Source organism: Hypanus sabinus, chromosome 17 (assembly GCF_030144855.1).
Source record: "Hypanus sabinus isolate sHypSab1 chromosome 17, sHypSab1.hap1, whole genome shotgun sequence".
NCBI classification, from domain to species: domain Eukaryota; kingdom Metazoa; phylum Chordata; class Chondrichthyes; order Myliobatiformes; family Dasyatidae; genus Hypanus; species Hypanus sabinus.
Window position 1 is genome coordinate 28645828 of NC_082722.1, and position 72089 is coordinate 28717916.

Consider the following 72089-nt stretch of genomic DNA (forward strand, 5'->3'; position numbering starts at 1 on the left):
TTTTAAGCCTCCCTCAACCTGCCCCCCATGGCGCAGAGGCTCCAAAGCTCTGTGCTCGCAAACCCCCGTAGGCTATCTAATTGTGAGTCGGTTCGGATGTGCCAGGAAATGGGTCGCCACATAACCCCCCCCCCCCCCAGAACCGGCGATACACCTCCCAATGTCCACAGTCTGGGCCAGAACCTGCTTGGGAGGTCGGCCTCTGCGCCGAGGTGCCGGAAACTCGGCCGCTTGCGCCAGGTCCACATGGGCCGGTTTGAGGCGGTCCACCGTGAAAACCTCCTCTTTCCCCCCAACGTCCAGCACGAACGTGGACCCATTGTTCCGGAGCACCATAAACGGCCCCTCGTATGGCCGCTGCTGCGGTGGCCGATGCCCGCCCCTTCGTACAAACACAAACTTACAGTTCTGTAGGTCTTTGGGTACGCAGGTCGGGTGCCGCCTGTGCTGTGAAGTGGGTATGGGGGCCAGGTTACCGAGCTTCTCGCGTAGTCTGCCCAGGACTGCTGCGGGTGCTTCCTCTTGCCCCCTTGGGGCTGGTAGGAACTCCCCGGGGACGACCAGGGGCGCGCCATATACCAACTCGGCCGACGAGGCGTGCAGGTCGTCCTTGGGTGCTGTGTGGATGCCGAGTAGGACCCAGGGAAGCTCGTCCGCCCAGTTGGCTCCTCGCAGGTGGGCCATGAGGGCCGACTTCAGGTGACGGTGGAAACGCTCCACTAGTCCGTTCGACTGTGGGTGGTAGGCAGTGGTGTGATGCAGCTGAGTCCCCAGAAGGCTGGCCATAGCTGACCACAGGCTGGAGGTGAACTGGGCGCTTCTGTCGGAGGTAATGTGGGAATGAGGTAATGAGGTAAAGCGAGATATCCAGGTGGCGATCAGGGCTCAGGCGCAAGATTCGGAGGTGGTGTCGGTGAGCGGGATCGCCTCTGGCCATCTTGTGAACCGGTCCATGATAGTCAGGAGGTGCCGCGCTCCGCGCGACACTGGCAGGGGGCCCACGATATCCACATGAATGTGGTCGAAATGCCGGTGGGCGGGATGGAACTGCTGCGGTGGGGCTTTGGTGTGCCGCTGCACCTTGGCCGTCTGGCAGTGCATGCACGTTTTGGCCCATTCACTGACCTGTTTGCGGAGTCCGTGCCAAACAAACCTGCTGGAAACCATCCGGACAGTTGTCCGGATGGAGGGATGCGCCAAGTTCTGAATGGAGTCGAAAACACGTCGCCGCCAGGCTGTCGGGACGACGGGACGGGTTTGGCCGGTGGCGACGTCACAGAGTAGGGTCCTCTCACCCGGGCCTACGGGGAGGTCCTGGAGCTGCAAACCGGAGACTGCGGTTCTGTAACTCGGAATCTCCTCATCCGCCTGCTGTGCCTCTGCCAGCGCCTCAAAGTCTACCCCTTGGGAAAGGGCATGAATGGTAGGGCGAGAGAGCGCATCCGCCACGACATTGTCCTTACCCGAGACGTGCCGGACATCCGTCGTGTATTCAGAGATGTAGGACAGGTGGCGTTGCTGGCGGGATGACCAGGGGTCGGATGCTTTCGTAAACGCAAAGGTAAGTGGTTTGTGGTCCGTGAACGCGGTGAAGGGCCGACCTTCTAGGAAGTACCTGAAATGCCGGATTGCCAGGTAGAGCGCCAACAGTTCCCAGTCGAAAGCACTGTATTTGAGCTCGGGTGGTCGCAGGTGTTTGCTGAAAAACGCCAGGGGTTGCCAGCGACCTGCGATACGTTGCTCCAACACCCCACCGACTGCCGTGTTGGATGCGTCCACTGTGAGGGCGGTAGGGGCGTCCATTCTGGGATGTACTAGCATTGCGGCGTCTGCCAAAGCTTCCTTCGTTTGAACGAAAGCGGCGGCGGACTCCTCGTCCCAGGTAATGTCCTTGCTCGGACCCAACATCAGGGCGAACAGGGGGCGCATGATCCGGGCAGCTGAAGGGAGGAAGCGGCGGTAGAAATTGACCATACCTACGAATTCCTGAAGGCCTTTGATCCTGGTGGGTCGGGGGAAGAGGCGGACCGCATCTACCTTAGCGGGCAGAGGGGTTGCCCCGTCTTTAGTAATCCTGTGGCCCAGGAAGTCAATGGTGTCGAGCCCGAACTGGCATTTGGCCGGGTTGATTGTTAGACCGTACTCACTCAGTCGGGCGTAGAGTTGACTGAGGTGGGACAGATGCTCCTGACGACTGCTGCTGGCTATGAGGATGTCATCCAAATAGATGAACGCGAAGTCCAGGTCCCGTCCCACCGCGTCCATTAACCGCTGGTACGTCTGTGCGGCATTCTTCAGGCCGAACGGCATGCGGAGGAACTCGAAAAGGCCAAACAGGGTGATGAGAGCCGTTTTGGGGATGTCGTCCGGATGCATCAGGATTTGATGGTACCCTCGGACAAGGTCTACCTTGGAGAAGATCCGTGCGCCGTGCAGGTTTGCTGGAACCATAGGTTCAGGCGCTGTGTCCAGAAACCCGGCAGTTTCAACGAAACCGCATGAACAGAGGCGGTGTCGGTCATTTCTGGTCCAAAAATCGTTTGGACCGTCGGGGTCACCAATTGTAGCGGTGTGCTACACGCAGCGCTAAAATTACGACACGGAGTCGGTAACTGCAGTCGAAGGAAAAAAACTTTATTCGAAATCTTCAGCCTCACTTTTAAGCCTCCCTCAACCTGCCCCCCATGGTGCAGAGGCTCCAAAGCTCTGTGCTCGCAAACCCCCGTAGGCTATCTAATTGTGAGTCGGTTCGGATGTGCCAGGAAATGGGTCGCCACAGTGTAACAACCTTTGATGGCAGCTTTTTGTCAAAGTCAGTGACAGGCACCATCCCTCTTTACTGAATGGGAAATCCAAATAAAATCTATATGGTTTTATTGGATTGCAGAGCATGCAGAGACTGGACGCTGCAGTTCCCGAAGGGACCAAGGCAGATATGTATTTGTGCAGTGACACCCTTCACAACAACAGGATGCATCAAAGTTTGCATCTTTAATTTTGAAGTGTCATCACCACTGTAGAGTAGGAATTAACCCGTCTGATGAAAATGTGGGCTTTGTATCCTAAACAGCCGAAATAGTCTCAGCATTCCTGCTTTTCTGCAGGAGGAAGAAACACCTGAAAAGTTGAAGGGGGGATATCCAAACACCAAATTAATTGTGTGTTTCCTGGGGCATCTGGGAAATGCACCTTTGTAAATACATTATAACATAACATTTCAACTTTTACATTGAAACAGTCCATTCAACATGTTTATTGAATTTGAATGATTACAGATCAGCTTAAGTACCCCTTGTCCAAAAGTTATTTCAGCAATCCCAGCCCAGCATCTAAAACACACAACACACTGCCTGAGGCACCTTTCTCTATTCCTTCACAGCCATGATCCCAATATACTGCCCACCATGTGTCCCAACCTGCCAAATGTACAATGGGAAAATAATAACCTGATTGGCACATTGCCTATCATTATAGCACAGAAGGAGGCTGTTCAGTCCAGAAGGGTCGACCAGCTCCATTCCCCTCTCCTTATTTCCCTGTCACCTTGCAGCTTTTTCACACTCACAAGCCCACCAACTCCCCTTTGACCAACTCCTTAGGGGTAAGATCTACAGCAGCCGGTTAATCCACCAGTAGAAAAAACAAATCGCTGGAGGAACTCAGCAGGCTTGAGCATGTTGCGAGTCACGGCACTGACTGAGGTGTTAACCCACCGGTATGGGATGGAACTCAGGCTGCCTCAAACTGAACCTACAAACTACACACAGACAATATCGAAAGTCGGGTCCCTAGAGTACTAACTGCTGCACCCCCTGTATTAATACAGTATTAAATATACTAACTACAACTTGTGAAAAAAATCTAAATCAACAGTACCTGATCATTAACATGCCAAATAATATCATTGACAATCATACGAAGGCGTCACCTACACTGAAAATTACAACATAACTAACATTATTATTCCTTAATTTGAGGAGGTGCAATTCATTTAGGGGATCTCAGAGGTGACGGTGTTCCTTGGTACCCATCTAGATGGTGGGGCTCTGGAACTGCCACAATGACAGAACTGTTAGAATCAGAAATCAGAAACTGTTAGAAGCCTGTGACATGTTCTGCCATGTGCTTTGGGATCATCCAACAAAAAGTCAAAAGCAGAGGAAACTCCAGCCATTGAGGTCAGTATACGAACTAGGATTTGTGAGGCAATGATCAGCCACATTTCTCCAAATTTGGAAACAAGCTCCTGTTTCAATAAGCGCCTGATTTAATAAAAATCACAGCCTGCCCTTATTTGTCCATAAGGAACATACCCCATAGTCCCCTCATCTTAGCATTCCAGAATTCCTTGAAATAATCTCTGGTCCTTCCCTGATTGATCTTAAAAAATAAAAAAAACAGCTTGTCCTCTAGTAAACATTTTTATTTGTACAGTTCGATCATTTAGCATAACGCTGAACTTAAGAATAACAAAATATCACTTGGCCCATCAAAGCTCTCTCATTCTCTTAGTGTGGCATTCTCCCATCAACAATTGGCTTCATGACCTCATCGAGTTCCAAAGGAAAGTTAGATTAAACTCAGACTAAACATTGGACAGATGTGATACAAATTAATAGCATCAGTAAAATGAAGAGTTAAAAGCAGCATATCAATTTGATTTTCATTTTCATTTTTAGAATATTTTTATTGATACGTAATCATCAACAGCTATAAAATGATACAAAACTTTAACAGATTAATATGCATACAATTAATAAAGCTGAGGAAAAGAAAAAAAAGCTGATCTTGAAATATAAAAATGGGGAAAAAATTATATATAGAAAAAAGAAGGAAAAGAAAAGAACCCCCTGATTAAGAAAAAAAAACAACTGGGAATCAACCCCACCCAGAGCAATACGTTTGACCATAATCTAAATATATTAAAAAAAGAGTCATCAGCCGTCATTTATGTATAAAAAATAAAATTGGAAGGAAACCATATAACTTAATTCAAATTAAATGATAATATTTGGCAAGAGAACCCCATCTTCTCTCAAAATCAAATCAAGGATCAAAAGTTCTACTTCTGATTTTTGCCAAACTAAGACATAACATCACTTGAGAAAACCATTCAATTAATGTAGGGGAAGAAATATCTTTCCATTTTAATAAAATAGCCCTTCTTGCCAACAGTGTAACAAATGCAATTGATCTGAAGATGAGATACCCTGAATATGATGCAGAACTATTCCAAATAGAACAGTCAATCTATTAGGTTTTAAATTAATTTTCAGAGCTTTAGAAATTGTAGAAAATAAAGATTTTCAAAACGATTTTAAAAAAGAACGTGACCAGAACATATGTGACAAAGTAGCTACTTCAGTTTTACAACTATCAATTTGATTTTAATACAATGATCTTGATGTGATGACATTAAAACAGAACTGTTATATTCCAGTCCTTTTGTGAATATTTCAATAGAGTAACACAGCAGTAGAGCTGCTGCCTTACCGTTTCCTCGACACAAGTTCAATCTCGACCTTTGCTACTGTCTGCATGGAGTATGCATACTTTCCCTGTGACTGTGCACGTTTCCCCAGATGTACAACTTTATAGGTTAACTTGTTACTAATAAATTGTTCCTGGTTTGCATATGACTGGTAGGATCAGGGAGGGGTGTTGTTGGGAACGTGGGGAAAAGAATGAGCCTTAACAGGGTGCTTCATGGTCAGCAGGTCCTAGTGGGCCTAAAGGTATGTCTCTATGACTCCATGAGAAATTTAGTTGATGCCTGTGACATTTACGTAATACACTAACCAGAACCACATTCTTGGGTTTTAGAATAAAACTGCTGATACTTTCACAAGAAATCACTCATCCACATTAAAATCCAGAAATTCTAAACCATGACAATACGTTGTTAAAGCTAGCAAGCCTGACTAAACTAACCTGCCACATAATCTCTGTGAGCCTCTCTTTAGTTACAGATGATTTCACATCAGGAATGGCTCAAATTGAACAAATCCCAAAGGTACAGTAAAAGATAGATAAGAAAAATCTTTATTATGTTGACATTTTTATACATTAATTCAAGTCAATTTTCTGAATTGTTTACAGGACTGTTCTATTTGGGTAATGGTGACTGCACTGAGAATATCAAAAGCCACCTACGTAACTGGAATTGCACGTAGATAGACCAGAGAAGGGTGACAGATTTTCAGAAGCAAAAAACACTGACTAGCCAATTTTATAACAATAATAATCATTGATTTTATAACTACAAACCACGACATTTAGTGTTCACAATGTTAGCAACAGCTTTCTATTAAATTGATTTTTCTGCAGTCATCTAATATGCTATTCAACATTAGTTCAACTAAGTACTCTTAAATCTTCAGTGTGTACAGTCTAGTAGCTGAGCCAGCGTATTCCTACAGACAATGGTAAAGGGAGTGGCTGAGACTAATACAGTTTGAATTTTCTAGGTGCAGGAGTGGCCCAGGTTAAAGCAAAACATGTGGTGGTATATTTTGTTTCCACGTCAATCAGGACAATGGTCAAGCCACCAATATTTTCTGTGTGTGGAAGGGAAAAGTCCAGGCAATGCTCATGCCTTGATTGCAAATTAGCATAATTTATTATCATGTAATTATGGAGTCATACAGGATGAAAACAGGCCCTTCGGCCCCACTCATCCATGCCAGATGTGTTGCCCAGCAAACTGGACTAATCTGTCCACATTTGGCTCATACCCTCTTAAAAGCCATAGATTGAAGAAGTTGGATGTTATTACTACACACACCTCAACCACTAAATCTGGAAGCCATCTCCAGATACACACCACCATTTGCTTGAAGAAGCTGCCCTGATCTTTTAACCAATCTTAAACCTATGCCCTCTTGTTTCTAACCATCCCCCTTTGGGATAAATACCATGTGTATGCACCCTGTCTGAACCCCTCATGATCTTAAATAGCTCCATCAATCTCCTATTCTCCCAGGAATAAAATCCTAGTCTGCACAATTTCTCCTTGTAACTCAGGCCCTGTAGTCCAGGCAATATCCTGGTAAATTTCTCAAATTTAGTAACATTTTTCCAAACACAGAGTCACACAAACGTGGCCTCACCAATATTTCATATGACTCCAAGATAACTTCCCAACTCCGATTCTCAATGGCCCTGACTGATGAAGGTCAACATGCCAAACACCTTCTCCACCGTATCTACCTGTGATGCTACTTTCAGCAAAATATGCATGCTCACTCCCTGTTCCACAACACTCTCCATGGCCCTAGCGTTTACTGCACATGCCATACCCTGGTATGAGTACCATTTATCTATAATACTGTGCAAAGTTCTTAGCTATATGTATGTGCCTAAGACTTTTGCACAGTAGTGCAGATTGAAAGCCATTTACTAGTCCTCAGCTCACATCCCTAACTGATCCTGATCATCCTGCACATTTTCATAACCTATACGATCAACACCACCACATATTTTCGTATCATCCATTAGATAGCAGGGTGTTGGTTCTCCCGTGCAACATTCACATTAATAAGATTATTGTGGTTCATAAAAATAGATCTCAACAAAAACCAGGGGAGGAGTAAAATAGCAATAATATGAATGTGAATTTATTCCTCATCTCTCAGGACCTTCACTGCAAAGGGTTTCAAATCCAGGCTGTCAAAAATTCCAGGAGCTGCAGTTCCTGAGGTGATTCAAATGTCAGCACCTCTAATAGTCTGATCATTGGTACTTGTTTATTTACAAACCAAAAGTGGGTATTGGGCCCCCAGCTTCTTCCAATCCAAAACTGGGCCAATCGGAAGCTGGTGACGAATTGTGATGTTGATTTTATGTGAAAGAAAATGTCATGAATATACTCAGCAAAGTGTTCAAAAGAGAGACCCTTTGCACTTGATTTATTGAGTCTGTTCAAAACTGAGAGACGCATTTCCAGTAACGAAGATTTTACTTTCAGCAGAGCTTAGTACATCTTTCTATGGTTCTGTAACTCTATATTATAACAAGGATGTATGCAAAAGCATTGAGTGTTTCAGACTGAATAGGCTGGTTAATTTCTCCATGGAGAAGTGAAGGCTAAAGGGAGAGTCTGATTAAGGTATTCATAATCATGATAAGGTAGATAATAAGAACCATTTCCCCTTAGCAGAGATAAGTTAAATCCAAGTCTCTAGTTTTAGGCAAGGTGCAAAACCTTCAGAGAGGATGTGCTGAAAAAATTCTCTCCCCAGAGTTTGGTGGGAATTCAGAGGGCAACTGCAGATCTTGAAATAGATTTCTTTAAAATAATGTTTTCTAATAAAGCACTGTATACACGAGGTCCTTTGTGTATCCCTGCAGGGTCCCTATCGTCCCAACCGCTCAACAGACAATGCCATCGCCACTACCCTCCACCTGGCCCTCACCCACCGAGCCAAAAAAGACACATACGTTCGAGTGCTGTCTATAGACTTCAGCTCAGCATTCAACACAATCATCCCTCAGCACCTGACTGGAAAGTTGAAACAGCTGGGCCTGAACACCTCCCTCTGCAACTGCACTGGGAGACCTCAGTCAGTCCGGATCAGGAGCAGCATCTCCAACACCATCGCACTGAGCACAGGGGCTCCCCAGGGCTATGTGCTCAGTCCACTGCTGTTCACTCTGCTGACCCACGACTGTGCTGCAACACACAGCTCAAACCAAATTATCAAGTTCGCCGATGACACGACCGTAGTGGGTCTCATCAGCAAGAACGACGAGTCAGCTTACAGAGAGGAGGTGCAGCGGCTAACGGACTGGTGCAGAGCCAACAACCTGTCTCTGAACGTGAACAAAACAAAAGAGATGGTTGTTGACTTCAGGAGGGCATGGAGCAACCACTCCCCGCTAAACATCAACGGCTCCTCGGTAGAGATTGTTAAGAGCCAAATTTCTTGGTGCTCACCTTTTGGAGAATCTCACCTGGTCCCTCAACACCAGCTCCATAGCAAAGAAAGCCCAGCAGCATCTCTACTTTCTGCAAAGTCTGAGGAAAGTCCATCTCCCACCCCCCATCCTCACCACATTCTACAGAGGATGTATCGAGAGCATCCTGAGCAGCTGTATCACTACCTGGTTTGGGAATTGCACCATCTCAGATCGCAAGACCCTGCAGCAGATAGTGAGGTCAGCCGAGAAGAACGTCGGGGTCTCTCTTCCCGCCATTATAGACTTTTACACTACACACTGCATCTGCAAAGCAAACAGCATTATGAAGGACCCCACTCACCCCTCATACAAACTCTTCTCCCTCCTGCCATCTGGTAAAAGGTACCGAAGCATTCAGGCTCTCACGACCAGACTGTTCAACAGTTTCTTCCCCCAAGCCGTCAGACTCCTCAATACTCAGTGTCTAGATTGACATCTACAGCATTTATTATATTGAAATTTGTCCTCTACTGGTCTATTGTCTTGTTTATTATTTATTAATTATTGTACTGCCCTGCATTGTTTTGTGCACTTTATGTAGTCCCATGTAGGTCTGTAGTCCAGTGTAGTTTTTGTGTTGTTTCATGTAGCACCAGGATCCTGGAGGAACATTGTTTCATTTTTACTGTGTACTGTACCAGCAGTTTATGGTCAAAATGACAATAAAAAGCCATTTGACTGGACTTGTCAAGGATTCTTCCCATCATCCCCACAATCTCTTTGACCCTTTACAATCAAACAGGAGGCACTGTGTCATTAGGAAACAGCTTCTAACCCCAGACCGCATCACTCATGAACTCCCTGCCACCACCCAGATCTCATCATGTATGAAGTGCCAGTAATGTTATACTGGTTACTTTTTAACTTTTGTTGTAAATGCACCTTATGCTAAATGTACAATATTTTATTATTTGTTAATTTATTTGTGGCAATATCACTTTATGTACTCTGCGTAAGTTATATGTACTATGTTGCACACCTTAGTCTGAAGGTACATTGTTTTGTTTGGCAGTAAACATCTATATGGCTGAATGGCAATAAACTTGAACTTAGTTAAGAATACATTTCCAAAAGAGCCACCACTCACTCAAAAGGCAAATGTACTGTTACCCAAATGACTACAGTATTTAAAGGGCATAAGAGCAGAATTAGGTTATTCAGCCTATCAAGTCTGCTCTAATTTTTCATCATGGCTGATCCATTTTCCTCTCAACCCCATTCTCCCCATAACCTTTCACACCATAGCTAATCAGGAACATATAAATCACCACCTTAAATACATTCAATGCCCTGGCCTCCACAGCCAATGAGTTGTAACAAATTCCACAGATTTATCACCCTCTGGCTGAAGAATACCTCATCCACATTCTAAATGGATGTCCCTCTATTCCCTAATGCCCTTCCCTTGGACAACGTCGGTGGCGTAGACAGGGGAGACTTTCAGCTTGGGCAATTGCCAGTCTTCCATTAAAAAAAACCCTGCCCAGGCTTGCACCCTGGAAACTTTCCAAGGTGCAAATCCACGGTCTATCGAGACTAACGGAGGTCTATACACACCCTCTATTCTGAGGTTGTGCCTTCTCGTTCTAGACTCCCTCACTATAGGAAACATCCTCCCTCTTGCATCGTCTCCAAGCTTTCTCTATTTGTGAGCCAACCACCTCTTTCTCCATGTCTTCAGTTTGGTTCCCACCCCCCAGCAATCCTAATTTAGACTCTCTCCAATAGCCTTAACAAACCTGCCTGCCAAGCTATTGGTCCCCCTGGGATTCAAGAGCAACCCATCCTTTTTGTACAGATCACTCCTGTTTTGTTTTAAACTCATGCACATCATGGAATTGGTGTATATCTCTACTCAAATTTCAGGTAAAACTTGCTTAGAATTAAGTTTGAAGATGCCATTGATTTAAAATCTAAAACTGCTTGAAAAACACAGCAGTTTTCCTTTCTATTAAAACACAATTCCAGCAAGAAAAATTACACTTCTCCTAACTAATTTTATAATAAAACATGAATTCCCAGAAAAATCACAAAAAATTAATGTAGCATACTATACACACATTGGATGGCACCTGGCTTATCTATTTAGATCTTGCCCATTAAACTGGGCAATGTACTACATCTCACATCATACCCGCTAACCTCTAACCACACAAGATCATCTACCTTATTCCATATACTGTACACATTCACATATAACACCTTCAGTCCTGTGTTTATTCTTTTCAATTTGTCCCCATTACACTAACTCATCCCACTGACTGCAAATGTCACTTTATCTGCCTGCCCTTCCTCACAAACTCACTACAAACCATAATTCCCTCCAGCATTAACAAGAAGCTGAGACCTTGGCCTTCACCCTGCCTAGTGGAGCTGGATCCTAGACTTCCTGTCAGATCGCCAGCAGGTGGTCAGAGTAAGCTCCCCCATCTCTGCCCTTCAACACATCCGCCCCTTAGGGCTGTGTCCAAAGCCCCCTTTTACCCCATGTATACCCGTGACTGTGTCACCACACACAGCTCCAATCCGCTAATTAAATTTGCTGATGACCCTACTGATTGGCCTAATCTCAAATGATAATGACGCAGCCTACAGAGAAGAAGTCACCACCCTGATGCAGTGGTATTAAGAAAACAACCTCTCCATCAATGTCGAGAAAACAAAGGAGCTTGGTTGTGGACTACAGAAGGAATGGAGACAGGCTAACCCCTATAGACATCAATGGATCTGGGGTTGAGAGGGTGAACAGCTTCAAGTTCCTCGGCATACACATCACTGAGGATCTCACATGGTCTGTACATAACCGACTGGTGGAAAAGGCGCAATAGCTCCTCTTTCACTTCATACGGTCGAACTAGTTTGGTATAGACCCCCAAATCTTAAGAGAACTTTCTACAGGGGCACAATTGAGAGCATCCTGACCAGCTGCATTACTGCCTGGTATGGGAACTGTACTTCCTTCAATCGCAGGACTCTGCAGACTCTGGTGTGGACAGCCCAGCACATCTGTAGATGTAAACTTCCCACTATTCAGGACATTTACAAAGACAGCTGCGCAAAAAGGGCCTGAAAGATCATTGGGGTCCCAAGTCACCCCAACCACAAACTATTCCAGCTACTACCATCCGGGAAATAGTACTGCAGCATAAAAGCCAGGACCAACAGGCTCCAGGACAGCTTCTTCCACCAGGCCATCAGACTGATTAATTCATGCTGATACAATTGTATTTCTATGTTATATTGACTGTCCTGTTGTACATACTACTATATATTACTACAAAACTGCACTTTTAGACAGACATAATACAAAGATTTTTACACCTCGTTTATATGATGGATGTAAGAAATAAAGTCAATTGAATTCAATCTGATTGCACTCTGATTCTCATTCCCCTACCAACTTATTTCAAGTCTTGCCCAACAGTTCTAGCAAACCTGCTCACAAGGATATTGTCTTCCTTGGGTTCAGGTATAACCTGTCTCTTTTTATGGGTCATACCTTCCCCAGAGAAATCTCAATGGTCCAGGAATCTAAAATGCACCCCCTCCCTGCAACAGTTCCACAGCCACACACTCATCTGCCAAATCATCCTGTTCTTATCCTCACTGGTGCATAATACAGGCAAAATTCCAGAGATTACTACCCTGGAGGTCCTGCTTTTCAGCTCTCTACTGGCTCCCTAAATTCACTCTTTAGTTACCTCATTGCTTTTCCTGCCTATATCATTCATCCCAATATGTACAAAGGCTTCTAGCTGCTCACCTTCCCCTTGTATAATGTCATGGATCCAATCCAAGACCTCTGACAATGGGAGGCAACATATCATCCAGGTATCTCTTTCGCGTGCCTACTCCTCTAAGGAATCTCCCAACCCCACTTTCCTTCTGAGCCACAGTGCTGGAGTCCCATTGCTGCAGCTTCACCCAGTGGAGCCAAATACTTTGGAGGGCTAGTAAGTATCAGTAATAGCAGTCACGTTGCTCATTTATAAACAGACAAGTTTTCTTCCAAACTGAGAAGTTCAATGACTTAAAACAATGACCATTTCTCTCCTACAGAAGTTACCCAACCTACATTCTTTTTTTTAAAGAAATAATCTTCCAGAATCTTAGCAGAGGAATTATTCACCCACCACTTTATACAGATAATACCAAGTAGATAGTAGAAACTTTTCTTATCCATAGGCAACTGCCAAAACTGCTAGGAGCAAGTGAGGAATGTTTGCAAATGGAACTTCCATGTAAAATAAATGGGAAAATCATACTCTTGCTGACATATACCAAGGAACTTGGCATGCATTTGTCTCACTTTTGCACTCTTAGCAGAGGACAGAAGCTGTTCACAATACTGCCTTGCTGAGAAGAAATGTTGAAGGAACATTAAATGTAGGCTTAGTTTTCCAAAATTCAAAAATGAGAGAACACAGAGTATTATCTTTTTAATGGACAAATAACAGGAAATACAAAAATGTTTACTATACAGTAAATCAAAGGATTAAAAGATAGAGTGGACAAAAACTATTGTAATACAATAGACGTTTACTATTACATAAAAATTGACTGAATTGATAAAATAAATAATTTCTGCAAAATCTTTGAATTACAGATTAATGCTCAGCAATGATCTACAAATGATTATACTTTTAAATGTATAAAAACAACCAATGAAGAAACCACAAAAAGGATTAAAACTGAACACAGTGGTTTACAAACAGCACGTCTTAAAAATATATATATTAAGAACCAGCAAGTAATTGAATTTGGCAAAAAAGGGAGACAGTTGGCCTAGAGTATTCCACATTTCTGTCTTAATGTTTGGTCACAGTGGGAAGTAAAGCAGCCTTTTAAAAATATATAAACAGTATATTTAAAACAGGCCACTCTAAATTAGCACATTGTATACAATATTCCACCCACAGAAGAATTCTTCAGGAGGCATTAAGTTTTACACAACAACATTGCAAAATAAAATTGATACTTCACAGGTTTTTATGCCATCATTCATGTAGATAATCCTATTAAACTGTCCTGTATTACCACAGCACTGAGCAGGTATTACTGAACTTCTAAACTGTTCACATCCCACCCTCACTGCCATTTGCTCAAAGTGGAAACAAAACTATCTACAGTACTTAACATATTACTTAATCTTGTGAAAAAGATAAGGCAAGTTCTGGAGCATTACACAAAACCAACAGTACAATAAGCTTGTTTAATAATGATTCTAATTAGTCTTGTACAAAAGAAGTCTAGTGTAGAGTTCACTTTCAGGTCAGAATGGAAGACTGATCCGCAAACACTGCTGGCACATGGATGCAATAGTGTACTGACGCAGCCAGGCACACATCAACTGCATGAGATCACTGAAGATCACTGCACAAGTCTGAAAAATCCATGTTCTTCATTAACTATTACCTTTAACTTTCCATAGTCACTGATTATTCATCTTCTCCCTAATGCTGTCAAACTCCTTAGCTTTCCCAATGCATTATCTATTTGATTAACATCCCCACCAATTGTCTTTAGCCTTCTCCCACACTATTGTATCCCTAACTACACACTTGACTCCACCCAAACACAAACATCCTCCCCATTCAGGTTTGAGCCGATCTTCTTTCTGATGGAAACCTTCTACTGTTATTTGACTCTCCCAACAACCATTGTAAATCTCCTTCCTGCCACATTCTTCACCTACTCCCTGGCTTGGCCTTAGCAATCCTATCACTCCACTACATCCCAATGCACCCCCACTAATATTTCTCCAACAGTTATGCTCCGTTATGTTCCATTGAAAACTGTGGTGCTGGGAGATCACAAGAAAGGCTTACTCTACTGTATATACAGGCAACATCATGCACCTTAAGTACAGTCAAGTATTAGAGCCTCCTTTGAAATATAAACCAATCGAAGAATTGCAATAAGCCAAGGTCTGGATGCTCTTGCTCTAGTGCTCCTTCAGGCCAGGAGGATCCACAGCAACTAATCCTCAAAGAATTATTCACCTGCAGGGATGACTGAAGTTTACCAACCAGATTTGGGGAAAATCCAAACTTTCATTTCACATTCATTTTTTAGTAGTTCAAGTAATCCACATTGTTTCAGGCAATGCTTCACTAGGATTTCAGTAAATTACAAGGGGTAAGAATTTTTCATCCCATTCAAACTGTATAAGAATTATATTCTTCCAACTATGGAGTGAATGAAGAATGCATTCTGAGCGTCATATCATTTAATATTTGAGGTTCAAATGACAAATTACTTTGCATGACATTGTACTGTTCATGAAATTTTCTTACAGTACACTAATACAAACAGCTAAGTAAAACTTGAAACATTGAGACTGCATTACTATTGTGTAATGAGAATTGCTTTAAAAAGTGAATAAAATAAAAAAGACACCAATAACAAAATGGCATGAATGTACTGGTACAGAATCTCTTTATCATCACAATTGCACATGACAATATAAAACTGATATTGCATAATAACAAAAAATAAATTTTGAACAGGTCCAGTTATGAACAATTTTGACTAATACTGGTTCTGTGCAGTTTGACTTGCATTTGAATTCTACATATGTAGCTACTTGCTCTGTATTATCATTTAAATTAACAATGTTTGTAGTTTGTTAAAATATACACATTTTGCCTATAGATATGTTAAACCACAATTCCAGTTTAGATTAACAAGCAGAATTTTCAGATTAAGATCAACAAGTCAGAAACTCAAAATATTTGCAATTAATAGGTATAAAACATTAATTCAATTAATTCATTTTTCCCCAAATGGCCTGTCGGACAGAGAATCTTTTGGATCATTTGCACAGCTGAGACCAGTGAAAGTATACTAATTTACTACTACTCTAAACATGTCAAACCTGAAAGACAAAAATAGCAATTGTCAATTGTTTATTCAGTGGTATAATAAAATCCATAATATTTTGGATTAAACCTATGAATTTTAGTAAGTGATGATTTATTTTTATAATTGGATCTTATGTCACCCTAGTAATACAGCACATTAACTGGTTAACTAGGCAGAAATAAATGCATTCTCTTTTTCAATTAAATTAAAATTATCTAGAACAAAAAAAAAATCAAATAATTCCAGTCTTGGGGTTTTGTTTTAAACTCATGCACATCATGGAATTGGTGTACATCTCTATTCACAAATTTCAGGTATAACTTGCTTAGAATTAAGTTTGAAGATGCCATTAATTTAAAATCTAAAACTGTTTGAAAAAGACAATAGTTTTTCTTTTTATTAAAACACAATTCCAGCAAGAAAAATTACACTTCTCCCAATTAATTTTATAACACATGAATTCCCAGAAATTCACAACAAAATTAGTGTAGCATACTTTACACACATTGGATGGCATCTGGCTATCTATTTAGATCTTGCCTATTAAACTGTATTAAGCATGTACTACATGTCACTTTTTAAACATTATTTCCAGAACATCACAAACCACATTGATTAAAATTTAGTTCTCGATATATATCAACAGTAGCAATGAAATATCATAATTCACATAAAAAGTGACAAGTAGTTAAAGATTCCATCAGCTTACTTTATTTCTATTGAATTCTGGTACCGATTTAAATTCTGGTTTTTAAGACTGAGAGAAGTTGACTGTAAAATATCCACTGTCAGAATCAGACCTGCAAATTGATAATTGCACACCATAAACTACTCATCCTTATGAAAATCCACATTGTTACCTATGTAGCCTAACACCCTCAGTAATTGACTATTAGGAAATCCTGAAAGCAAACAATGACAATATGAAGTTTGATAGTTTACAGTGAATTAGGTTTGAAAAGTATAAAATAGCAATCAAGATATTTAGTTTTACCACCTTGTTCACTATAGCAACGAGTTGGGATTTCAAATACAACATCTTACAAAGCTTCTTCTACACCCAGCAATTCTTCAAGTAGACAAACAAGGTTTATTAACAAGATTTCTAATTGAGCAATAATTTCTCATCAATGTTTGGTCTCAACGAAGTATTGGCTTTTCATGGTAAAAAAAAGAGCAGGCAAACATTAAAATTTGAACCACAGATGACATGGTATACATATAGGTTCACCAATCTCAATATTCTGCAATGAAAATGTTTATTTTAGCCTGAATGCTAACTGAATTACAATAATCATGGCACACACTGTAATTGACAAGAATGAGAATTACATTTGGGAAAATTATCAAAAGGTGTAAACTTTAGTCAATAGGAACCATGATTACAGTTATAACAGTGGCAGATTGCTTGAGTTTAGAAATTCCTTTTGATAATTCATACAGTACTGCTCTCAGTTACACCACTTCTGAGAATTTATAAAATGTGGCCCCGACAACCACCTATCTTGCCACAACTTGCTTTACATGTACAACCAAATATGTTTTCTAACAGAAGTGATTTGACTCCTCTCCAAAATCTTTGGAAAACCCTTTTGGAAAAAACTGGTTTTAAGTGCACTTGGAAGTATTTCTACCAGTATGCATTATTGCTAAAAGATGCCGACAAACATATAAACAATAAACACGTGAAAGCCTGCAGATGCTGTAAATCCAAAACAACACACAAAATGCTGGAGGAACTCATCAAGTCAGGCAGCATCCATGGAAATGAGCAAACATTTGATGTTTTAGGCTAAGACCCTTCTTCATGACAGGAAAGGAAGGGGGAAGATGCCAGAATAAAAAGGTGGGGAGAGGGGAACGAGGATACATAGAAGGTAGTAAGTGAAGCCAGGAAGGTATAAAAATAAAGGAATGGAGAAGAAGGAATCTGATAGGAGAGGACAGTGGACTATAGGAGAAAGAAGGAAGACTGTCTTACATTGCCAACAAAGAGGGAGGCATAGCCAGGACCCATGCGAGTGCCTGTGACTACCCCTCGAGTCTGGAGAAAGTGGGAGGAGCTGAAGAAAAGATTGTTGAGGACGAGGACCAGTTCTGCCATTTGGAGAAGGATGGAGGTGAAGGGGAACTGATTGGTTCTTCTATTGAGATAGAAGCAGAAAGTTTTAAGGCCTTCTTGATGGGGATGAAAGTGTATAGGGACTGGTAAAAAGGTACAACCTAAATACTGTGAACAGACAATCGTTTTCAATCAGAAAAATATCAAAGTACAAGGGTCTCCATATTACAAATATACTTCAAAGGGATTCAAGGTATTCAACCACCATCAGCTAACATTGCCATTTAGGAGAAAAATAACTGCAGGCTGCACTGGTCTTAATGAAAAGCAAAAGCCCTTATTAGTTATTTCCAACAACATGCACTTACATAGCACCTTTAACATAAAAGTCTAATGTTGCTTTAGTGTGTTCAAATGAGAATTTATGCTTAATGGTTGTGTGGATTTTAAGAAAAACTAAAACATTGATATGTATACCACATAAGATCATTTGCCCAATCAGGCCAGAGCCAACACTCTAAAAGCTATCTAATAATACCATACCCCTGCTCTTCCCCAAAGATCCAAATATTCTTCAAGTATTAGTCAATTTCTGCTGCAGGTTATAATTTCCTTTCAACCAATGCATTCCACATCTCTAAAACAAGCTATGTAACCATTAATGGTGACAATGGCAGGCAGACATAACCCTGATTAAGGCAAATTCCAGTGTATGAGAACAGTCATCTCCAGACATCACTGCCAGTGGAAAAAATTTTTAAAAAACAGTGGTTACTAGAAATCCAAAAAATAAGATGCTGGAAATGCAGTCAGACAGTATATATGCAAAGAGAAAGTTTAGTCATACACCCATCAATCAGCTTTTCACATGTGTTGCCTGACCTGCTGAATGTATCTAGCATTTTTGCTTTATTTCGCCCCAATTAACAGCTATGTGAAAAAATGAAACTTTTCCAATGGTCCACAGTCCAGAGGAATAAAAAGAAAGTCCAAAGAGATTAAAGATGGGATAAAATCAATGGAAATTAAGAACAAAGCTAATTTTACACTGGAGGCTGACATATATAAAAAACCACAAGTCAGTGGGGATCAAGGTCAAACAACTAGTACAGGAATGCTATGTTTATATAACTGTTTGTTTCCTATAGCAGAGATGAGCAATGTTTGGCATGGCATAATGCAAATTAATATATCAAAACATAGGATAATTAACATCCTTCAAACCAACTGTGTATTTTGCTCAGGCAAAAGACTACATATACAACTCCATCATGTTGGCTTTACTGGTCCTAGGCAAGGTGTATTCTATCTGGATGATGAAAGAATGAAAAGGGACCTTGGGTTGATAGCGTTCATTAATCACAAGTTAATTCACAAATCTGCAGTTTGGCAACATGTGTTTACCCATTCATTCACTTAAAGTGAAAATTGTGTACAGAGGTCTACAGAAAGAGATTTTGTTTAAAGAGGGAAATGAAAATTTAGACGAAAGATTGTGTTCCTTCATTCTGAAATTATTGTATGTATATATTTGGTACAATAATATTTCACCATAAAATTTAGATGTGACCTACTCATCATTAACAGAGCAAGACTCTTCCAGTCTTGGCCATCTTCCCATGGATTCCAACAAGCAAACTGGGCTCATTTGGATATAGACCAATTCCACTTTCAGTTCTTGCTGCTTTCAGCACAGTTATTAGGAATAAGATTACAAATTAAATCTATCATTTAAATGGCTGTTCACATCTAAATTAACTGAAGTGCACATACAGTAATGTACAGAGCAGCTGTGATTTTTGAATTCTACACAATAATGACACAATGAATATTTTCTGGAATTTGCTAAGAATGAGGCCATTAGCACTCAAAGAGAGGAAGACATTTTAGAAACTTAAAGTAGGTAAATATGGAAACTAATTTTAAACTATTGGTTCCCTTCTCCTGTATAATGAACTAACTTAAAGTATCTCACATTAAAAAGAGCAAACTCCAAAAAATGTGTTACATTGTTTCCATTAGGAGGAACTGAATTTTAAATCATGTGCAGCTGACCACCACTCTGGCTCTAAAATAGCCATGTAAACTGTGATTTTCTCAAATATACATCTTAAAAACTCCATAAATGTTGAACATAATTATTTTTATCTTTTAAACCTTGTTTACAATATTTTAACATCTACCCTAATCTCATGTGTATGTACCAACTTTGTGCTCTGTAAGATATAAAATCATTAAAAAAAGACCTTAATTCACAGGTCTGCAAGAAATTGTCTACTTAGTGTGCCAGATGAACATATTGTTGTTAGTTGCCATTTCAGTATTTAATATAAATAAAGATGTTCAGCAGTATAGAAGAGTTTATACTGGGGAGAAAATATTTGTGAATGTTAACTTTCTCTCTGTTCCTTGGGCATCTAACATTTCAGCAAGAATGAATGTTTATATTATGCACACTGCCAAGTCAAAACTTTCATCTTACTATATCTGTATTTATTAAGGAATAAAGACCTTTTGTAAAGTAAAATGGTTAAAGACAATTTAAACAGATTGCAATTTTGAATGTAACAAACACAGCTTTTTTAATTCCTAACAAGATTTTAAAAATCTGGGCTTAACTGGTAGTTATAAAATGTATCCAGAGCAATGAGGTTCAATATTTCCAGCACTTAAGACAAATTTCAGTTATGCAATCTAATTTTACCCTGTAAAATGGCCAGTACATTTAATCAATTACATACACGCTAATTTAGTAGGAAATAGTCTTATTGGCTCAATATTCACCATGTTTGAACAATGCTCAGCATTTAACTATTTTTAGTGAATTGTGGAATAGTAATCTGATGGATCTCGTAAATCAGAAAAGTGGTTTGTCCAAACTCTCCATGTTACCAATTTGTTGAATCCAAAATGGTCAACATGTTGTTGAGAGTTACACAAATAGAAAGTGCACAGCAAAAGATAACATTGTGAAAAAGCTCCAAGTTTCTTTTCACCCCTCATACTGCTGCTGGTATCGCAAATTTAATTCTCTTAGTTCCCTCTCTCGTACTCTCCGTGATTTGTTGGACTTAGTGGATCTGCTGGACCTTGTGGATTGGGCTGACTTGGTGCTTTGACATCGAGATGAAGCTCTCTTCAAAAGGTTCTGAGAAATGGAGCGATGCAGATTCTTCATAGATGAGGATGCTGCCATGCTTACTATCCAAGGGTGTTTTAAGGCTTGGCCCACAGTCAGCCTCTCATTGGGATCCACAGTAAGAAGACGATCTATAAAATCCTTTGCGAGATTCGAAACACTGGGCCATGGCTATATAAAAGAAAGAAAATAAATAATCACCAAATCTTTATAAGTGTACAATAAGTTTAGTGATTATCAACATAACCATATTCCAAAGTCTAAAAAAATTCACTTAAGTAACATTAACATTTTATAAAATTAAAACAAACTGAGCAATACAAAAGAAAAAAAGAGTAATCAAATTTGAAATGAAAAAAGCATCAGGGAAGAAGCAAGATAAGGTGAGAGGAGTGAACAAAAGGTTTCTGCAGTTCCTCACGGGAGAGAATCTGCTAATTAATGATGCATACCAATACATTTCATAGTATTCATTATTTTTGACATTTGACAATTTGTCACACCCAGGGCATAGGCACTGGTTCATTTTCCAACCAGGGGTCATCATTTTGCATTTGAATCCAATCAATATGCACCAAGACCTAGACTTCGATACCTCCTTATGTAATTGGATCCTCAACTTCCTCACTTACAGACCCCAGTCAGTTCAAAATACCAACATCATATCACCACAATCACCATTAGCACAGACGCACCTCAAAATAATTAAGCATGACTGAGGCCATGGCCAGCCTTGCTCCAGAGCCATTACAGGGGAAAATGTGCCAACAGTGAGATTGTTGCTAAGAGCACACTCCTCAGTGAACAAAAAAAATCTTTTCAATGGACACGGGTAATGCAGGTTAACAAAGGAAAAATGGAGGATGTATATTATATTGGGGTTGAGGGCTTGACGTGCATAGACAAAATTTTAGGTATTGCAGAAGATACAAAGGTACAGTTCCTAAGCAATGAAATTCTAGAGCAAGAATCAGTTCAGAGCCCACAAAATGGGGGCAGGTGGGGTGGTAACAAAGACAATTAGTCACAATTGATGAATCAAGGACAGGGGAACCACCCCCCAACATTTTGTGAACTCTGAACTGAGTCTTGCTCTGGAATAATCTAATCAGAGCAACTGAATGTGGACACAAGGAGCTTCAGGTAATGACCTGCTAAACCAGAGACCGTTCTCAGATGAGTAGCTACTTATTATGTAAAATGCCAGAAGCAATCTGTAATCTTGTTTGACTCTGTCTGGGTCGCCCCATTTAACTCATTTGGAGCAGTCAGAGTTGAAAGACACAAATACACAAGGCTGGGGTGGGCGGAACCATGAAACAACGTTGGTTGTACCCTGGACTAGAACCAGAAAGAAAGTGATCCAGGGAGATCAGGTGACCTTGAGCCAATGGGAAGGAGATCTACCAGTTCAACTGATAAGGAACACTACAAGAGTCAGGAGTTCCAAATACGTAGCGGCGATAAGTCTCCAGCAACCAGAAACTAACCATCGTGGATAAAGAGAACCATACAGACAAATGGAGATCAGGACTTCAAGGAATTCCGGAGGAAGGTAGACTCCTTTCTGGGTAATACCTTTTCTCTTCATTGACTGTTCATGAAGGGTCAAGGATTCAAGTGGGTGTGCACACAAGTAGTTAGTTTGTGAATCCACATGCTTTTGTTAATTGAAACAATAGAAGTTAGTTGTCAGTAAATACAGATTCTCTGTGTCACACTAATAATCACTACAAGGGATGATTCTTGTATCACAGCACAAGGCTACATGTTTACACCCCTTCTCTACTCACTTTACACTTATGACTATGAGGCTAAGTACAGCTTCAATGCCATATTTATCCCATATTTAAATTTACCAATTACACCATTGTTGTTGATCTAATCAAAGCTGGTGATGAATTGGCATATAGGAGGGAGATTGAAAATCTAGTTGAACAACCACTCACTCAACATCAACAAAATCAAAGAGATGATTATTGACTAAATCAGGAGAAAACCACAAGCCAATCCCAATTAGGGAATCAGAAGTGGGGAGAGTCATTAATTTTAAATTCCTTAGTATTATCATTTCAGAGGATTTGTCCTGGGGCCAGCATATAAATGCCATTCAAAGAAAGCATAACAGCACCTACTCCTACTTTCTTAGAAGTTTGCACAGATTCAGCATGTCAACTAAAACTTTGACAAACTTCTATGGACACACAGTGGAGGGTTGTGGTCATGCATGGTATGGTAACATTAACACCCAAGAATAGAAAAGCCTACAAAAAAAAATGGTGGATATAGCTCAGTCCATCACAGGAAAAACCCCTAGTAAAACTATCCACTACTTGGCAAGATAGCACAAATGCAACACAGTTGTAACAGTGAATGGTTTTAATTATTAAACCAAAATATTAGTCTGTATATCCATATGTCTAATGGCTTATATAATACATCTTCAGCAGAACTTATTGCCTTAAGCACTATAAGACACTGACATAAGGCACTATGTCTGCTTTGCACACAAATGTCTGCTTTGCATACATTAACACTGAAAAAACATTACAACTTTTCTGTTATCCATCAGTTCTCTCAGATATTCAAGGCACCTGGATATGAAGAACATACAACTTTACTTTCACTTTTAGAGGAAACACAGTACTAAAGTGTCCAATTCAATGATAATGGTTATTGCACTTTATCATCCCTCACTGAAATGGTGTAGACTACAGAACAGTTGACAATCACATTTTGCACATCTCATTTTCTACTTTTGTTCATTTATTACTGTCTCACCAACAGATCCAACATTTTCATGTGATTAGCTCATTCTGGGTTTTGTATCACAAGAGCTAAGTTCAACAGCCAAAAATTATCAACCAATTAAAGTGGTATGCTAAGCCCATATTGCATCAAGTCATCAAACAATCTTTTATTACAGCTACTTAAGTTGCATAAAATACACTAATCCAGAGGTTTACACTTACACGAGTAACACAATTGTTTTGGTATCCTTTATTTTATTTCTAAAGCAAATATTTTACTATACATTGTTCTACAAAACATAAGAGCAGAGTTCAGCCATTCAGCCCATCAAGTCTGCTCTGCCATTCAATTTTGGCTGATTTATTTTCCCTCTCAACCTTATTCTCCAGCCTTTTCCCCATAACTCTTGATGCCTTTACTAATCAAGAAACTATAATACTCCGCTATAAATACGCCCAATAACCTGGCTTCTGCAGCAGTCCTGACAATGAATTCCAGATTCACCGCACTTGCTGAAGAAAATTCTGAGGAGAAATTTCTTCGCAGATTTTTTTCTAAAGGGATATCCTTTTATTCTGAGGCTGCGCCCTATCTCTCCCAGATGTGAAACATCCTCTCAACATCCACTCTATCTGGGCCTTTCAATATTCAGTAGGTTTCAATAAGAATCCTCTTAATGTTTCTAAACTCAATCCCAGAACCATCCAACGTTCCTCATACCTTAACCCTTACGTTCATGATTATTCTTGCAATTCTCCTCTGGACCATCTCTAATGTCAGCACATCCTTTCTTAGATAAATGGTCCACAACTGCTCACAATACTCCAATGCCTTATAATGCCCCAGTATTACATCCTTGTTTTTTATATTCTAGTCCTCTTGAAGAGAATGCTAACATTGCATTTACCAACTCAACTGTAAATATACCTTTAGGGAAACCTGTATGAGAACTTCCAAGTCCCTTTGCATCCCTTAATTCTAAATTTGCTCACTGTTTAGAAAATATACTACACCTTTACTCATTCTATTAAAGTGCATAACCATACTCTTCCCTGCACTGTAGTCCTTCTGTCACTTCTTTGCCCATTCTCCTATCTGTCCAGGTCCTTCTACAGATTCTCTCCTTCCTCGATGCTACCTGTGCCTCCACTTATATCTGTATCGTCAGCAAACTTGACCACGAAACCCTTAATTCCATCAACCAGATCATTAACGTATAACATGAAAAGTAGCAGACACAACACCAATCACTGTGGAACACTAGTCACCAGCAGTCAACCAGTAAAGGCCCCTTTTATCACTACTCTTTGCCTTTTGCCAGCCAGCCAATGGTGTACAGTCATAGAGTACGACAGCACAAAAACAGCCCCTTTAACCCAATCTAGTCCATGGTGGACTATTGTTCTCCTACTCCCATCAATCTGCATCTGGACTATAGCCCTCCATACCCTACCATATATGTACTTCTCTTAAATGTTGAAAATCAAATCCACATCCACCACTTCTGCTGACAGCTCATTCCACCCTCCGTGAAGACGTTCCTCATGTTCCCCTTAAACGTGACCGCTAGATCTAGTCTCCTCCAACCTCAGCAGAAAACTCCTACTTGCATTTACCCTACCTATACGACTCAATATTACATATCTCTATCAAATCTCTTTTCTGTAGGTAGGTGACCAGAACTGCACCTAATTAGGCCTCATCAAAGACTTAAACAACTTCAACATAACATCCCAACTCCTGTGCTCAATACTTTGATATGTGACGAATATGCCAAAAACTCTCACAGTAAACATCCATTTACCTGTGTTGCCACTTTCAAAGAATTATGGGGCTGTTCAACCATACTCCTCAGAGTCCTACCATTCACCATGCTGTCCTCCCATTCTGCAACACCTCAAATTTGTCTGTCATTTTTTAGCCCATTTTCCCAGTCGGTTCAAATCCCACTGCAAGCTTTGAATGTCTTCCTCGCTCTCTACTACACCCTCAATTTTGGTGTCATCCACAATTTTGCTGATCCAATTTACTAAATTTTCATCCAGATCATTGATACAGATTTTAAAAAAACCACCCAGCATCAATCCCTGCAGCACACAACTAGTTACAGTCCTCCAGTCAGAGAAGCAACCATCTACTTCCATTCTCTGGCTTCTCCCATGAAGCCAACATCAAATCCAATTTACTAAACTCATTCTGAAAACCGACCGACTGAACCTTCTTGACAAGGCCTTGTATATAGACTACCTCCACTGCCTTTCCTTCATCAACTTTTCTGGTAATCTCCTCAAAAAACTCTATATGATTGGTTAGACACAAGCTATGTTGAGCATCCCTGGCCATACAAATACTTATATATCCAATCTCTTAGAATATCTTCCAATAACTTAACCCAATACTGATGTCAGGCTTATAATTTCCCTAATTATTCTTAGAACCTTTCTTAATCAATAGAACATTAACTACCCTCTAATCCTCCAGCAGCTCACCCATGGCAAAAGACGTTTTAAATACCTCCACTAGGGACCCTGAAATTTTTGCGCTCTCTTTCCTGTAATACCATAACCATCTTGTTTAGCAGCCTCATGTGTGACACCTTGTCAAAGGCCTTCTGAAAATCCACAAAAACATCCATTGACTTCCCTTTGCCTAACCTACCTGTTATTTCCTCAAATTATGTCAACATAGGTTTCATTTTAAAGATATAGACTTGGCATTTAAACATTAATGGCCTGCTTATAATAAGGATAACAACTGAGATTTTAGTTTGAAATTCTCATGTTCTTCCACCACTAAGAATCTCTTCACAAAATTAGATGAGACTGAATGCAAGTGCCTATGCAACAAATATGCATTGCTGCTTGGTGAAAGTACAACCCTATGTAACAAAAGCTATCCAAAAGCTCATTTCTAGTTCTACACACCCAGTAGATATCAACTTCATACCGAGGAATATACATATTAGCCTCAACATCTTGAAAGAAGAGCATCAAGTTAAAAAGTACATTTGCACAACTTGAGCCAAGGGAAAAACTTAAGAAACTAAGTTAAAAATTAAGAAACTTTAGATGATGGAAATTTAATAAAACAGTAAATATTTAAGATTGGGTACGATCTGTGATGACAGAAGCAGAGATAACCTTTTCAGGCTGATGAACTTTCCACAGCATTTTCTCATTTTATTTTGGATAATTAAACTAAAGTAGAAAAATAACCATACAAAATGTACTTTAAATTTTGCACTGTACAATGTTGTTACTTATTCTTCAAAACAATGAAAAGGTATTAGTTTTGATGTTCGCCTAACTACAAAAGCTAATAGATTCTCCCACAAGAGACAACAGACTATCAAATTGAGGGAATTCATGCACAAATTTAAGGCCAAGGTGGTTGTTAAGCAGTAACCTAGTACTGCATTAGTAACTCAGTCACACTTGACTTGAGGTTGGGAAGCACTGCAGGGGAGCAAAGAATAACTAACAGCAACATTAATTTTTCACCGTTATAACAGGGCATGCTGATTAACTCACTGTTAACTGCATTGAATTTAAGGAGCCTAGCTACCAATCCAAGCCTAACTAATCCAAACATGTTGGTTGGTTGGAGTGTATTCTGATCAAACATTTCGATTTAGATTGGAATGGACCCACCTCTGTACTTGATCCAGGTCAGGATTATTGGCTTTAAGAAATAGTTTAGGGTGTATTTATGTGGAAATTCATTCAAAAGTACACTAATACCATGTACCATTATGACAATGAGGATAGAATAACATCAATACATGCGTCTTGTGCTTGGTTCAGAGTGGCAATAGTGGTGTTAGGTGCAAGACGAGGCTTAGGGTTTAATCATCAACAGACCTGCATTGCAAATTTCAGATCACAACTTAAAACAAAGGACATGATGCTCACACCATTTCCATATTTGAAATTTTCAAGAAGCTTAAATCTCAGATACATCAATACAATATTTTATAGGTTGAAGAAACAAGGACCCAGGTTAAAAGTGAAGTCCACAGGGAAAACACTCCAATGTTTGGAGTTGATCTTCGTACAAAAGAAAACACTTTGTGGCCCACAACATCAAAAGAGGAATTCTTCAGAGCAGAATCTTCGCTTAACCATCTTCAGCCGCTTTCTTAATGACAAAGGTCATAAATGGAGTTTATGTGAATGCAATTAAGTGCTATTCCTTTTCCAACTCTTGAGAAAATAAAGTAGTACATGCTCACTTGCAGAAAAGTCAATCATGGCCTGATTATAAGCACAAAACATTCATAAAAAACATGTCAATGACCATCTCCAAAAAAGTCTGACCACCTATAATTCCACTGAATATTTATGACAAGCTCATCACTATTAGTGTGGGGGTTGCCACTGATCAGAAAATCAAATTCCAGTCACAGAAACACAAATAAATAGCAGATAAGCTGAATATATATTACAATGAACAGGTGCTGTTGTCACAATGAAGGGAGTGTAATGCTTAGAAAGTGTGTTACTGCATTCCAAACTAAACCATTTCCAAAATCTGCATAATCTATAACCGTGGTCAACAGAATCAAGCATATGAGAACACCATTTCATTTCCAAGTTATGCACTATCCTGACAGGGATCTTATTACTCCATTATTGTCATTGTATCAGATTCCTGGAGCTTCTTAGTTATCCGTGGAAATGTTTGAAACTGAGATTTTCATGCATTGAATCTCGTAATGTAACAAAATGGAACCTGTAAGATCCCATAGCACTTCGCTATATGCTGGTACGTGACAAGAGTCATGTAATGTCCTTGATCATTGTGCATTGTGCAACTAAGGGAAGGCTGATCTACTGCTGGCTTTGGAAAGTGCAGCTTATTGAAGCGGAGCATCTGCTTGCAGCACAGATAACAGCCAAAGCATAGCTTGAGAACTTGTATAGAAAACAAACTTTGTAAGCTGCAAATCAGAAGCAACCTCTAGACATTGAGGAGTGGAGATGCTTCTCATTATTGCTAGCAATAAACATGTCTCTGAATAGATCCACTGTGTTTTTCAGTTCTTTATTGTAAGACCTACCAAAAGGTAGTGACACAGCTCACTTTTATCTTCTCAAAGACAATTAGTTACAGGCAGAAATGGTGATTTTGCTGACAATGCCCATTTCTTGGATGAATAAAGAATTTGCTTTCTTCCTTAGCTTTTACAACCAACAGTTTAAACAAATCAATGATCATGCAGCAAATCTAATGGAAGATTAAACTGGGGAGACAATGAGCAGCATCAACCACACTTTGCACTGGATTGGTTTTCAGTATACATCATTAAGAACAAGGTCAATACAGCTCATTTATAAATGAATACAGGCAACCCCTGCATTATGGTCTTTTGAATAATACAAATTTCCTTTGCAGAATTCACAATTCACAACCAGAAAATTTGAGATGCAGTATAAAATTTGTTCTCATTGTATTTGTGAATAAAGTAAATAAATACAAAAAATGTTTCCAACTAGCATTTGATGTCTATACAGATGAAACAATTCTGTTTTACAGATAATTTTCTCAGAAGGCAACACACCCACAACCTGAGCCTTGTAATGCAGGGGTCACCTATACATCATGCTTGAAGCCATCTGAAAAAATCTCTACAACAAACTCTTAATTTTTCAGGTATTTGCAATGAACTCTCATTTTTTAGAAAACTACCCAAAGATCAAACTTTAGTACATGGATTTATAATCTCTGGATAAGTAACATGCTAAGGCACTGTTTCTATCTAAATATAAAACAATATTATTCAAGTGTTTGAGAGGACACAGTATATGTTATGTATGCTGACAAGGTACTTCACCAACATTTTATAAAATTTGTTGGCCTCACTAATTATTTTATCAGTCAGCAATTTAAAAACAATGTGCAACTAAAGAAAACAAAAATAAATTACACTGCTATAGGAATAGTTAAAACAGGTTGATGCAAGTATTGTTATATTATTGACCTTATCAACTTTGGATCACCACAAATATACAGCTTTAAAGATTTTATATTTTCTGTGTAAGCTTAGCATCGCCTCTAATATTATCTGCACTCTGCAAATAATAGTCTCTACATATAAACTCTGCAAGTTTTATAAAGCTTTGGTAAACTTCAGTTTTCAAAACTGTCATTAGAAGTTATCCTATTTATATGTATTGTGAAATATTTGCATTATCAGTTCAATTCCAGGACCTGAAATAAGAATTCCAGCAATATTCACACTCATTTTTGCTGGATAATTGGGGAAAAAAATAGTCTTTGAGGTTAGCCAATCATGACAATTTATTTTCAGGTCCTGCACCTTCCAATGTTACTCTGAACCTTATCACAACCAGTACATTTCTGTTAATGATACATAAGCACACAAAAACTTGGTGCGGCACTTCCAAATAGTGTCATAAGCACTGTTACATTAAAGAAATGTTAAATCATTTGAATGAAATTATGTGATATCAACAACCTGTATTGTTAACTCCATTTCACTCATGTGCGAGCTAACCTGAATATCTAAGCATTTGCTATATTCTGATTTTTATTGTTATTGATAATCAGAATTCATATTTAAAACTGCTCATTTGAAGGCAGATAACTAGACACAGATCCAGGACTGAACACAAAAGATTCTGCAGATGTTGGAAATCTTGAGCAACATACAGAAGATACCGTAACAACTCTGCAAGTCACGCAGCATCTATGTAGGGGAATACACAGTTGACATTTTGGACCAAGACCTTTCGTAAGGACTGGAAAGGAAGGGGAAGATGGCAGGTGATGTGAAACTAGATGAGGGAGAAGGTGGACAGGTGGGGAAGGGTGATGAAGTAAGAAGTTGGGAGGCAATATGTGATAAGGGGCTGGTGAAGAAGGAATATAATAGGAGAGGACAGTGGATCATGGAAGAAAGGGAAGGCGGAGGGTAACCAGAGAGAGGTGATGGACAGGGAAGGAAGAGAGGAATAAGAAGGGAGTCAGAATGGAGAAATAGGAAGAGAGAAAGGGAGGGAATTGATTCCAAGATAGAATATTGGAATAAATTTGTTTCTACTATGCAATATTTCTCCCTTCATGAGTAAATAAAAGGGAAACTTAGAAAATACACTAATAATAATTTATACTCCAATATCTAGTTTCCAAAACTGCCAGTGCAGCAGTTACAACTTAGTAAAATGATCATTTACTAAGAGATTATGAACAAAAGTTTAAAATCCTTTTTGCTCCTGTCAAGCTAAGACAGACTAAAAATAAATGTTCAGGGACTGACTTGGTCTTCAAAAACAATACTGACTACACTTAATTGTCTGGAAAGCACTTTACTAAATTTAAAGTGTACAACTATTAATTCTGCATCCACCATCCCTTTAAAAATAAAGAGGTTATGAGTATGTACGCATGGTATTCGCCTTATTTAAAAACAGATCAACTTTTAGTTGTGATTAGAGGTACACATCACAAATATTACCACCTGTGAATTATAATCAAAATCAGATTTAATATCACCAGCATATGCCATGAAATTTGTTAACTTAATGGCACAGTACAACGAAATACATGATAAATAAATAAGAGGAAAAAAACTGACTTACATTAAATATAATCAAGAGTAAATCTGCAGATGCTGGAAATCCAAGCAAAACACACAAAATGCAGGAGGCCATCTTGGCCTGAAACATCGACTATACTCTTTTCCATGGATCTGCCTGGCCTGCTGAGTTCCTCCAGCATTTTCTGTGTCTGTTGCTTGTACCAAGTATATACATGCCTATTATATAGTTAAGTTGAAATAAGTAGTGCAAAATGACAGAAATAAGAATATAGTGAGGTAGTACTCGTGGGTTCAATGTCCATTTAGAAATTAGATGGCAGAGGGGAAGAAGCTGATCCTGAATCACTGAGTACTGTATCTGCTTCCCAATGGCAACAATGTAAAGAGGGCATGTCCTGGGTGGTGGACACCATCTTCCTTAGGCACAACTCCTTGAGGATGTCTTGAATACGAAGACGGAGGCTGATACCCATGACAGAGCTGACTAATTTCACAAGTTTCTACAACTTATTTCGATCTTGTGCAGTAGTCAACAACCTCCCCATACCAGAATATACCCCACAAACAGAATGAACAGCCAATCACTATTAAATTCACAGTCAGAAAACTGAGAAGTTAAGATTTTCTTTAAAATAACACTTTAAAGGGTGAAAAGATTGGAAAATGTACTTTTTGGTAAATCAATGTGGTTTGCTTGGAGATTAAAACAATGTTGACACTTGCTTTTAACCTCAAAGAAAATAAACCACATTGATCTAGCAATCTGTAACAGGGCATATTGTCAGGTAAAGCTCAGAATGATCCCTGTATCTACCAAGTATTGTCATCAATTTGGGTGAGCACCTAAACACAGATAAAATTCCCATGAACAGAAAAAAATTCTAAAAATGCATATATTTTAACTATTTAAAATTTTATGCACAAAATAAAAGTTGAAACCCTCACAGAAAAAGGTAAAACAATTTAAAAATTAGAATGCACTGCAGAATTGCAAGCTGCATACATATCTGTAAATATCTAGTTGCCAAATGGTTCTGTATGTGCTCAGTTAATGTGATCAGTCCCAGCCTTTTTGAAGTCAGTAAATGGCAGGATCTCAGTACTTAGTAAATGTTAGTATACCTGGGCTCGAGCCTCTTAAGGCACAGAAGCCACTCTCAAAACTGGCACATAGAAAAATAAACACAAGCGATTCTGAAAATTGATGCTGGAAATCAAAAATGTTAAGAGTTCCCACCCAGTGTTGCACTTTGTGCATAACTTGGACCTCTAGACAAAGTGAAAGCTTGTCGAATTCATTTCATTCTTGTATCTCATTTTTAGTTCTTTCCAATTAGTCAGCAGATCTTGAGACTTTACTACAAACATCATGCCCTAGCTACCACCTGCAACCTGCCTACTAAACCACAGACCACATTGAACACTGTTTGCTTGAAGTTGTAATGGGAAGCAAAGGATCAGAACATATTCTAGGTAAGCAACCTTGAACCTACAAATACTAATTAAGCTAGTCATGTTCTGATTGATGCAGCTGTGCTAGGGATTGATTAAGCTGTACTAAAGAAAAGCAATATGTAATCACTTCACCAGATTCCCACCAACCTACCTTTCTGCAAATAGATGTACCCATGATAGCGTTAAGCTGACAAATGTACTCATTGTGAAGCAGATGTCATTTCTACTGTAAGAGCATATGTTAATACATAGTGTGCTATGAACAAATTACTTAAGTGGGATAGATTTCAAACACTATTACCAGCATGCAAGAACATTCATAATGCCACAAGGTGAAGACCGGTAACTGATACAATCTGAAACTTCAGTCGAGTGTATCTCAGGTAGTAGACTGATACAGTTTTCAGTGTGGAATGAACAAGCAACTGCCAAGGACAGCTTCAGAAACAAATCTACTGAAACTACTACACAGAACCACTTACATGTTAAGCATCAAAAGTAGGTTACAGACAGCTCTCTAACTCCAAAAACCAAAAGATTGTTGTAAAATTCTATACCGTGCACATCTAGGCAACAATTCCTATGGACACCACAGAATAGGAAGATCCACTTTGATAAACCACCTTCAATCATAGAGTAACAAGACACACAATGGTGTGATGTTTGTAAATCTCTAACAAGAAAACTGCAAAGTGAACAATGCTACTTGACCCCCAGTATCCAACCAACTGACTTTATTTCTGTGATGCAGAGAAATCCACTGAACAATAAAATATTCCAAAGCCTAAAAACACATAGTACTCCAGGTTTTGTTTTCTATAGCAAAAACATGGGAGTAGCCCATGTGACCTACCCACAGGAAAATAGTATACATCCATTGATGCCAATTAACATCCATCACCTCCTCAGTAATAATGTAAAGCATTCTTTTCACCATCAAGTTTACTTACATTCACTAATAATTTACTCACTAATAACTTTCACACAAAAGGCTCAATACATTCCTACAAAACCTGTTGGCAGGTCAAGATTCAGATGTGAATACAAGTCAAACACTAAAAAAAAATAGAAATAACAGTCCTCTTCAAGATCTTGGGAGACATCTACCAAACTTAAATCAATAAGGACCAAAGGAAAACATTCAACCCATGTGCAGAAGACAACAAACTGTGCAAATGCAAATATAAACAAATAGCAATAAATAATGAGACCATGAGATAATGAGATAAATGGTCCTTAAAGAGAGTTTATTGGTAGTAGGAACATCTCAATGATGGGGCAAGTGCATGTAGTTCTCCTCTTTTGCTCAAGAACCTGACGGTTGAGGGGTAGTAACCGTTTCTGAACCTGGTGGTGCAAGTCCTGAGGCTCTTGTACCTTCTACCTAATAGTAGCAGTGAGAAGAGAACATGTCGTGGGTGGTGGGGATCTCTGATGATGGATGCTGCTTTCCTCTGACAGTGTTCAATGTAGATGTGCTCAAAGGTTGGAAGGGTTTTACTTGTAATGTACTGGGCCAAATCCACTACCTTTTGTAGAATTTTCCACTCAAAGGAATTGGAATCTCCATGCTGTCACCTTCCGGTCAGCTTGACCGACTCTAATCTGTCTCACTAACAAGGCATTTTCCCCTCACAGAACTGACACTCACTGGAAGATCTTTTGTTTTTCACAACATTCCCCGTTAACCTTAGAGGCTGTTGTGCATTAAAATCCCAGAAGATCAGGAGTTTGAGATATTCAAACTACCCCTTTTGGCATCAACAGTCAGTCACTAAGATCACATTTCTTCCCTGTTCTGATGTTTGGTCTGAGCAACTGAACCTCTTGACCATGTCTGCATGCTTTTATGCATTGAGTTACTGCCACATGATTGGCTGATTAAATATTGCCATTAATGAGGTGTATAGGTGGAGCTAATAAAATGACCACTCAGCATAGATACGATTGAGCAACTTCTAGAGAACCTTAGTATTCATCATTCTGCAAACATTTACAACCCCCCCCCCCCCCCCCCCCCGCCACAAAAGAAAATTAGCTATGTCTATGCACAGGAGGACACAGATTCATAGAATGAAAACAAGGAAATTCTTGTTATAGGAAATGGCTGCTTGGCTTATTTTATGTCAACATTTGTTCTTAGGGCAGAATGGGTGAATATCTTTACTAAACCTGCCCAAATTCATTCTTCCAACTATTTTATTCAAAGATGTAGAATTTGAAACATAACTTAAAAAATGAACAACCTTATGACATTTTTAGTTTTGAAATTATGTTGGCATTAAATGAAGGTCATCTGAAAGTCTAGGGTTAAGCATTAAACAAATGAAATAACTTGTATGTAAAAATAAAAAACCCTAAATTAGACATGAACTTAGTAACATTGACCCTTGCCTGTACTAATCAAATAATTATTTATTAACAGAATATTAAAGGCCAAGACACTAAAACTACTAAAACACTAAAACAGGAGCTGCTAGGAATTCAACATAGCATTAAGGAACTTGTCAAAACCAAGAACATAAATACATGAGCTGCAAAAAGGCAAGCATGTAACCTTAAACAGATTCCCCTTGATAACTGCATAGGGGAGTATGATATTGCTTGAGTAGATGCACATCAATTTGATCCATACTCTTGCATTGTTCAGTTCTAGCTAATTGATCTAGCTGCTGCTCGAGTATTCAACTGCCTTGAACCCATCATTCCATATGGAAATTCTCTCAGGCACTCAAATGTAATCATTATCATCTTTGAAAAGTGTTACACAAGATTGTTCATCAGTATTCTCATGAACACACTGCACCCAAAGCACATGCCTTTCAATCTTCACACGTTAGCGAAAGACCACATTGCTTATATCAGAGTCTCACCGGGACATCGGCCAGGGGTAAATAAAACTGCATAACTATCACCTGCATGACTCACTTAGCAACTCTTGCCGTTAAACTTCACTCTAGTATGACAGCAATCTAGGATGAAACGTCATTACTTTTTTTCTTGAGACACAATAAAAACTGTGGTACTACTTAAAGAAACAATTTTCACTCAGCCAAAATCAACACAATGAATTATCTTGCTTGCAGGACCTTGCTATTCTACAATGTTAACTCTGGAAAAAGTAAGTGTTTTAGTTTCAAATAATGTATGAAAATAGTTTTCCACATACTCAAAAGCTAATTCAATTTATAATCATGCCATTAAAAAAAAATTATACTTGAGAAGCTTTTCAGAACATTACATGCACAGTTTAATTATTATTATAATTGTAGTGTGACAAACATTTACCTGCAGCACATAATAAAAACATTAGTTTTACAGTAAGGGCTTAAGACTTCACAGTTTCAAAATAGTTTCATTGCACACATTCCAAAAAAGTATGGGTTAATAGTTTAATTGATCACATTGGTGTAACTGGACAGCACGGGCTCAATGGGTCAGAAAGGGCCTGGTGCCATGCTGTATCTATAAATAAGAAAATAAACATTTAATTATAAAGGTATTTTGGAACAAATAACATACACATATATACATAATTATACAGACATGCACATATATACATACACACTCGCACACACACATTAAATACATACATATATAAGAAAGACAGGAAAATGAAACTGTAGCCAAGATCAGGTCAGCCAAGTTTTTAATGAATGGCAGAGTGAAAATGTCTGATAGAGACAAAATAAACTAATAGGTTAGTGCAAACATAACAAACTACAAAAAAAGGTAGAGTTACTATATACTTGTTCTAAAAAGTATTTCACTTTTATTGTCCTTGAGGTGAGGCTAAGTTAGTATTAATAATATCATGGGCATTTAGAAAATCCTTCAACATTCAGTACTAGAAAGATGAGTCAAGGTCAAATCCACAACTCTAACAATTTTATAAATAATCAGAGCAGTAAAAAGCAAAGGACAAACTGACGGTGATAATAATTTTAATACAGCCCAAGAAATTCAAGAAACACTGCTTGTGCGTACTGATCATCTATTCCACAGTATCTGTCTGAACTTAAACTTGATTCAGTGTTTCACATTACTAGTAAATTTGCTTAAGCAGTGTAAAATGTCCAAAGAGGAATAATACGATGTCAAAGTCTGACATTGAGCCACTTCTAAAGGTAGAGCTATGGTGCGATGGAGGTCTAAAGGGCCATCTAAAGCACAAGATCTAAGCAGCTAAAGGGCAATTGCCAATTTCAGAACAATTAAAATCAAGAAACTGCAGGCAACCAAAATCAGGGATGCAATGAGAGAATACCAGAGCAAGGTAAAGGCTCAATTCAATTAGCCACAGGCCGTGTACTTGTGTTAGGGACTGAACAACATCACAGATCATAAGCTGAAACCAGGAACAATCTCTAGCAATGAAACATTTCTAATGGATTAGCTCAATACCTTCTAGAGCTGTTTTGAGCAGGCAAACAAAGTTGCACCAAAACTCATCCCACCATCACCACTCTATCCCATACATATAGAGGCAGGAGTCAGATCTGCTTTCATGAAAATTAATTCTTGAAAAGTGGCCATCCCAGATGGAATTCCAAGGACAGATTCTGAAATCATGTGCCAATCAACTGGCCATCATCTTTGTTGACATCCTCACCCACTTACTTCAACAGACTACAGTCTACATCTGCTTCAAGAAAATATCCATCATTGTAGTCTCCAAAAGTAGTAAAAGTGTCTTGGCACAATGACGTTTGACTTGTAGATCTAACATTAACCTTATGAAGTGCTTTGAGAGATTGCTAACAACCCACATCAGTGCCAGCTTCCAAGACAATCTAGATTACTTGTAATTTGCATACAGGCAAACTAAAGCTATGGAAAACATCATCGCCCATGAACTATTTTCAACTCAGGGCTCTGGATCGCCTTAATAACAATACATGGCAAGATGTTATTCGCTGATTAAAGCTTAGCCTTCAATATCATAAATAATAAATACATTGTTATTAGTCCTTGGCATGTGTGGAAAATGGCATCTGGACTTTCTGATCTGCAAATGTCAATCATAGCATTTCATCTACCCCAACTCTCAAAACTGTGGCTCTCTGAGATTGCATGCCCAGTCTCCAGTTCACCTCTCTGTATACCCATAACTACATGGCCAAAAACAACATCAGCTCGATCCTCAAGTTCACTGATGACACTACTGTAATAGGCCGGATCAACAACTATGATGAAAGAACATGAAAGAAATTATAGTGTTAGAACAATGGCATAGCTCTTAATGTATGACTAAGAACCTAGGAAGTGCAGGGGTGAAGGCAACCCAGTCCTCCTCAAAGCTACTGATGTAGAAATAGCCAATAGTTTCAAGTTTCTAGGCATCCATAACACCACTTCTCCTGGTCCCTCCATATTGATCTGATCAAGAAAGCACATCAATGCATGTACTTTTATTGGAGTCTGAGACGATTCAGCTTGTCCACTAGGATTCTCTCAAACTTTCTACAGCACATTTTTTTTTGTAGAAGTATTCTAATTGATTACATCTCAGCTTAGCATGACAACTGCTCTGCTGTGGATCTCTGAACCACTGCTGAGTGTACTGCATGCTCATTGCTTCCTTCCATCAAATCCACTTCAAGGTGTGTTGGATCAGAAGGCTAATGGTATCATCAATGATGCCTGTCACTGGCCACTCGCTTTTCTCTCTGGAAGGTACAGCAGATTGAAAAGCCAAATGACCAGATTCAAAAACAGCTTTGTCCCCACTGCTATCAGCTTTCTGAACATCTTCCACATCTCCCTCCCAGTGATGCTGCCACACATTCTCAAAGCCTCAAAGCTACTTCTTCCATAATTGTCACTGCAGCATTTCTTGTTGCATTACTCAGTCTGCATTACTGCACTTTATACTACTCCTTTATTTTCAACTCATCACTGTATTATTACCATGTACAGAGTTTCACATGAGCAAGGAAATTCATTGAACCATCATGTATTTTACAATAAACTAAATCTGAAATGGACAAGGAGAGATCACATAGAACTTTACAGCTGGAGAAATTTACAAACATGGGGAAGGAATAGACAACTGAGATAAAGTTCTGAAGGATAAGCAAACCAAACCTGATGCAAAACTCAAGCAGAATTTTGCATGAGCTGACATACAGAAATACAAAAGGCGGCCAATATATACTATAGTATGTACTATAGTATGTATATACCACTAGCTACACCAAGATACAAGAGATTGCAAATGCTGGAAATCTAGAGTGATACACAAGGTGGACCAATCACAAACGAGAAAACGAATCTACAGATGCTGAAAATCAAGCAACACACACAAAAATGCTGGAGGAGTTGAGCAGGCCGGGCAGCTTATATGGAAAAGAGTACAGTCAATGTTTCGGGCTTGCTGAGTTCCTCCAGCATTTTGTGCATGTTACAGGAAGGTGGAACTCAGCAGGTCAGGCGTTATCTGGGGAGGGAAGTAGACAGCTGACATTTTGGGTTTCTATAAAGGGCCTCAAGCCATAAAGTTCACTATCTTTTTGACTCCACAGATCCTGCCTGAACTGCTGAGCTCCTCCAGCCCCTTGTGTGTTTCTAGCTACATCACTGTGATGCCCATGTTCAATAGTTTTAATTCTCTTTTTTGTTCATATCCTAAGGGAAATCTACAATAAATATAGGTAGCATGGAGTAAATGAGGTGCTCAAGGAATATAAAGAATGTAAAAAGAATCTTAAGAAAGAAATTAGAAAAGCTAAAAGATGATATGAGGTTGCTTTGGCAAGTAAGGTGAAAATAAATCCAAAGGGTTTCTACAGTTATATTAATAGCAAAAGGATAGTGAGGGATAAAATTGGTCCCTTAGAGAATCAGAGTGGACAGCTATGTGCAGAGCCAAAGAGATGGGGGAGATGTTGAACAACTTCTTTTCTTTGGTATTCACTAAGGAGAAGGATATTGAATTGTGTAAGGGAAACAAGTAGGGTAGTTATGGAAACTATGATGATTAAAGAAGAGGAAGTACTGGCACTTTTAAAGAATATAAATGTGGATAAATCTCCAGGTCCTGACAGGATGTTCCCTAGGACCTTGAGGGAAGTTAGTGTAGAAATAGCAGGGGCTCTGACAAAAATATCTCAAATGTCATTAGAGACGGGGATGGTGCCAGAGGATTGCTCATGTGGTTCCATTGTTTAAAAAGGGCTCTAGGAGTAAACCTAGCAATTATAGCCCTGTCAATTTGACGTCAGTGGTGGGTAAATTAATGGAAAGTATCCTTAGAGATGATATATATAATTATCTAGATAGACAGGGTCCGATTAGGAACAGTCAACATGGATTTGTGCGTGGAAAGTCATGTTTGACAGATCTTATTGAATTTTTTGAAGAGGTTACTAGGAAAGTTGACAAGGGTAAAGCAGTGGATGTTGTCTATATGTACTTCATTAAGGTCTTTGACAAGGTTCCACACAGAAGGTTAGTTAGGAAGGTTCAATCGTTAGGTATTAATATTAAAGTAGTAAAATGGATTTAACAGTGGCTGGATGGGAGATGCCAGAGAGTAGTTTGTCAGGATAACTGTTTGTCAGGTTAGAGGCCAGTGACTACTGGTGTGCTTCAGGGATCTGGACTGGGTCCACTATCGTTTGTCATATACATTAATGATCTGGATGATGGGGTGGTAAATTGGATTAGTAAGTATGCAGATAATATTAAGATAGGTGGCGTTGTGGATAATGAAGTAGGTTTCAAAGCTTGCAGAGAGATTCAGGCCAGTTAGAAGAGTGGGCTGAAAGATGGCAGATGGAGTTTAATGCTGATAGGTGTGAGGTGCTCCATTTTGGTAGGACTAATCAAAATAGGAATTACATGGTAAATGGTAGAGCATTGAGGAATGCATTTGAACAGAGTGATCTAGGAATAATGGTGCATAGTTCCCTGAAGGTGGAATCTCATGTGGATAGGGTGGTGAAGAAAGCTTTTGCTATGCTGGCCAGAGCATTGAGTGTAGGAGTTGGGATGTAATGTTAAAATTGTACAAGGCATTGGTGAGGCCAAATTTGGAGTTTTGTGTACAGTTCTGGTCACTGAATTATAGGAAAGATGTCAACAAAATAGAGAGAGTACAGAGGAGATTTACTAGAATGTTACCTGGGTTTCAGCACCTAAGTTACAGAGAAAGGTTAAACAATTTAGGTCTTTATTCTTTGGAGCATAGAAGGTTGAGGGTGGACTTGATAGAGGTATTTAAAATGATGAGGGGAATAGAGAGTTGACATGGATAGGCTTTTTCCATTAAGAGTAGGGGAGATTCAAACAAGAGGACATGAGTTGAGAGTTAACGGGCAAAAGTTTAGGGTTAACACGAGGGGGAACTTCTTTACTCTTTACTGTACATGGACAGGATTGGAGGGTTATGGGCTGAGTGCAGGTAGGTGGGACCAGATGAGAGTAAGCATTCGGCACAGACTAGAAGGGCCAAGATGGCCTGTTTCCGTGCTATGATTGTTTATATGGTTATATATGAGTATTGTGGGGAAGGCTGATGAGCTGAGAACATGGAGTGACACATGGGATTTATGACATTGTAGCCATTAGTGAAACTTGGTTACAGGAGGGGTAGGACTGGCAACTTAATGTTCCAGGGTTCCAATATTTCAGACTCGATAGAGCAGAGGGATGAAGGGTGGGGGGGTGGTGGCATTGCTAGTCAGGGAAAATTTTACAGCAGCGCTCCGCTCAGGCAGGACAGATTAGGCGGCTTGTCTACCAAGGCCATATGGGTGGAGCTGAGAAACAGGAAAGGCATGACCACATTAATGGGGTTGTATTATAGACCACTCAATAGTGAGAATTGGAGGAGCAAATCTGCAGAGAGATAGCAGACAACTGCAGGAAACGAAAGTTTGATAGTAGGGGATTTTAATTTTCCACATATTGATTGGGACTCCTATACTGTTCAAGGTCTAGACGGGTTAGAGTTTGTAAAATGTGTTCAGGAAAGTTTTCTAAATCAATATATAGAGGTACCGACTGGAAAGGATGCAATATTAGATCCCCTATTAAGAAACGAGTTAGGACAGGTGACGGAAGTGATTGTATGGGAACACTTTGGTTCTAGCAATCACAACACCATTAGTTTCAACTTGATCATGGATAAAGATAGATCTGGTCCTTGGACTGAGGTTCTAAACTGGAAAAAGGCCAAATTTGAAGAAATGAGAAAGGATCTAAAAAGCGTGGATTGGGACAGGTTGTCCTCTGTCAAGGATGTCATTGGTAAGTGGGAGGCCTTCAAAGGAGAAATTTTGAGAGTGCAGAGTTTGTATGTTCCTGTCAGGATTAAAGGCAAAGTGAATAAGAATAAGGAACCTTGGTTCTCTAGGGATATTGGAACTCTGATAAAGAAGAAGAGAGAGATGTATGACATGTGTAGGAAACAGGGAGCAAATAAGGTAGTTGGAAGAATGAGGGGAGATTTGATAGAGGTATATAAAATTATGATGGGTATAGATAGAGTGAATGCAAGCAGGCTTTTTCCACTGAGGCCAGGGGAGAAAAAACCAGAGGACATGGATTAAGGGTGAAGGGGGAAAAGTTTAAAGGGAATATTAGGTGGGGGGGGGGGCTTCTTCACACAGAGAGTGGCAGGAGTGCGGAATGAGCTGCCAGATATAGTGGTAAATGCGGGCTCACTTTTAACATTTAAGAAAAACTTGGACTGATACATAGATGATAGGTGGATGGACGGTTATGGTCCAGGTGCAGGTCAGTGGGACTAGGCAGAAAAATGGTTTGACACAGCCAAGAAAGGCCAAAAGGCCTGTTTCTGTGCTGTAATGTTCTATGGGTCTATATACTTGAGGATAGGTAGCATATGTTCTCCAAATACCTTGACCTGGGACAGTTCCCTTTCCTAACTTCCTGACCAAAAGACTGCTATCAGTAAAGATAAACAGCAACACCTCTGCAACAATCATCCTCAACACAAGGTTGCGTCCTCAGACCCACTTCCCAGCGCACTCGAACCGGCTCACAAAGCGGCCGCGCCAGCATTGAAGCAGGTCCCAAAGAGGGCACCAAGCCTGCTTCACCAGCAAGGGGAAAAGCCCGCGCGCGGGACGGGACTGTGAATACGTGCCCCCTACAGTATTCCCGCCCGGGGAGGGCAGGATCAGGAAGGCTTTAAAGCAAGGCCGCTAAGTTTAAATAAACCTCTTTTGTAACTGCAGCTCACCGACTCCATGTCATTATTGCAGCGCTGCGTGTAGCACACCGCTACAGTATCCCAATAAACCAAATTATCAAATGTACAATCTTACTCAAAATCTACAGTGTACTAATTTTGTGTGAAATAGACATTAATCTGTATCACAATTCATTTAACTAAACCAAAATTATCAGTAGATTTTGTCTAATGTTCACTTTTAGATTACAGAAGTTTACTTGTTCCTGTCTTCCAAAATGCACCACAGTAGCACGAAACTATTACACAGGTACCTGGGGCACCTGAGTTCCGAGTTTAATCCCAGCATCTACAGTACATCCCCCCGTGGAGTGTGTGGGTTTCCCCCAGGTACTCTAGTTTCCTCCCATAGTTCAGAAATGTACCAGGTAGGCTAATTGGTTATTGTAAATTATCCCATGATTAGATAAGGATTAAATTGGGGTTTGAGGGGCTGGTGGTGCTTGAAAGGCCAGAAGGGCCTACTCTACGCTGTTTCACTAATAAAACATAATACCTGATGAAGAGAAGTAGTATTTACCTAGCGGGTTATAAACCTGTAACCTAACATTGCATGTCAGCCCAATGAAAAATATCTCGAGATTTATAGTGGGGGAGTAGTATAAACAAAAACATCGCGTAGGTTCACTCATAAACTACATTTTCACAATAGACAACTAACACTAGTTCAGTATATCTCAACTCAACAAAAAATTTATCATTTCATGTACGTGAAGCCTAAAGATCTGCACTTAGTCACAAGTATATATACCTATTGCTTTTTTTCATTTTAACAGTTTAGCAACTTCAAAGTACAGACACAATCCAGTAACAACCAAGAAATGTCACTGAATTTCTACAAGTGACCGGACAAACAGAATAACCTATGCACCATTCAACACAAAAATTACTCAGATGCTTAGTTGTGGCAACTCACCAATGAGATCAAAAGATCACTAGAGGTTCAGGACAAATACCAAAACAGGGATAGTTAAAAACAGCTAATTACACATTTTCTTTGGAATTGTTGTATTCAATCACAGATCACTGTAATTATTTTAAGTATGAGTAAAAATCAAGATACAAGCGGAGCAACTCTTATCCAAAATTCCAAAAATCACTGAAATCCAAAAAATTTTTGAGCGCTGACGTGATGTCATAAATGGAAAATTCCACAAGGTGCTGGGAAGACTCCAAAGGGATGCACAGATCTTTGTGCACCAGACAGTTCTAACAAATGAACTCATGTGTAATGAAAATAAGTTCATGAAAAATAGAAAAACACTGCATAAAGCAAAAAATGAAGAATGTGTATTGAAAGAATGGATTCAGTGTCAGTGAATATATGCTGTTTTAACTGCCGATCATGAAACAAGCAAAGATCTGCACAACAAACTGAAAATTGAAGGTAATCAGGAACATTCAGCAGACTGGTTGCAGAAATTTAAGAAAAGGCACAGCATTAAACAAAAAAAGCAGGATCTTCCATTGGCCACACATTTTAATTCCACATCCCATTCCCATTCTGATATGTCTATCCGTGGCCTCCTCTACTGTCAAAATGAATCCAAACTCAGGTTGGAGGAACAACACCTTATATACCGGCTGGGTAGCCTCCAACCTGAAGGCATGAACACTGACTTCTCTAACTTCCATTAATGCCCCTCCTCCCCTTCTTACCCCATCCCTGACATATTTAGTTGTTTGCCTGTTCTCCATCTCCCTCCAGTGTTTTCCCCTCTTTCTCCCGAGGCCTCCTGTCCCATGATCCTTTCCCTTCTCCAGCTCTGTATCACTTTCGCCAATCACCTTTCCAGCTCTTAAGCTTCATCCCACCCCCTCCGGTCTTCTCCTATCATTTCGTATTTCCCCCCTCCTCCCCACTACTTACAAATCTCTTACTATCTTTCCTTTCGGTTAGTCCTGACAAAGGGTCTCGGCCCGAAACATCGACAGCGCTTCTCCCTATAGATGCTGTCTGGCCTGCTGCGTTCCACCAGCATTTTGTGTGTGTGTTGTTAGCATTAAACTTTTAAAGATTTGTAGTGATCATGCATCTGATCATGAAGCAGCAGAGAAATTCATTGATCAGTTTACCAAGATCGCTGCTGACGAAAAGATAACACACTGAACGGCTGCATCAGTACATGTGTGTGATGAACAATTGTAAGACATTTATTCAAACGAGAGGACATGATTTAAGAGTTAGGGGGCAGCACAAGTTTAAGGGAAACACGAGGGGGTATTTCTTTACTCAGAGAGTGATAGCTGTGTGGAATGAGCTTCCTGTAGAAGTCGTAGAGGCCAGTTCAGTTGTGTCATTTAAGGTAAAAATGGATAGGTATATGGACAGGAAAGGAGTGGAGGGTTATGGGCTGAGTGCGGGTAGGTGGGACTAGGTGAGATTAAGAGTTCGGCACGGACTAGGAGGGCCGAGATGGCCTGTTTCCGTGCTGTGATTGTTATATGGTTATATGTTATATGGTTATAAAGACTTTAGCACTTAAATTCAGTCGGAAATGATGACAAGCTATCTTATTATATATTCCAAAATCCAAAAAAATCTGAAACACTTCCAGCTCCAAGCATTTCCAACTCAACCAGAACTTTAAAAAAACTTATATCCTACAAGGCATTCTCCAGCTCTAAACTGAGGAATGTAGTGTACCAGGACAGAGAGCATTGGTGTTAGTATGTAAAGACCTGAATGTAATACACCAACCCAAACTGAGAGATGCACCAACATCCTTGGCATTTTGCACAAAACAAGTAGATGTTTTCCAAAGTGGTTAGCATACTACATTCCATTAACCATGCCTAAGAAATATGTAAATAGCTTGTTTCATTGTCAGAACATGTCCCAAAATTAAATGACAAGTAATAGATTCATGGTGGCAGTTGCTTGGCAGCTTAGGAGTTTTACACTTGAGATCTCAAGTGATTAAGTAATTTTGAGACAATCTGGTAGATTTCTATTTGTTTACATACAGTAAAAACATGACTGGAGGTCTTGCTGCTGCAAAAGGAATGCTGACATGAAGGATAAACACCTCCCACAGATGAAGCCACTATGCACAAAGATCATAAAATGTAAACATTAACAAAAAAAGCTCTACCGTTGAATGAAGGACAGCCTTAATGGGTAAAGTGGTTGATCACATAGAAGACTTCAAAAAATAGTGCACCATGATCAGAATATCGCACCAATGACAATGAGAACTTTAACGCTATTGCATGGAAAAGAGTCAGATTTGACCTGTTAGGTAGATGGACAGTAAAGTCAGAGGTAGAACATAGAAAGAAAATGGAGTTTGGTAATAGATCAAAAATATGTGCAAAGGAATTGAAAATGAGTTAATTATAGTGTTTTATATAAGTAAATGGCTTGATAAGTGAAAAGATAGAACCATCAATGAGTGGTCAAGAAACTTAGCTGAGTGGGTCAGGAATTAAAAATCAGCCACACTGAGATGGTCTGTCACAGAGAGCAAGAAACAAGATTTCAACACAATAAAGTGCAGATATAGAGCTTTAGGATCAAAGTGGGAGGGATTACAATGGCTAGATTTTGGAAGGTGCTAAACAAATTGTTTTCAACGGCACCAAAAATAAACAATTTCTTCAAATTTATTAGAGGAAAAGGTACAGTATACAGCAATGTGGTAGGCAGATTTATAGAAAATAAATTTAGGAATATTTTCAAGGTAAAGGTGAAGTAGAAGACAGATTTTTGTAGAACAGCTAGGGCTGAAGGTGATTTTTCTCAGACACCTTAGATACGGATGACAAATTAATTATGTGTCAGGTCCATTGACATGTACATCCAAGACCCGAAGTAAAACTGGGTTGGAAGTCAGCATCGGTTTACGTTGGGCCAAGAACATTGAAAAATATGCAGAGAGCATACTAAATCCTTTGACATATTAAATATTTTTGACTATCATGAGGGCAAGTTTGCTTCATTTTAAAATGGAGATCACTAAACAAATGCAAAATGTGTAATAGATTTTATACAGTTAGCATTGCTATGACTGCACATTTACTCCTATACACTGGAATTAATCAAGGAACCACAAATTAATGAGATACTTAATTCCAGAAACTTCGTTATAATATACTTTAATACTAATCACTTACCTCTCCTGAGTAACTATATTTGCCCTTCAATATCTGCCTGTATAATCGAGTGCGATTATCATCTTCAAAGGGCATGGTTCCACTTAATAAAATATAAGAAACCACACCCAATGCCCACATGTCAACAGAATTTGTGTAAGGCTTCCTCACAAGGATTTCAGGAGCAATATATTCTGGGGTGCCACAGGTTGTCTTCATCAGACAATCATCACCTTTCTTTCGAGTGCTTGCTAATCCAAAATCTGTGATCATAATTTTAGAATCAGCTCCTGGGTGATAGTACAGCAAGTTTTCAGGTTTCAGGTCTCTGTGTGTGATGCCTAGTATGTGCAAATATTTAACTCCATCAAGAACCATTTGCAACACTTTTGTGGCATCACGTTCAGTAAAAGAACCTTTGGCTATGATCCTATCGAAAAGTTCACCCCCAGTAGCAAGCTCCATTACCATATACACTCGTTCTTGAGTCTCAAATACTTCAATGAGTTGTATGACATTGGTATGCCTCACTCTCCGGAGGACGTTAAGCTCAGACTCACACACTTCCCTGCCTTCCTTGTACTTTGTCTCAATCAGTTTTATTGCATAAGGCTGTTTGGTGCTTTTGTGTTCCACTCTGACAACCCGACTGAAACTCCCTCTACCTATCAGTGCTTTGATGTCATACTTCGCAGTCACTCTGGGATCAAATTTGGCACGATATTTAGCCACTTTATTCCTCCTAGGATCATTTTGCTGGTCCCAAAGGCCACTCTGTTGGTAGGCATTAGTTTGATGAGGCGGGGGAGCGTCATTCTTGTTCCGATTCTTGATGGTATTGTCTTTAATAAAGTGCTTATATTTATCTACATTTTGGCCAGTGTATGGCTCCACAGTTTTGACGAGATCCAAGTGAAAGTTTTTAGTTGGCTCGGGAAGCACTTTGCTTGTCCCGCAGCCCATTACTTTCTGCTGTTGCTGGGCCAGGAAATCATTTCATCCCTTCATCATCATCCAGCTCCTTGTCTACTTGCACCTTGATTCTTCCTCTGCAACGACACAGTACGTGTTTCAAAACGCGTCCAATAACCATACTTGCAAACGAGTTTCCTGTAGAATAGAAACTTTCTTTCAGGTTGGCATTTAAATTGGTCTCCCTCTCAAAAAACGGTTTAAACAATGGCAGTGCATAAACTGGAGGAACCGATAAAGATCTCAATCCCTCGCCTACAACAGAGGGTTAAAGATCGAGGTGCTGAACCCTCATCTCCTACCGTCACTCCACCCCTTAGCCTACTGTTGAAACAGCCCCCTTCCAAGCCCCACCGCCTACCCTGCACAGATGAACCCAGGCCAATCTAACTCAGTCCAGACTGACACGGCCCCACACAGCTAAGCCCAGCCCTACTTCATTGTTCCAACAGCCCCTTCTCAAGACCACCGTCAGCCATGACACAACCCAACCAAGCCTAGCCCAGCCCGGCCCGACCCCACACAATTCAGCCTAACGCCCCACAGACCCCCGCCCTGCCCACCTGACTCCGCCGAAAACCCTTCTCGCGAACGCAATCGGCCGCTTTCGCTGTTGCGGTCACCGCCAGCGCCCAACGCGACATCCCACACTCGGCGCCCGGGCCTGTGTCGCTCGATGGCTCGCACGGAAAACCGAGCGCCGTCGCGAACTTTCCTTGAACTCGGGCGCCGCGCGGACCGACGTCACTTCCCGTCAGGCATCGGCCAGACTGAGCCGCGAGCCCGCGGGCGGGTCGCGAGAACGCGCGTCCTCGTCGGTCGTCAGGGCGGGTGATTCTGCTGGACAAGCCAGAAAAACAGAACAAGAAAGATCATTTTAAATCGCTTGGTGTTTTTTAATAATATTTTATTCGTAAATGTTTTACATGAGAGGTAAAAATGTGTGATTGGTTGTGAGAAAAATAATCTGTACCTGCAAATGATGCAGTCAGTTTTAAAAAACGGATTTGAAAAGTTGCAAAATTGCCGCTGGTTTACACATCTTGACAGATTATGTCATTGCAATACTACAAGCAAGGTTGCTGTACCAGAGGGATATCAGGAACTGCTATGTATATTGCTTCACAGAAACGTGGCTCACCCCACCATTTTGGACACAGCACTGCAACCCAAAGGCTTCACCATTCATCTCAAAAACAGGACAACCAGTTCTTTTAAAGGTAAAGGGTGCTTTACATAGCGGTTGTATCTTAATCCTGCTCACCCGACTTGGAACATCTAGCAGTCAAGTGTCATCCATTTTATCTGTGAGGGAGTCTTCTGCCATCATCTTAGTAGCGATGTACATTCCACCTCAGGCCACTGTCAGGCAGCACAAGAAGAGCTGAGCACTGTGATCAACAATCACAAAACAGCACACTATTATGCCTTCTCTATCATTGCTGGAGATTTCAACCAGGCCAGCTTGAAAAAATCTCTGAACAACTACCACCAACGTATTACCTGTGGAACCAGAGGAGCCAACACACTTGACCACTGTTATAACACCATCAAAAACTCTTGTAAACCCACAGAACAGTCCTTGTTATGGTAACATCTATCTTATTTAACTGTTTTCTATTCATCACTGTAGCACTTTGCATGTAATCTTAGTCTTTTTCATCAAACAACTATGAGTCAATCCATCATGTGAAGTTGATAGGACGTGGGACTTGAGAACTGTCTGCAAAAATGGCACCTGCTAGGCTACATGCTGAAAGCTGTGAGCATTTGTAACATGTCAACAGAAAGAGCCTTACCAAAACTTTCCAACAAATCCAGAGTAACAATATAGACAAAACTTAGTGCCACTCTATGAATCTTGCAACTGGAGTGCTCACTCTTTGCACAATGTTCCCATAAAGCTTTAGGATGAGTTACATCATTGTTCAAACACTCACAAAAATGGAAACAAATCAATGTCTAGACTAGTCTTTTAACATCTCCTCAAATACTACACCTTGCCTCAATGATTTGTTTCCTTTCCTTCAATTTCCTTTCAGCAATTTTTGTTGCAACACTATCTTGCTGCAGAAAATATATGTTGCATATAGTTTGATATTGAAAATGCATATGAGTCAGCTGCTTATTTCAGTCCAGCAAGCTGACACAGAATGCTGGAGCTGAGTTCCGCTGCAGAACATAGAAAACCTACAGCACAATACAACCTTCAGCCCACAAAGCTGTGCCAAACCTGTCCTTACCTTAGAACTACATAGGCTTCCCTATAGCCCTCTATTTTTCTAAGCTCCATAGATCCATCCAGGAGTCTCTTAAAAGACCCTATCGTATCTGCTTCCACCACCGCCGCCGGCAGCCCATTCAACACACTCACTTACCCCTGACATCTCCTCTGTACTTCCAAGCACCTTAAAACTGTGCCCTCTTGTGCTAGCCATTTCAGCCCTGGGGAAAAGCCTGTGACTATCCATATGATCAATGACTCTCATTATCTTGTACACCTCTATCAGGTCACCTTTCATCCTGCATTGCTCTGAGGAGAAAAGGCCGAGTTCACTCAACCTATACTCATAAGGCATGCTCTCCAATCCAGGCAGCATCCTTGTAAATCTCCTCTGCACCCTTTCTCTGGTTTCCACATCCTTCCTGTAGTGAGGTGCCCAGACTTGAGCACAATACTTCAAGTGAGGTCTGACCAGCGTCCTAATTAGCTGCAACATTACCTCTCAGCTCTTAAACCCAGTCCCACAATTGATGAAGGCCAATGCACCACGTACCTTCTTAACCACAGAGACAACGTGTGTAGCAGCTTTGAGATACCATTAATGCTATATTCTGCCATCATATTTGACCTACCAAAATGAACCACCTCACACTTATCGGGGTTGAACTCCATCTGCCACTTCTCAGCCCTGTTTTGCATCCCAGCAATGTCCCATTGTAACCTCTGACACCCCTCCACACTAACCACAACATCCCCAACCTTTCTGTCATCAGCAAATTAACTAACCCATCCCTCCACTTCCTCATCCATGTCATTTATAAACATCACAAAGAGTAGGGGTCCCAGGCACACCGCTGGTCACCAGCCTCCATGCAGAATATGACCTGTCTACAACCACTCTTTGCCTTCTGTGGGCAAGCCATTTCTGGATCCACAAAGCAAGGTCCCCTTGGATCCCATTGCTCCTTACTTTCTCAATAAGCCTTGCATGGGGTACCTCATCAAATGCCTTGCTGAAATCCATATACACTACATCTACTGCTCTACCTTCATTAATGTGTTTAGTCACATCCTCAAAAAATTCAATCAGGCTCATAAGACACGACCTGCCTTTGACAAAGCCATGCCGACTATTCCTAATCATATTATGCCACTCCAAATGTTCATGAGACCTGCCTCTCAGGATCTGCTCCATCAACTTACCAACCACTGAAGTAAGACTCATTGGTCTATAATTTCCTGGGCTATTGCTACTCCCTTTCTTGAATAAGGGAACAACATTCGCAACCCTCCAATCCTCCAGAACCTCTCCCGTTTTCATTGATGATGCAAAGATCATTGCCAGAGGCTCAGCAGTCTCCTCCCTTGCCTTCCACAGTAGCCTGGTGTACATCTCGTCCAGACCCAGTGACTTACCCAACTTGATGCTTTCCAAAAGCTCCAGCACATCCTCTACCTTAATATCTACATGCTCAAACTTTTCAGTCCACTGCAAGTCATCCCTACAATCACCAAGATCCTTTTCCATAGTGAATACTGAAGCAAAATATTCATTAAGTACCTCCACTATTTCCTCCAGTTCCATACATACTTTTCCACTGTCACACTTGATTGGTCCTATTCTCTCACGTCTTATCCTTTTGCTCTTCACATACTTGTAGAATCCCTTGGGGTTTTCCTTATTCCTGTTCGCCAAGGCTTTCTCATGGCCCCTTATGGCTCTCCTGATTTCATTCTTAAGCCCCTTCCTGCTAGCTTTATAATCTTCCAGATTCCTATCATTACCAAGTTTGTTGAACCTTTTGTAAGCTCTTTTCTTCTTGACTGGATTTACAACATCCTTTGTACACCATGGATCTTGTACCCTACCATCCTTTCCATGTCTCATTGGAATGTACCTACTCAGATCCCCTCTCAAATATCCCCTGAACATTTGCCACGTTTCTTCCATATGTTTCCAATTTATGTTTCCAAATTCCTGCCTTATATTATAATGCCTTATATTTCCTCTTACTCCAATTAAATGTTTCTCTAACTTGTCTGTTCCTATCCCTCTTCAACGCTATGGTAAAGGAGATAGAATTGTGATCACTATCTCCAAAATGCTCTCCCACTGAGAGACCTGACACCTGACCAGGTTCATTTCCCAATACCAGATCAAGTACTGCCTCTTATCTTGTAGGCTTAGCTACATATTGTGTCAAGAAACCTTCCTGAACACACCTAACAAACTCTACCCCATCTAAACCCCTCACTCTAAGGAGATGCCAATCAATATTTGGGAAATTAAAATCTCCCACCACAACAACCTTGTTATTATTACACCAGAAACTGTCTCCCTATCTGCTCTTTGATGGCCCTGTTACTGTTGGGTGATCCAAAAAAAACACCCAGTAGAGTTATTGACCCCTTCCTGTTTCTAACTTCCACCCACAGATACTCCGTAGACAACCCCTCCATGACTTCCTCCTTTTCTGCGGCTGTGACACTATCTCTGATCAACAGTGCCACACCCCCACCTCTTTTGCCTCCCTCCCTGTCCTTTCTGAAACATCTAAAGCCTAGCACTCCAAGTAACCATTCCTGCCCCTGCACCATCCAAGTCTCTGTAATGGCCACAACATCATAGCTCTAAGTACTGATCCACGCTCTAAGCTCATCCGCTTTATTCGTAATACTCTTCGCATTAAAACAGACACATCTCAAACCATCGGTCTGAGTGAATCCCTTCTCAAACACCTGCCTATCCTCCCTTTCGCACTGTATCTAAGCTTTCTCTATGGCATCAAACTCTAGAGGGAAGATGAGATGTCTGAGGCAACAGGAGTATAGTGAGGGAATTAGATATTTTTATACTGAGATACAGCTTGAGGTGCACCATGTTTCCTTCCGGGCCCTCAAGTAGTGCAGCCCTGCAGTCCTGATTTAATCCTTGCCTAGCCATGGCTAGACTACAAACTAATTAACTTACCAACCAGTATGTCTCTGGACTGTGGGAGGAAATGGCGGCACTCAGAGGAAACCCACGTGGTCACAGGAGAATGTACAAACTCCATACAGGCAGCAGTGGGAATTAACCCGGGTCACCGGTACTGTAAAGTGTTGTGCTAACTACTATCCTAGCTTGCCACCCTGGGTTGGTGTAATAAATAATACCACATGCTTTTTTTAAAGGAGTAAATGAACAAATTTATGAACTAAATATGAAACTTAAACACTTAGATGAACACTTTGCACTCACCGGAAAAAAAAAATCTATTGTAGAAATGTTTAGTTTGCTCACTGCAGACTTTATTTGTACCTTCAAGTAAAAAAAGGCATGAGTCAAATAAATAAATTATTTGTTTGGTTACATCAGAGTAATGATTATACATGAGGTAATTATCTTGTACTACCTCAGTGCACCATTGTAATGAAATGATCTGAGTGGACAGTGTGCAAGAAAAGCTTTTCCCTCTAGTTTCCAAACCTCTTTCCCTTTCTTCTATGGTCCACTGTCCTCTCCTATTAGATTCCTCCTTCTTCAACTAGTTACCTTTTGTGGTAAACTACATATACCTGTCTGGACACGCCCCCCCCCCCCCCCCCCGCTGACTGCTCCTGTGGCTCCTCCCACAGACCCCGGTATAAAGGCGATTGGAGACACCACCTTGGCCTCAGTCTCCAGGATGTAGTGTGGTGGTCAATTGCTGCTTGTTCTTTCTTCCAGCCAATAAAAGCCTATATCTCACCTCACGTATCCAAGAGTTATTGATGGTGCATCACCTTTCCACTTATCACTTTGCAGCTTCTTACATCATTTAGCCTCCTCCACCTTTTCCCTGGTCTGTTTCCACCAGCTGTCCTCCTCCTCCTCTTCCTCCCCCTCTCCTTCCCCCTCTCTTTGCCACTCTCTCCCTCCCCCCAGCACCGCAGCAATATCAACTGGTATCTAATTCATATTTGATGTCACTCACTTAAAGTTCTTCTGCACGTATGCTATTAGGTCCATGACTGGCAAGGGTGTTTATACCAAAACTGACCTTTAAGAAAGGGCTAAACTTTGTTTAGTCATTCGTTTAAGAAGCCGCTCGTCAGGCCTGCAGGACAGAAGCAGATGGAGGCAAGTGGCAAACATCGGATTACTTGATGGTCCCTGAAGGTCAGTGGAAGGGTCTGTGTCCCGGTTGACCCCCGGCACCCGCCTAACAGATGATCGGTGGACTGTTCCTGGGGGGACACACTGAGACAGGCATCAAGTGTTGCTGGAAAGTTATCAACTTGGTGAAGGACACCCTTCAGCCTGCCTGAAACTTGTTAGTCTTGCGGCACAGTGAGATGTGTGTAAGGCAGTGGTGCTGACTGGCACAGTTCAGGCCCGTTGGGAAATGCACTGGAGCTCAGTGCAAACAGCGCTAAGACGCCGTGGGGAAGGGTTGCAGTGTTGGCTTCTAATTACACACGGAGATCCAGAGTTGGATGTGGAAGCCCCTCGGACAATCACCTCAGGGGACCACATGATGGCAATATTGCTATGTTTGTGACTTCTTAAAGCTTACACTACTGAATGGACAGATCATGAACGTAAAGTTTTTTGCACTGTTTCTTCTATCTTTTTTTTCAGTTTCCACGCAAGTATGTCTTGGTGAAGTAAATATTAGGAAGAAATGTCTCTGCATCTCTGGTCAGTACTTAGTAGCAAACCTCGTGCTAACGAGCACAAGAATAGCACGATCTTTGTGTATATATCCTCCTGCTGAAGGGATAACAGTTACCTGCCCCACCATGGCAGAGTCTGCAGATCCTGCACAGAGGAGAGAAGAAGCAAGTTGTTTCAGCTGCCAGGGTCTGCTTTAGGAGAAGGATCTGGGCTGAACTTTGGTGTGAGTTAGGACATACTCTGCAGAGTTTGGATAACCTCTGGAGTTCATAGAGGATGAAAAACATGAGGCCAGCCAGACAATTGTTGGGATATTTGAAACCCAGGACAGGAAAGGCACAGTTGTAGATTTCAACAGTGAGGGAGGACCAGATGGATGCAAATCTCACTTTAGGGTTATAACCATGGTTATAAACATAAGAATGTCATAAAAAGAAGCAGGAGTAGACCACTCAGCCCCTCATGCATGCTCTACCTTTCAAACAAATTGTGACTGATCTTTTACACCAGCATGACTTTCCTAATTAAAACCACATCCCCTGATTCTCAGTCTCTATGTACCTCCATCTGGTTCCCCACTCTGCCTCTTTTCCTCCAAGGAAAACAAAACTAGCCTTGGCAGTCTCTCCTTATGTTTAATACACTCCATCCCAGGCAGTCTAGATGACGGGTCTCAACCAGAAATCTGCTGGGTTCCTCTTTATTCTTTAGCCATCGATCTTCGATTTGCAATTGTATTTTTTTCTCTACAAATAACACAACACTCTGTACACTATATGGAAGTACCCAGTATGCATTTCAGCCTTTAGTTTCAATTTACAAAAATTTTGTTTAAGGGATTAATCCCCACCATAAAAGGATGCACCATTGTGCACACCTAACGTAGAGGCTGTGTCTGTGCCGAGCTTTAAAGGACCAGGAGTGTCAGCCAATTACCGGAGTTCCTATACGTAAAAATCAAAGATTCACACTACATTTATTATCAAAGTTTGAATGTAGTAGACAACCTTGAGATTTGTCTTCCCACAGACAGCCATAAAACAGGCATGGAATCTGTTCCAGAAAACATCAAACATCAAACCTGCAAAAAAAAAGAATAAGTCACTCAAATGGCAAAAAAGCACAGAATATAAAACATCAAACCACAAGGTCATTGAAACAGTCTCGGAATATTCAGGGTAGTTCAGTTCAGTTCAGTTTAGCATTGTGTCATTTGTTGACTGCAGGCTGTAGAGCCAGTCCGCCCCAATCAAAGTAGCAATTTAAAAAAGGAGCAGCCAGAAACATCATCACCTGAACTACAGAGTCCATTCCACACACCATGTCAATCCAACCTCGCCCAAGACCATCCCCCCGCAGCAGAGAGGAGGGAGAGACCAGTCAAATGCAGGCACTTTCCTCCGGCAGCAGTGAAAGAGAGACTGACCAAACGCAGGCAGAACACTCTGGCAGAACACTCGCTCGCCTCGCACTCTCGCCCTCATTGATTTCAATCTAGCTCGATGCTTTAATTAGCAAGATCGACATAGAGTCAATCAAGGGCTCGCAATTTCTAAGCCTCTTAACCTGCAGGTCACACACTCCGCTCGAAACCTCACCAAACTCCCTCAGAGACAGCAAAGGTCCAGGTTACTCAATCAGCTCGAAAACACACCATCAAAATGTACATCACAGGTTTCCATAGCAGCTGAATCAGATTTGAAAGAGGTAAAGGAAATAAAAGAAGTAATCTTGTGTCCAAAGGACATCTCCTTTGGTCACATTGCTTGCTAGCACAATCTTCTTGGTATTTCTTTTTGGAAATATCTGTATAAGCTCAGTTCACAAACCCTGACATCAAACACTCTGAGATACCTGCAGGCAACTTTGGAATAGAATTTCTTAACACCTGAACTGTTTGATTTTCATGCCATTGACAGCAGTGCCATACTCAAGCCACTAGGTGGCTCTGCACTGTTACAGGTTCTCAAACTCCTGAGCATTTCACTAAAGGGGCATCAACCTTCAGATAATACTAACAAACACATTTAAAATTTGCATACAGTTATTAATGTTCCAGTTGCCTCCAAATACCTCCTTAATTGGAAACTCATTTAGGCATGAGGCTTTGGACCTCCTGGATGTGGCCCCCAACATATACGCACCAACACTGTACAACCATTCCCCATCCACTCTGCTCTCCAGTTACTCTGACATATCTGATTGTAGCATTTGGCAAAAAGCACCTTGTCAAGGCACAAGTTCGGTAAATTTCTATTCCCAAATTGTTGAATTATCAAGTCCATGCACTGGAGAAAAGCAAAGTAAGATTGCAAGTCGATCAAAAGAAATATAAAAAATGACTTGAAGAAATGGAAAATTATGAAACTATTCTGGAACAGAGAGAAAAAGGAATCAAGTAAGAAAAAAATTACAGCTTTGGTATTTTTATAGCTGAACATTGAACTTTGGAGAGAATGGAAAAGTTGTTGAAGTTTTGTTGCTGTTGTGAACTAATTGTGGGCATGAATCAATACTGCAAATTAATTATTTCTAACAGTTTTAGATTGGTTTCTAACTTCTAGTAGAATTTTGAGTAACTCTAGGTCATAGTTTACGTTACTCATAACTTTAGGTGCTAGTGAAGACGGGAATGGAAAGGTAGACAGATGAATGCAAGGCTGGTACAAGGACAAGGTTTTAGGTTCTCAGATTGTCGGAACCTCTCCTGGTGTAGAGGCGACCAGGACATGAGGGATGGGTTGCATCTGAAATAGAGGGAAGCCAATATTCTGGCCGAGAGGATTGCTAATAGTACCTGCGATGGTTTAAACTAATTTCCCGCTAGATGCATAGGGACCAAAGCACCGGGTCAGAAAGTAGAGGGATTGAGAGGAAAGAAGATGCATTGACCAGCAAGTCTGAAAAGAGGGCCAGGCAGGAGTACAGCAATGGGACGGGCAGGTTGAAGTATTTATTTTAATGCTAGGGTAAGAGTGATGAACTTAGAGCATGGACCAAGACACTCATTTGCACTTGCAGACCCTATTCTGTTCAGATTGGCAACACCTCCTCCACAATCACCATCAGAATAGAAACTTCAATAGAGGCACAGTAGAGGGTATCCTGACGGGTTGTATCATAACCTGGTATGGAAACAAGGCCCAAAATCAGAAAATGCACAAAAATGATAGGTACAGCCCAATCCATCACGGGAATGGCTCCTTCCCCCACCATTAAGCACATCTACAAGGAGCACTGCCATCTTTCATCATGGACCTCCACCATCCAGGCCACGTTCTCCTCTCGCTGCTGCCATCGGGAGGGAGGTACAGGAGCCTTGGGTCCCACACAACCAGGCTCAGGAACCGACCATCAGGCTGCTGAGCCAGCATGAATAACTTCACTCACCTCAACTCTGCACTGATCGCTGAGCACAACCTATGGACTCACTTTCAAGAACTCTACAAGTAACGTTCTCAGTATTAATTCATTCATTATTCATTTATGTTGTTCATCGTTTCTTTGTGTATTTATTGTATTTGCAGTTTGTTTTCTTTTGTGCATCAGTTGTCAGTCTTTGTGTGTAGTTTCATTGATTCTTTGTTCTACTGTGAATGCCTGTAAGAAAATGAATCTGAGGGTTGCAAGGTGACATATGCGTACTTCGATGGTAAATTTATTTTGAACTTTGAAGGCATGAAACTATGGTGTTGTGGCCACTACAGAAACTAGGTTGAGAGAGGTTCAGGACTGGATACTTAATGTTCCTGGATTTTGATGTTTTAGAAGAGATAGAGATGAAGGTAAAGGAGAGGATGGAGTTGCATGACTAATCGGGGATAATGTCACAACTGTATTTATAACTCAAGAGTTAACAAAACTTCTTTGGCAAAATGTGCAACTGGGAAATACTTAGGTTCCTGAGATAAGCTTTAGCCGGGTGCATTATTTCAGCACATTAATTGAGTTTATTGTCAAGAATATATATTGCAGCTGACTTCTCAAAGCGCCAGCAGCCAAAGCAGATGCATACCAAATCAAATGAACAGTCAGTAACTTAAATGCAGTCATCTCTGTTACGGGATTCAGGTGTCTCTAAGCAAAATGACCACAAAACACTTACTGACATGAGAGGTTTGAAAGGGGACCAGAGGGACAATTGTTTCCATGCAGAAGGGGTGGAGTATACAGAATGAGCTGCCAGACGAAGTGGGTGAGGCCGACACAATGGTATCAAAGCATTTTAATTCTGTGCCTTTACCCGACTGTAATATTGTTACATCAGAAAGGATAGGTCAGGGATAAGAGGAGTTTGGAGGGAAATTATCTGGGTCTAGGTAGAAGAGCAGGTAGACATGGACTAGATGGGTCAAATGGCCTGTTTCCGTGCTGCAGTACTCTATGACTCTAATTTCATTAACACATTTCTTTATTAGGAAACTTGATGATATACACATTCCTCCAGGTCTCATGGATACTGATGTAACCAAAGTGTAATCTGCATAAAGTTTCCAAAGCAATGCGCCAAAAACATTGTGAGCTTTCACAACTACATTGTCCTCTCATCATTTGGATGTGACTTTTCCTTCCACAAAAGAATAATTTCACATTTTCCTACATCACCTTTTCCTTATTTCTGCACAAATAAATTTCATCTGTTTCTTCTGCTCATTACTATAAAATCTGTCTAACCTTGTTGCAATGTTTTTGACATTGGAAAATGTCTTTTATTTACTCCATTGACCTCATCATGAATTTTAACACCTCTTACAGAATCTCCCCTTAATCTTCCCTCAGATAAGAAGAGTAACCTCACCTTTTCCAGTCATTACGTTTAACCATAGCTCCCTTCTAATAATTCTCACAACTTTTCAAAGCTGCAAGATTCTCACCAATAGGATTCAGTACTCTAGATGAAATCTAGTTAATGACTTAGCATTGCTTAGTATATTTTGTCATCTCTTACTTTATGCTGTTGGCATAAGACCATAAGACATAGGAGCAGAATTAGGCCACTTGGACCATCAAGTCTACTCTACCATTCCATCATGGCTAATTTATTACCCTTCTGAACCCTGTTCTCTTGCCTTCTCCCAGTAACCTTAGACACCCATACTAAGGCAGAACCTATCCACCTCCACTGTGAATACAGCATACCCAATCATTTGCCCTTGACAGATATCTATGGCATGGCATTCCACAGATCACCCATCATCTTGCAAAAGAAATTTGCTGTTTACTAAGATAGATGGAAATAACCAAGGCTCAAGACCAGACTTTGCCCAGATGACTGATGTTTGTAGTTATAGGTTTAGATTTATTTTGCTCAAGGTGATAGGAGCTGGCATGGGACGGGAGGTCTGACTGGACTCTTCCAGTATGGACGTGACGAGAAAACTGGTGTTGCGGACAGCAAGAAAAGTAGGATTTGGATCAGATGGGAAGTTTGACAGAGCAGTGCCAAATGGAATTTAATCCCAGCAACTGTGAGATAATGCATTTTGGGAAGGCAAGCAATGAGATACAATGGATAGTCTCTTTCCCAGGAAGGGGGTACTAAAAGCAAGAAGACGTGGGTTTGAGATCAAGGAGAGAGACTTAAAAGGGACATCAGGGAAAGCTCCTGTACGTGAAAAGTGGTGCATGTTTGGAATTAGCTGCTAGAAGGAGTGGGTGACACAAGCACATTAACAATGATTAAAAGCTTTATGGATAGGAAGGTGTAGAGGGCAATGGGCCAAATGCAGGCAGAGGGGACTAGCTCTCTCAGCAACACAGTTGGCATGGACGAGTTGGGCCAAGGGGCCTGTTTTCATGCAGTGCTAACTGCATGTTCCTCCCTCTTCCACTTCCTGCTGCCCCTTGCATGATATAATCGTGTCTCCCACAGGGATACAGTCTTAGAACTATAACAAATGGGGAACACAAGGAATCAGACTACCACTCCATCTCCTCTTCCTAACATTCCCTGAATGCCCTATTCTACATGACTGCAGATTCTACACGGGCCGTTGAGCAGATAGAGAAGAGAAAAGGTGCTTAACAAGATAAGAGGCCATAGTATTGCACAAAAGACATGAGCATTGACAGAAGATTGGCTGACTGGCAGGAGGCAAAGAGTGGGAATAAAGGGGGCCTAAACTGGTTAGGTACCATTGACTAGAGGTGTTCTGCTGGGGTCAGTATTGGGACCACTTCTTTTCATGTTACATATCAACAATTTGGATGCAGAATTGATGGCTTTGTGGCCATGTTTGCAGATGATACAAAAATAGGTGGAGGGGCAGGTAGTGTTGAGGAAGCAGAAGGACTTGTACAGATTGGGAGAATGGGCAAAGAAGTAAGAGATGAAACACTGTGTTGGGAAATGTATGGTCAGGCACTTCAGTAGAATAAATGAAATGGATGACTATTTTCTAAACGGGGAGAAAATTATGTGGTACAAAGGGACTTGGGAGGTTAACTTGTAGGTTGAGCCAGTGGTAAGGAAGGCAAATGCAATGTTAGCATTCATTTCAAGAGGACTAGAATATAAGAGGAAAGATGTGATGCAGGGGCTTTATCAGGCACTGGTCAGACTGTACTTGGAGTACTGTAAGAAGCTTTGGGATCCTTAACCAAAAAAAAGATGTGTTGGCATTGGAGATGGCACAGAGGAGGTTCATGAGAATTATTCAGAGAATGAAAGGGTTAATGTATGAGAAACATTTAATGGCTCTGGACCTGTACTCATTGGAGTTTAGGAAAATGGCGTGGGGGGGGGGGGGTTCACATTGATACCTGTTAAATATTGAAATTACACAGAGTGGATGTGGAGAAGATGTTTCCTATGCTGGTTGAGTCTTAGGCCAGAGGGCACATCTTCAGAATACAAGGCTGTCCATTTAGAGTGGAGATGAGAAGAGGCTGGTGAATCTGTGGAATTCATTGCCATAGTCATTGGGTATGTTTAAAGTTGATAGGTTCTTGGTTAGTCAGGGCATCAAAGGTTACGGGAAGAAGGCAGGAGAATGGAGTTGAGAGGGATAATAAGTCAGTCATGGTGGAATGACAGAGCAGACTAGGTGGGACGAATAGCCTGGTTCTATATCTTACAGTCTTGTGATCTTAAAGGGCAGAGTCATTGAACACCCTGCTGGCTCTTTTCCCAGGTCCTGAGTTAGAAGTGAATGCAACAATAACTCCTTGTGTTTACAGAACCTATTCAGACACAGGATTTGCTTCACAAAAGCAGACACTTTGTGCGATGAGGGGTGTTGACCAAAAGCATGACCACAGAGGTAGGTTTGAAAGAAAAAGGGAGGAGGTTACAATAAGCAGAATAAAGGATAGGTATAGTAGGTACTGTGAAAGGGAACGACAAGGCGGTGGTGAGACCTGAATGAGATTTTAGTGCTGAGATATTGAGGGGAGAAATCTTCTTTAGATCTGTGAGGCAGGAATGATGGGTGAGCAGAACTTAACATGAGCCAGAATAAAATGAAATTAACAGGAGTGGGGAGACAGTGATAAAAACATCGGAATAATCAAATCAAGGGATGACAAAGATATGACCAAGAGCCACAGCGATAGATATTAGAGATGAATGCAGTGCAATAGATTAGTTTGTCTTTGCAGACTTGGTGGGGGGGGGGGGGCAAAGTGACAGCTACAGTGCCAGACTATCTGCCTCAAGCTAAGGCAGAAACCAGGCAGGAAATTGAATTGATATCTGGGGTATTCATTTGGGTTCGTGGGTGGTAACAAAGAACCAACATTTTTAGCCCTTCAAAGCTGGAGAAAAGTCCAAGATGTCCAGGACTTCATGACAGTGAATAAGCAGAAATGTCATCCTGATCTGCAGGTAGATGTCACCATTGGTGACATGTACAACAACCAAGAGAAACAGGTCAAGGATCTTGGGACATTGCAGAAGTGAACATCTGAGAATCTGAAGGAAAGGCATGCTTTCATGAAGGAAAGGTGGAGTCTACTATTGAATGAATAAGGGATGATCCAAGCAAAGTTGTGTTATTGAGTGAGACAATGAATGAGATGATTCAGAAGCCTGCAGCGGATAGTGAGGTCAGCTGAGAAGATATTCGGGGTCTCTCTTCCTGCCATCATGGACATTTACAGTACACGCTGCATCCGCAAAGGCAACAGCATTATGAAGGACCCCATGCACCCCTCATACAATCTCTTCTCCCTACTGCCGTCTGGGAAAAGGCTCCAAAGCATTCGGGCTCTCACAACCAGACTATTTAACAGTTTCTTCCCCCAAGCTATCAGACTCCTCAATACCCGAAGCCTGGACTGACATCTTGCCCTACTGTCCTGTTTATTATTTATTGTAATGCCTGCACTGTTTTTGTGCACTTTATGCAGTCCTGTGTAAGTCTGTAGTCTAGTGTAGCTTTCTCTGTGTTTTTTTTATTACGTAGTTCAGTCTAGTTTTTTGTACTGTGTCATGTCCTGAAAAATGTTGTCTCATTTTTACTATGCACTGTACCAGCAGTTATGGCCGAAATGACAATAAAAGTTGACTTGACTTGACTTGAAGAGGACAATGCAGGTGAGCATATTGAAAGCTATCAAGAGAAGGTATGCTGCAGATTGACCAGCCTCTGTAGAGAAAAGACAAAGTTAACATTTCAGGTTGACAATACTTTATTAGAACTGAGGATAAGATGTCATTAGTGGGGTTCAACCTATAGAGTCTGTTCTTCCATTCCATCATGGTTGATTTATTATCTTTCTAAACAACATTCTCCTACCTTCACCCAGTAACCTTTGAAGCCTTTACGAATCAAGAAACTATCAATTTCTGTTTTAAGTATACCCAAGGACTTGGCCTCCACAACTGCCTGTGGCAATGAATTACACAGATTCACTACCCTCTAGCTAAAGAAATTCCTTCTCTTCCCTCTTCTATAAATGGACGTATTTGTATTCAGAGGCTGTGTCCTCAGATTCTAGACATTTCTACTAAAAGAAACGTCCTCTCCACATTCACTTTTCCTAGGCCATTCAATATTCGATAGGTTTCAATGAGATCACCCCTCAAAGCAGTCACTGATTTGTGTTTGGTTTTCCCAGTGGAGAGGAGACTACACTGTGAGCATCATATGCTGTACACTACTTCCCTATTTTTGACCTTGTTCCTTCTCAGCTTCCAGATAAACCTGCAATTCACTTGTACTTCAGTTTAGTGCATCCACCTGGTGTAACACTTCACAAGTGTTCTTTTCCCTTCTCAGTGACTCCCAAAATCTGGACAATCTTCATCGAAGTCTTTTACTGACATTCCCTTCATTCCTTCCAAGACCTCTACCTCTCTGCAACTCAAAACGTTTCCTCACTTTTCCACTTCTGATGAAGGCTCAGTGACCTGAAATGTTAACTCCATTTCTCTCACCAGAGATGCTACGTGGCCTTTTCTAATCTTTACAAAGGGCAGCATGGTAGTGCAACAGTTGGCGTCACACTTTACAGTGCCAGCAATTGGAAGATCAGGATTCAATTCCCACCATTGTCTGTAAGGAGTTTGTATGTTTTCTCCATGACTGCATGGATTTCCTCTGGGTGCACTGGTTTCCTCTGGCCACCAAACATATTTTAACTCACCCCTCTCTCCACTTTCTGCAGTGATCTCTCCCTCTGTGATTCCCTTGTCCATTTGTCCCTCCCCAGTAGGTTTCCTCCTGGCACTTTTCCCTGCAAGTGGCCTAAGTCTACTCTTGTCCATTTACCTCCTCTCTCACCTGTAATCAGGAGCTCAAACAGTCCTTCCAGGTGAGGCAACGCTTCACCAGTGAATCCGCTGGGGTCGTCTGTTGAGTCCAGCGCTCTGAATGTAGCCTCCTCTACATTGGTGAAACCCATCGTAATTTGGGGGATCACTTCGTTGAGCACCTCCGCTCCATCCACAAAAAGCAGAAATTCCTGCTGGCCAAACATTTTAATTCCCACTCCAACAAATCAGTCCTTGGCCTCATCTTATGCCAAGGTGGAGGAGCAACACCTTATATTCTGTCTGAACATCTTCCGGTAAAAAATATTCTCTCCCTTTCCCCTCTTCTTCTATTCACTATTCTGGCCTTTTACCTCTTCTCACCTGCCTATCACCTCCCATTGGGTCCCCTCCTCTTTCCCTTTCCCATGGCCCACTCTCCTCTCCTATCAGATTCCATCCTTCCCAACCCTTTACCTTTCCCACCCACCTGGCTTCACCTATCACCTTCTAGCTATCCTCCTTCTTCTGCCCCACCTTTTTATTCTAGCATCTACCCCCTTCCTTTTCAGTCCTGATGAAGGGTCTCAGTCTGAAACATCGATGCTGCCACACCTGCTGAGTTCCTCCAGCATCTCGTGCGTGTTTGTGCTGGAAGCACGGCGATACTGAGGGCTTGAGGGCTGCAGCCAGCACATCACAAGATGTCTTATGCAAGATGGCTCTGGTGAAACATGGCAATGTGTTGCAGGCAGCTTAATAAAATTCTAAATATACTTCTTCTGAACTACTTCACTACAGTCTTGAACCATCTTAACGAACTAGTGATTCACGATCTTTTGAAGGACTTGGTGCATTAAACGCTCAAACATGCAGGTATGGCACCTTTAAGCAGATGAAGGTACATCCCCACGGCCGGAAGAAAGGGAGGAGGGGAGAACTCCAAGCCTGATGAAAATACCAGGGAATGAAACATCCCTTACCCAGCATCTTGTTACCAAACGCAGAGATGCTGCAGAACTAGATTGAGAGCCCAAGGGCATGATTGCTGTACTGCTGGAAATAGGAAATTGCTGCGGTCTGTGTTTCACGGAGACATGGCTAACTCTGGACACGCCGGATACGTTGATAAGACCCGAGAGCTTCTTGGTACATCAAATGGACTGAACTGCTGATTTGGAGAAGGTAAAAGCTGGGTATCTGTGTCCCATGATAAACTCTTTATGATGCTCAGATGCAGTGGTCTTGTTGCTCTCTTGTTCCCCTGATGATTAAGTGCCGACTGTTCTCACCGTGATCCTGACTGCAGTTTACATACCTGCAAGGCCAGTGTTAATCAGGCATCCAAGACACTGAGTACCACCATCAGCAAACAAGAATCAGCCTATCCCGGTGCCTTTCAAATCACTGTTGGGGACTTCAATTACGCTTGTTTGGAGAAATCTCTGCCCAATTGTCATCAACATATCACCTACAGCTCCAGGGGTCCCCATCACTGCTATACTATGATTAGGAATGCCTTCTGTTCCATGCATAGACTGCGTTTCAAGAATCCTGATCACTTGACAGTCCTTCTCCTACCTGAATACAGGCAGAGGCCAGAGAGCTAGGCTCCAGAGATCAGGACAGTAGAGAGGTGTTCGCAGGAGGCAGAGGAGTGGCTAGGGGATTTTCTCAAGTCAGTGGGCTGGGTTCAAGGACTCATTAGAGGATCTGAATGAATATACCACAGTTGTCACTGTCTTTATAAAAACAGTCACAGAGCATGTGTCCCCACAAAATCGTTCAGAGTCTTCACTAACCAGAACCCCTGGATGAACCATGAAGTTCACAGTCTCCTCGGGGCCAGATCAGTGGTAGTCAGGCAGGGCGACCAAGGTAAATAAAAGAGGCTAGATACAATCTTAAGAAAGCCAACAACCTTTTGTTTCAGTTCCAGAACATGGAATGTGCCATCATAAGGGGGTCTTGGGGGATATTGGTGTGCAACATGGTGGCCGAAAACAAACAAGGTGGAATGTAGGTTAACAGTGCTGTTTCCCATGATGGGAGGCAGGAATAGGTGCAAAGGAATTGAATTTACTGAGGAGGGTGGAATGCTTTTGAGGCCGACCAGGTGGAGGTGGCATCAGGAATGAAATCACCTGGCCCTCATAATGGCAGCCTGTATACCAACTCAGCTGTGGACAACCATATGTCCTCTTTTAGAGCTGTTCAGAGCCCCAGCAGGACCACAGGAGACGATCATACCAACACTCATCGGCCGGGGATGCCGTCAGAGCAGTGCTTAAGGAGCGGTGAAACTGCTTGCACAGGCCATCGGACTTCGGGTGATACGCCATGGTGTGATGTGGCCTACCGCAGAGACTCCGGGACATTGCAGCCCAGAGGTCTGATATGAATTGGGGACCGCGGTCAGAGGAAATATCACAAAGCAGGGGACCAAACTGAGCAACCCAGGTGCTGATGAAGACCTGAGCCAGGTCTGTAGCCATTGCTGACGCTAGGGGGACTACATCCGGCTACCTAGTGGTACAGTCCACCATGGTAAGGAGGTGCATGAAAGCGAGGGAAGGGGGAAGATGACCAACAAGGTCCATATTGACATATTCAAGCCGTCACTCGAGTCGCAAAAGGTGCCAATAATGCCTGAACGTGACAGTAAATTTTTGCCCACTGGCTCTCCATTCGCCCATGTCCTTTCAGAGGCTGTGCAAAGCAAACTTCAGTGCAACCAGTTTCCTTGAGACCTTTCAGCCCAGACATGTGAGGCCATGTATGGAGTAAAACACAGCCCACCTCCAGTTTGTGGACAATATGGTACGAGGGCAGTGACTGGTTGAGACATCACAGGGAGAGAGAGAGAAACCGCAGCTTCTCCGAACTTAATGTCAACTAATTGCAGGCCTGTAATTGTTCAATAGGCCTGGACCTCTGTGTCAGTAGCTGGGTCAGTAGCTTGGTCAGCTACCATGCTGGCATATTCAACCCCTCAACGAATGGCCACCAGAGGCAAACAGCCACGGCATTATTTTTCACTTTGATATTTTGTATATCCATTGTGAACTCAGATATGTAGGCCAGCTAGTGTTGCTGCAATGCAGACCAAGGCTCTGATATTTTAGCCATCATGTGCATGAGGGTTTCGGGGTCAATGAGTGCTGTGAAATGGCGATGAACTGGAAGAAAACAAAAATTGCAGACAGCCAGAGAGAGACCGAGAAGCTCACGGTCAAACGTGCTGTACTTCCTTTCGGGGGACGGAGCTGCCGGCTGAAGAAGGCAAACGACTTCCACACACCTCTGGCCAACTGTTCATGCACAGCAGAGCCTGAAGCATCAGTAGTAATGGCCATGGGTGCATTGGGGAGCGGATACACCAGTACGGTCAACTTGGAAAAAACTCATTTGGGATCATCAAAGCCCTGGTTATGGCTGCTGACCAGTCAAGCGCTTTATTAAGGGTATTGCCTTTAAGCCACTCATAAACTCAGCAACTCACGGAATGTAACACTGATTGAAATTCACAATGCCTAAAAACTCCCGTAGTTTTTTTAGTAGTGAGGATGGTGGGAAATTCATAATAGCAACTAACTTTGATGGGAGGAGTTTTGCACCTGCCGCGGAGATGCGATAGCCGAGAAAGTCAGTGGTTGACAACCCAAACTGGCATTTAGCAGGGCTAATAGCCAGGTTGTGCTGGCTTAAACACTCAAAAGGTGTGCAGAGATGAGATGAAATGAGGTACATGATCAGATTTGGATTCCCTGGGAGCAACTACGTCATCCAGGTAAACAATACGAAAATCTATGTCTTTTACTACAGAGTCCATCAGCCGTTTGAAAGTCTGTGCTTCATGTGCAGAAACTCAAGAGGCCAAATGGGATTATCACAGCTGTGTTGGGAATGTCCTCTGAGCACACAAGTACCTGATAGTTGCCCCTAACTAGGTCAACGGTGGAGATCTTTCGCAGTGCGAACTGGGCCTCAGTTTCTCCAAACCAAGCAACTGCACTTTGCTCCTAAAACTCTGCTGGATTCAAAGCAACTGCATTGGCCAACATGTTCAATAACTCTGGAATCATCCTAGAGCATCGGGATCACCAATGAGGTTCTTGAAAATAAAACTCGAGGTGTTTTATGTTTAAGAAAAACTGTAACAACTCATATTGTACTAGTGAACACAAAGTGCGGTAAAAAGAACTTCATATAATTACATCATCATGTCAGACCCACCTCTGAAAGTGAAACCCCAACTCAATGTCAGTGGTTGTGAATTATGTACATTTCCACCAGTTTCATTACCCTACACTATCACCTCCTACAAAATGAAACCAAACGACATGGGTGACAACAGGGCTTCACTGCCAGATGAGCTCAATGCCTTCTATGCTCACTTTGTCCATCAAATCATGGAGAAACCTTCATGAACTCCCACAGCCCCTGATGACCCCGTGATTTCAGGCTCTGAGGCCAACGTGAGAGCATCTTTCAGGAAGGTGGACCCACTGAAAGCATCCGGCCCAGATGGGGTACCTGGACAAGTACTAAACACCTGTGCTGATCAACTGGCTGGAGTGCTCACCAACATCTTTACCCTCTTACTTCAGCAGTCTGAGGTACTCACCTACTTCAAGCAGGCTTCAATTATATCGGCGCCTAACAACAACATGGTAACCTGACTCAATGACTATTGTCCAGTAGCACTTACATCCACAGTGATGAAGTGCCTTGAGAGGCTGGTGATGAAACATACCAACTCCTGCGTGAGAAGTGACTTGAACCCACTTTAATTTGCCTAATGGAGCAACAGGTCCACAGTAGATGTCATCTCATTGACTCTTCACTTAGTCCTGGAACATCCGGACAGCAGAATGCTCTTCATCGACTACAGTTCGGTATTCAATACTATCATCCCCTCAAAACTAAACAATAAGTTCCAAGACTTTGGCCTCAATGGCTCCTTGTGCAATTGGATCCTCGATTTCCACACTTGCTGACCCCACTCAGTTCAGATTGACAACATCTCCTCCACAATCACCATCGGCATAGGTGCACCACAAGGTTGTGTGCTTGGCCCCCTGGTCTACTTACTTAACACTTATGACTGTGTGGCTAAGCACAGCACCAATGCCATATTCAAGTTTCCTGATGACACCACTGGTGCTGGCTGAATAAAGCGCAGTGACGAATCAGCATACAGGAGAAAGGCTGAAAATCTGGCTGAGTGGCGCCACAACAACAACCTCACATTCAACGTCAGCAAGGCCAAGGAGATTATTATTGATTTCGGAACAAGGAATCTGTAGGTCCCCATCACGGGATAAGAGGTGGAGAAGGTCAGCAAATATATATTTAATATCCTTGATGTTGACATATCAGAGGATCTGTCCCATATCCGGCACATAGGTGCCATTACAAAGGAAACACAACAGTGCCTCTACATTCTTCAGTTTGAAAACATTCAGCATGTCAACTAAAACTTTGAAAAACTTCTATAAATGTGAGGTGGAGAGTATATTGACTGGTTGCATCAGGGCCTGGTATGGAAACACCTATGCCCTTGAACAGAAAATCCGACAAAAAGTAATAGATAGAGAGTCCATCTCAGTAAAGGCCTCTCCAACATTGAACACATCTATATGAAGTGTTGTCACAGAAAAGCAGCCTCCATCATCAGGGACCCACATCAATCAGGCCATACTCTCTTCTCATTGCTGCCATCAGGAAGAAGGTACAGGGTCCTCAGGAACAGTTATTACCTCCCAACCATCAGGCTCTTGATCCAGAGGGAATAATTTCACTCAACTTCACTCATCCCAACACTACACTGCTCCCAAAACCTATGGACTTAACTTTCAAGAACTCTTCAGCCCATAGTCTTGATATTTTTTGTTTATTATTATTATTATTATTATTATTATTATTATTATTATTATTATTATTATTATTATTATTATTATTAATTTTTTTTGTTTGTTTGCCCAATTTGTTATCCTTTACACTTTGGTTTGTCCGTCCTGTTGGGTGCTGTCTTCATTGATTCCATTATGTATCTTCTGTTTACGGTGATTTACCCCAAGAAAGCAAATCTCAGGGGTGTATATGGTGACATATATGCCCTTTGATGACAAATTTACTTTGAACATTGAACAAACGAAGGCACAAATGAAACATTTTACTCTGTGTTTCGATATTTTGACAAATATAGCTAATTTTTCTATTTCAGATTTTCAGGATCTCCAAATTCTGCTTTTCAGTGCAAGAAATTCCAGAAGCCTTGCCGCAGGAGAAAAAGAACGAGACCTAGAAGTCAACTCTCTGATGGACAGCAGCACAAACTGCTCAGAAAGGAAAAATAACAACAAAGAAGGTTCAAAATCATATGTAAAGTGTGTTGCAAACAGGATGCAGAAGGTTGGTGTGTGTTACCGTGCGTCATCAGTGTGAAATAATGAGCAGAGTTATGGGGGATGAGATCATATGGGGATTCAGTGTCAACTGTACAACAGAAGTGAGAGTAACAGAGTGGAGGAGGGGGTTGAAAGGTTGCTGCAATATTCAAAACAGTGCCGGCACAAAACCTACCTAATAAGATGTGAAAAGCGATTCAAATTATTATCATGAGAACAAATGAGTATCTTTAAACAAAGGTGGATCATACACAAAAGGTCAAGACTTTAGCAAAGAGGATCAAAGGAACTGAAATAAGTAGTTTTATCATTAACTTTGTACAACAGATCATTAATTTTGTACACCATCTGGGTACAGTGTGTTATGTCACCACTTCGTAATTTACATTTTCCTTCATTAGCTTTTTTTTCTCTCTGCTCAGTTCTCAACATAATCCACCAATCGTTGAATCATTGAACAAACGACCACCTGCACCAAAAATTATCTGAACGAACTTTGTGTGGCATCTATATGATAGATGACATGTCTACCCAGAACTGATTAGCCTCCTCGCCAGTGCTTGATACCCAATATCAGGCCTCTCACACCTCTTCTACCTTTAATAACCCCTATATTCAATGATCACTGCTAATATATTCTTCTTTATAGCCTTTTTTGCTTGTTAAGGTTAAGTTAAAAGATTCCCATTCACCTCCTCACATCTCAACACATACATCTTCTTTGTCTTTTAACCAATGTCCCTTACTTCCTCCACTGCACAACCTGACTCTGTGATCTCCCATCCAAAAATCTTTGACCTAACTTCAAAGTCTACACCATCTTTATAATTTTTTGAGAGACTAGATGGATCTGATTTTGGCATTAGGCCAAACTGATTGACAAACAGTTGGGTAGGGAAGAGAGCTGCTGCCATACACAGCTCTAGTGACCTGGGCACTCCCTCACCTCCCATTTGTCTCTGTGGAGTTAGCACCTTCTTCCTGCGGCTGTGTGAGTTTCCCCCAACTCCCCTGTTTTCCTCACACATACCAAACATGTGCTG

At 41.1% G+C, this 72089-nt stretch overlaps 1 protein-coding gene across 1 annotated transcript; it reads right to left on the reverse strand.

The window, feature by feature from the left end:
* Positions 1–13390: 13390 nt before the first annotated feature.
* pskh1 (protein serine kinase H1) lies at positions 13391–48829 on the reverse strand. The gene is made up of 3 exons (XM_059992736.1): positions 48640–48829; positions 47126–48214; positions 13391–21194 (listed from the first exon to the last, which is right to left on the reverse strand). Exons 2-3 carry the CDS (start codon positions 48065–48067, stop codon positions 20877–20879), a joined length of 1260 nt encoding a protein of 419 aa, XP_059848719.1. The 5' UTR covers positions 48068–48214; positions 48640–48829; the 3' UTR covers positions 13391–20876.
* Between the last annotated feature and the right edge of the window lie 23260 nt (positions 48830–72089).

What these genes read in the sequence shown, in the direction of transcription:
- pskh1 (XM_059992736.1), bottom strand. Translation starts at nt 48,067, where the DNA reads ATGGGCTGCGGGACAAGCAAAGTGCTTCCCGAGCCAACTAAAAACTTT. An exon ending in AATATAGTTACTCAGGAGAG is followed by an intron (nt 21,195 to 47,125) that starts GTAAGTGATTAG and finishes TCTTTTATATAG; the next exon opens with CCATGGCCCAGTGTTTCGAA.